The following is a 72089-nucleotide window of genomic DNA, read 5'->3' as shown; positions in this document are numbered from 1 at the left end:
GGGAACTTCTGTTTCATATTAGCATAAAGTGGAGTGAAATGGCCCTGGAGATTACAAGCCCTGAAAGGAGACAGAGAGAGTCTGGAATATCAGGCAGAGAGGTTTCCCACAGTGTTAAACAAAACAAGTTTTAAATGTGATGAATGGCAATGAGCCTACTGCCATAGAGACAAGATGAACTGTACAAATGAAGATGATTGCACGCACTTTCAGACAATATATCTGCCAAGAAATCCATGCTTTTTGGTTGCAATCGCTTGTACACATGAAAGGTGGTGGAAGTAGTTGAGTGGAGAATGAAAAAGTGAAATTTAAATCCTGCATACACTCTCACCTTTGCACATATAAGTGAAGTAAAGTGGGAATTGAAGGTTTCAAAAATTGTTGGATGCAGCCCTGTTTAAAGCATACTGGCATTCTTATATAACCAGTATACACCAAACCTCATATATGACCCACTTTCCATACTTTCCATATCTGTATATGTGAAATATAGTTGAAAAAGATTGTATTGTATTGTATTTATTGGGACAATGTACAGTTTTAATTTTTAATGCTAATTTTCATCTGCAGTGCCTTACAAATAAAACATAAAACAGCACACATTATACATAATACAAAACTACACACAACAGCACATCACAACTAGAAATTAATAATGTAAGCTTGTCAAATTAAAAGCGAGATTATTTGAGATTATATGAGAAGACCATGAGATGAAATTTAGTGTCTTAGAGTTAAAATTAATTTGGCACACATACTGTTCCCACAGTCAAGAATTCACATCAATTATCATAAATAAATACATTGAATAAAACAGTTCATGTGATTTCAATAGAAGAGCCACATATACTCATACACAGAGACATTGTGTCAAAGTGACAGAAAGCAGGACTGATATTTACATAAAAAAACATCATGAATATTACAGTCAAATTGGTTTGAATATGTTTTCATGTGACATTATAAGATAGGCAATTGTAAGTTGATGTAATGTTGTATTTTATGCATTTCTCCAGCATGTATCAATGAACTATTATGGGTTGGGAGGGAAGGGAAACTGGGCGCCACATGGGTGGGAGGGTGATAAGTATCTCAAACATCCAGTCCAGTAACGGATGTTTCAGCAAACTAACTGAATAAGTATTACTACAGTAAATGTTCACTGTCAAGTTGAATGGTATCTGTATCGTCTAACAGTTAATTATCATGAATTATGAAGATATGTATTCAATCTGCTCATTTGAGAAAATGAACACAACTTTAATTTATCTTAATTGCTTGAAAAATCTTCTAGAAATTGTCTGCTCGGTTGTTAATTGCGATTTGACAGATCGTCATTAGTATCGGACTTATGTTATAGTGACTCACATTATAGCGGGATATATTATGTTATTATACTTATTATGTTATTTTGTGTTGTTATTGTAACAAATTCTGTTATGTTTTCTCTTTGGAATAAAAACAATTGATAACAAAAAAAAAAGGATATTACAGTCAAATGACAAAAAATAGATTAGATCCACTTTAAAGGTGTAGTCCAGCACTTGCATAAAGTTGGGAACTTGTGTGAGACAGTCGATGGGAGAACAGGAAGCGATATCCTGAGTTTAAGCCTTTAGTATGTGCCAGGCTCCATGTGCTGTGGCCTCTTCCTGATGTGGAAATACTTTCCAGAGTGAAAACTTGACACTGTTATTACTCTTTATAGCTGTTTCCAAACAAACTAAAGTAACCATGCTCTTCAGGGACAAAGGAATATGTCACCCAGTGCAACCGTTTGACTCACTGACGTGTTTTTAATAGTTTTTGGACAACAACGGAGCTCTTATGGCACGGAGGAAAAAAAAGATATATCAGGCTTTGGACACATACACAATACTTGGAAGTAGATCAATTCATTGTTGGTTTGGCTCTGCACATGAGATTTGTTGGCAATAAATAAATAAAAAAAAAAGTATAAAAAAAATGGCCAGCTTTATCCTTTAATTGGGTGACTCAGTTTGTAGTTTCCTAGTTTTCAAAAAAAAAAAAAAAAGTCTTCCATCCACTTGAGTGACTCATATACAGGTGCTCCTTCACATCGCTCCAGGCAGGTACCTGTGTACGGCTTAGAAAAAAAAAAAATATATATATATATATATATATATATATTCTCTTTTGGGTTCAGCGGGTACTGAAATGATTTGATTTCAGGGGCATGAAATATTTGCATTTCAACCATGCCCCTGAACACGGACCTCAACTTAATGTATTCAGTCTCCACTGATCTGGGAAAAGCAGCAGCCGCTCCAAAACCCAGAATATTGAGCGGTTTCAGACCAAAGACTAGTCAAATAGAAAGTGTGCACGGAAGCACAGGAGCGATTTCCCTTCACCCCCCCCACCCCCCCTTTTTTTTTGGCTCTCAAGCCTGTTGAATGACACCGGGACAAAGCAGCCAGGTGTGTTTGTCTGAGAGTGGGACTCGGGAGTCAGGGACATGACAAGTTTCTTCGAGGCAGATGGAGGATGACAAAGGCGATGACTGTAAGAGAGAATACAACAGGAATACTGAACTGATGAATTATTTTTTCTCTCTCAAGCAGGCATGTTTTTCAGGTCATATACAGCTAAGTCAGGTATCTTTTTAACGCCAGTATAACAATCGAGGCCGCCAACAATGCTCAGACAGTTGACCCAAAACTTGATTTTCCATTGGTAGGGATTTGAATCTTGCTCGTGCCAGAGGAATGCAGGGATGAGCCATTTCTTCCTAATTGCTGTACTGCTGGAAAAAAGCTTTTTAACAAGATCATCTGGGGCGGCATTAACTGTCACTGACAAGACATTATAGCCGATGTGAGGTGGCCTCGGGGCCGGCTGTGTATAACTGTTAGCTTGTCATGACCGCAAGGAGCGATCGAGATTATGAATTTAACTTCATCCTCCATCATTTAAACCCTCACCTCCCCCCCTGACAGCAGAGGGGTAGATATAAGGTAAAGGTGCATGTGATTTTTCTGAGCGTAAATGTTCAAAGTATCCTGCTACACATCTTCAAAGTTTATTTTCTAGGCTAGTGATTCATCTCGTACCCCCGGGGGGTAACTCCAGGATGGTGTTGTATGGATTCACATGTGCAGACAAATCAAATCAAATGAACGCAGAGGCTCGGGGTGAGCTGACCGGGGGTTTGTGTCTCGGTTATATGTTTAAACTCTCCTGGATCATCGCCCGGCCCAGCAGGCTGCCATTAAACATGCAAACATGCAAGGTAAAGTAGTCCAAAGGCGCGTCCAGCCAGACTCCATTCATAAATCCAAGGTTTAAGTGGACTTGGCTGTAGTCCAACATGTTTTCCATGTTCGTCACGTACTGCTGCTCCATTCGGGCAACACATAATCAGACTAACACACCTTGATTTTCACACACACATGCACACAAAACGGCGTTAATACTGCATGGACCTCATACCGCGCTGCTGAGCCACCCTGAATCACCGCAGGGGAAATTCCTTCACCGCAACGGCCCTGTAGGCATACACCGATTCTAGTGTATCTATGAACTGCGGGTGCATGTCAGTCCTGCTCTCTCGGCAGGTACCATGTTAAACTGGTATCTTGTGCCATAACTCAATACTGGAAGATAACCTTGTAGGGAGCTGTTACTGCTGTGATTGCTGTTACAGTTTTCTGGTAGCTAAGCTAGCAGGGCTCAACATATCTATATATTAGCCCTGTACAGCTAACATGCTCAGATTTCAAAAGTAATGTGTGGAAAATGTTTAATATCCTCCTGTTTGCTAAGCGTGAATAATACTGTATGTCATGGTTTTTCTAAGGTGGAGGATAGTTTACATAGAAACTATAATATTCCAGAAAAAACTGGATGGTTTTGGTTTTCTTAACTCATGCAGCAGACTGTCCAAACTCACTCCCTCAACCACTCATTCACTACTCCCTATATAATAAATACTCAACAGTTTACTCAATAGTGAGCAGTAAATTGAGATTTCAGAAACTCACTAAGCATTGTCATTTTGTGTCATTATTGTCAGTAATGGACCAGCGCCATGGCAACTACTTTTTTATTCCTCATTTACACACTCCAAATCAGACACTCAAATAAAATGTCAGACAGTAAATAAACTGCACTATATAATAAGTCGGGAGTGATTTCATACACAGCCTTCATATATAGGTTACTTTTTTATTAATGCTAATATAACTTCATAACCAATGCTGCAGAGTCGACTCTGTGTATCAGCATCATCACTGCTACCAGCTGCCGTTTCACACCGGAAGTCCATGTGTCATGTTAGCCAGACAGAGCCGACGGATGATCAGCTTTGGGTGCACAGTAAAAAGGTTTGGAAATGTTGGGGATGAGTGCAACCTACAAATTTCTGATATAAAAGCCATTATGACATGTTTTTCTACACCCCCTTTACTGCCCCTTCAACCTTGTTTGTTAGTAAATGGAAAAACCTGCTCATGACAGTGAGAACTGGTATCTGACGGTGGAACATGAGTGTACCATTTTCATGCGACATACTAATGGTCAAAGTGGGATATCACTTAATAACAGCAGATGACACTACAAAGAGCGGCGCACCATCAGTCGCTTTTCAATCTCAGCAGAAAAAAAAAACGTTGTGCTGCAGAAATAACCACCAAAATATATTGCTTTGTGATGTTTCTCATTTATTCAGCAGCTTCAGTCGGTACAGTAGACCATTGAGAGTACATGGCCATGGCTTCCCTTCACTCAACTGTGTTAATTTATAATCACACATGCAGGTGTTGTTCCTTTTGTTGCGTCTCAACGTTTTGTTCCCCCACTCACACATGATAAAAAACTGCATTTGGCAGAGATAAACCAAGCAGTGAAAGATTCAACTTTGTAGTCACAGCCCCCCCCCTCCGCCCCCGCCTTTTTAATCCATCCTGAGTGTTTTACTTTTAACATTCTGGCAAAGAGCATCTCAATATTTCAGCTGTAAATAAAGGGCTTGAACAGGACCCTGCAGAGATGAGGCCTGGCCTTTATTCAGACGCAGGTTGGAATTGTCTGAGAAAGTCAGCGCCCATATTCCTCACCTGCAACACAAAGCTGCAGCAACTGTCAGAACAAAAAGCCAACCCCCTCCCCTATCAGATGTGTGGCACTGAAAGTGAAACAGTGGCAATAAAATCACCAGGGAGCCAGAGATTTGTCTCTACAACCATAACGAAAAAAAAGAAAGTACTTTCTGATGCTTTCAGGTTCAACGTTGCTGTTTCAAAGCAAGAAAGTGAAGAGAGCTTTTACTTTTTTTTTTTTTTTGGGGTTGTTTTTTTTCTACTTATTTTTCTTCAGGCAGATTGGTTGAAGTCCTCAATGAAGCCGAGAACTGATCTCAGCCTAGTTTCCAAGAAGAAAACAATCACCTAGTGTGTGCTGTTGCCATGGCGTTTATAGTCTTGCACAAATGTGCCTTAGTTTGTTTATTTGCTTTCATAATTACCCTCCTGCAACATGTCCAGCCTCCCTGGAAAGATTATTTGACTTCAAGATTGGAGGCAAAGCTTGGCTTAATAAAAATGTCAAGTATAACTTTTTACCGTTACCACTGCCGTGCTGGTATATCATGACGCACAGCAATGTGTGGTCACATTATTTGATATTATTATGTGTTTTATGTATAGGTTTAATACAAATTTGAGTTGAGTTCCCATTTCTGCCACAGGGGGCGTACGGGGAGGAAAACTCACTTCCTGTTGTCATCTAATTCAACCCAGTCTCACATCAAAATGTGTAAGAACTATGTTGGTTCTAAAAATGTGAGATGCCTACGTTTTTTTCTTTTCTATTGGCCTGCATCCACATCACATGACTGTCAAGTTTCTGTCTGTTCAAGCAAAATAAATAAATAAATAAATAAATACTGACATTCCTTTTATTCTCAGTGGAAAATATTTTAAAATAGTTTGACATTTAAATGTTGTTTTGATAACATTAGTAGTGAGAAATGTGCATTTTATTCTCATAATCTTCATTCAGTGAATGTATATGATGTTTAGTTTGTCAGTTATTATGAAGATTTGTTCAGGCTTTCTATTGTTGCTATGGTGGTTGCTATGGATGCTGCTATCGCAGAAACCACGTAGTTGCATGTTGTTTGAATCTTTGTCTTCGCGTTGTATAGTTATCTGAGCTGTTATGATATTTTGGCTGACCAACAATACAATCAGTTAATGTTAAAGCCATCAGTCTTAATTGTTTCTCCTTCAATTCTGAGAAATAAAGCTTTGATTGTCAGTTTTTGATAGCGGTAGGCTCTGGAGGAGTGTTGTGTTGTGGGTAACTTGGCATGTCTGACTACTGTTTCAGGTTGTCTGCCTTCAGTGGGCTTCATTCCATTTCAAATTGCCACTGCAACCTGAATCCAAACGCCACTATCTCTGTTAAGAGAAGTTTGTTTGTTTGAGCAGGCAGAAACTTGACAGTCACATGACATGGATGCAAACCAATAGAAAAGAATAGGCCAAACAAACTGTAGTCATCTCACAATTTTAGAGCAGTTATTGTTAAACTAATACATTTTGGGCTGTGAACCAACGTAGCTATTACACATTTGGATGTAATATTGGGTTCTTTTAATTATGTCCCTGTTCTTTAACAAGCTAATGGCTGTTAAAATCACACATATGTGATCAAAATCATGATGTAAATTTAAATGCTGACCTCTGTTCTTCATATAGTAACAGTCACAGCTGACAGTGTGAGATAGTTTAGCTCCTTTGCACATATCGTACATATGTATTAAATTTTACTGACACTATATTCAATTTCTGAAGTCGAACTGAAATTTGAATGCTTCTCCCTTTTATGTCAGGAAATCCTAACGACAGTGATACTGGTGCTATTGTGTAGTAGTAGCTATAAGCTGTAAACTGTATACAAAATGTAATTTTGAAGAAACTGTATTTACTTTTCATTTGAATATAGCGAATAACAAAAAAAAATGGATTGTCGAAATGATTTTTTCTCATTTTGAAATTGAATTTTGTTGTATTGTATTGTATTATATTTTGAAATGTTGTGATGGTAATGGGTTTAAGAGGAAGAATGTTAAGTACAGAGTTATAATGCATCATGTATAGACAGGAAAATGATTTTCTTATATCTCCCAACTTCAGGCCTCACTTTCAGAGCCCGCCCTAATATCAACACCAAAAATGAGTTTGTTATTTCATTGTCAACAATTAAATCGTGCTCCTCTGCCAAGCCATTCAAAGCCTTATAAAAACAAAAAAACAACTTGTAACACGATCCTTATCTGCTCCAGACAACCTCCTCACTTTGCTGAGTCAAACAAGGAGACTCATTCCATATTTTATTACGTCCGTCTGCTACGGAGAGCGAGCGGTGTAGCAAACTAATCTGCCCGGCTTCCGCTGTAAATGATGTAGGACATAACTTACTCCGATGGCGTCCTGCCTCTCTGGGATTGACGAATGTTTTTTTCCTTGAATGCTGAATCAAAGGAAACAAACTGTGGGCACAAGTGAACTGCAGATGGCCCTTCGCCAGACACACCGCTGCCAAATTCCCTTCACCTCATCCACTGTCGACTCCCACTTTATTCTAATGCTGATTTGTTTTTATCGTGGTATATTTCATAAGCAGTTGTTGACTTGACAATGAAGGGACAAACACAGACGAACATACTCAGGTCCTCGATATCAATAAATCAAAAGAAGAGCAGACAGTTCTCCTTTTATTGATAAATGCTCTCCTTAATGTCACAGAGTTGATAGCGAGTTTTCATTGTCTGCACCATCAAAGTGGTTCCAGCTGAAAGCATCCACACACACACACACACACACACAGGCACTGAGTGATGAGCAGTAGATCTGGGACTCCATTCCTGATGTCAAGTCATGTTCATCCAAAAAAATATGCAATTATCCTCTCCACTATCTAGGCCCCATTATCATAATTGTATTTGTGGCTGTTCCCACTGTAATAACTTGGCACAGGTGCCGGAATGATTAACATGCTGCAGGTTTTAGACTAAGACGATTGTGCAGAGGACGGGGGTTACGAGAACAGCGCTCAGTCTCACCGCGGTGTTTGCTGGAGGTTTTAATAACTTCATAACAATTTTCAAGACACAGTTACAAGTTGCTTACAACAGTGCTGTAAGTAAAGAAAAAAAAAGACACTGATAGGAGATGTGATGTATTCATGTAGGAGTACAGGAAAGAACATTTAAATAGTTCGAAAAAAGAAAACAAAAATAATTCTATTAAAGCCAATTACAGCAAAAAACAACAACAAAACAATGAAAAACAAGCCAATTAAACACATTAGTCCAAGAATGACAACCTCTCTCTGACAGAAGAGAACTTTAACTATGAAATCTTAGTCATTTTCACTATTAAATGATATTTTCACAATTTTTCAAGTGTGTCTTTAAACAACAGTCAGGTGCCCATATGAGCAGTGAAAGAGGTTTTCCTCGCTGTAATCATTCCTCCTGTTCATACTGGATATTAAAAAGATCCTCTTTAAATTTGCATTCAGTGTAAGTGATGGAGGCCAAAATCCACAGTGTGCAAAAATGTATTTAAAAGTTTATCTGAATATCTTCTATTCAGCTTCAGCAGTCTGAGTTATTCATATCAAGTGGATATCTGACACATTTACAGTCTTTTTAGCATCAAATTCCCTCTTTGTGTTTCCTCAGACAGTGTTTCCCTGTTGAGCTGTAACGTTGAAAGATATCTACTTGATTTGACTCATTTGGATGCTGAAGCTTCATATTAGCTTCAGATAAACTTTTAAATACATTTTTTGCACAGAAGGAGGACTGTGGGTTTAGTCCCACATCACTTCCATTGTAAATGCATTATGAAGGGATCTTCTAATGGTCAGTATGAACAGGAGGAATGATTACAGCACCTATTTATTTTTTAAGACAAACTTGAATTATGAACCCGTCTCTTAAGGTTTGCTCTAAGAGCAGCCAAATGGACAAGAAGGAAAGGAGAGACAAAGTATGTATCAATAAATGCATGAGCAAAAAATATGAAAAAAAGTAGATGTATGAGCAGTTAAGTAAGCAGGCAGTAAGTGGTAAAATAATAATTGCAATATGAATGAATGAATGTTTTTCTTATTTATGTGTCACACCATTAAAAGTGATCCAACCAACACTGGATTACACAATATACAACAATACAACAAATAAATAACAACTTCTGGTGAATGACATTCATGTTCCAAACAAAAACAAAACATTGCTGCAAAACATATACTGTTTGGGAAAAAAAACAACATATTTTTCACAGAAGAAAAATCAATATGAAAGATACAGTTATAAAACATGTTTTTGTTAATGACCAGGTATTGTCCAAATACTCACACAGAACAAAAATGTCCACAGTGTTTTCATAATTCAACATCTTCTACAAGGAAGTAAATGTTTTTAGTTTTACTGAATAAACATTTGCTGTAATTATACTCCAAATGAAAAAAGTATGTAGCCTATATGTATAGAAAAAGAGATAAAACTGGTCATGTAGTTGGTAAACAGGCATAATTATATCACTGATAATGTGAACAAAAATGTCAATAATAATAATATAACAACTGCTTGCTGACTTGAAACTGACAAACATTATATTGCTGCTGTTGATGATAAATGATCAGTTGTTATATTAAACTGATGGTGAGATTTCACAGTGTAGAAATGAATAAAATACTGTTATTCTATTTGAAAACATATATTCCTGCTCTGCCAGGTCACTAGAAGCAGTCGTCTCTGTGGAGGAGAAGAAGAAATAAATAACTAAATCCTGCTCATTTTATGCCACAAGGCAGCAAAAAGTTTCACTGTTTATTTCTTTACTTATCAGATTTTTGTTTCAGCTTTTTTATCACATGTTTTCAATTCCTGTCTACATATCTGCAGATACAAACATAAACACACACTCTTGTTTTAATATCGAGGGTTAAAATTGGAGACTTTTACAGTCTTGGGAAATCTCCACAGTGGCATTCCTGTTGATGTTTCCCACCGTCCCGCAGCAAAGCCCTAATCCAGGCTCAGCACAGCGCTGCTGACTCCTCCCCTCAGTAATACTGAAACAAACAAGGGTTGTTTTTTTTTTTTTCAACCGTCGCTTTAATGACGACTGCAGGTGGTAGGTTCTGTCCCTGCTTCACTACAGAGATGGTAATATATTTGATAGGATTTAGTAACTGATCTAATAGTCGTGGAATGCCAGGTTAGGCAGAGATTAGAGTCAGATGGTCTGCCCCCTTTTTTTTTTTTTTTTTTTTTTTTTTTTTGCCCGGCTGACCAATCAGGGAGTGGTTTGCTGAGGCTCCACTGTACTGGCCTATTTCATTACATGGATTTATGGGTGGGCAGTCACATTTGACCCTCTGTCTCCCTTCTGTTACATGCGAATTGGTGCTTCTGTCATCTGAGCGTTTGCATAGCAGCATACTTGTATAAATTATTGATGAGTATTAAAAACACCATGAATTGGAAGTATGATTCTGATATAACCTAAAAAAAAAAAAAAAAGGAGTAAATCAGCCACAGTGTTGTAATAAAGAATCTTCATCTCTTCGTCTTATCCTCCTGAAATTACCATGAGGGATTTAAAAGTGACCACATGCCGTCCTTTCTTACATTAATGTTTGAAGGCTTTTTATTCTCCGCTGCTGTCCTTTAACATCTTTTGTTGGTCTTAAAGCTCCCTGTGTGAAACTTTGGTAATGCGTTAGGCTTTTTTAGATTAGATTTAGAGAGATTTAACTTCCTTTGCAACAGCAACTTGCTGAGAGTATTGACCTTCAGTTGATGTATAAGTGAAACATGCTTGTTACAGCGGGAGACCGTCTTATTACACATTTCTGTACTTCATTCTGTTTCAATTTAGGCTTACTGTCCATCACGTTCCCTCCTCTTTTCTTAACGTCTTTTGTGTCAGACTCTTTCGATTCAACAAACGAGACAGGAGCCGGACAGATACAAATGAATCTCCATCCTCTAAACATTGAGAAACAAGTCTATCCTCCCAGTTCAACCTTAAGAGCACAATTACTCCCTTAACGGTAACGGAGCGACTGAGGAGAGGGAGGAGAGGCACGGCCCAGCGGGCTGTCTGTGCACACTGAGAGCTTTTCTCAGGGGAGAAGCTGCTACTGTCTGGCCCCAGTGTGAAGGAAGATGGGAAGTCCTGCTCCTCCACAGGAAAAAGGCCACAGCAGGCCAGTTCTCAGTGGGACGGGGCAAACAGGGAGCAGTGTCTCCACAGGGAAGGGCTACCGGAGAAGGAGGATGCCAAGACAGCTACTTCAGGTTATGTTCGGGTCATCTCGGGAAGAATTGAGCCAGCTGGGCCCGAATGTCGACACTTCACTGTCAGTATACTATTCTTTCTTCAAAAACTGACACTTATATACAAGTAATAAGTATATAATAAGTATACAAGTAAAGCAAATGTGTTGTATGTATGTTATGTTAAGTAACGTAAAGCTTGCACTGATCAATATTTTTTATATTAACAATGGCTCAAATGACTACAGCATGTGTAATATGAAAGGTGCAGCTCATAGTGACAAACCCACAGAGAATTAGCACCAACTTTCCCATAGTTCTTTTGAGCCTTTTAGCCTCTTTTAGCTCATTTTTTGGTTTTCTGTTCCACAAATATACTCTCATCATCGTCTTTTCCAGTCACAGCAGCTTCAATAAAGCAAACTGTACGTCACCTGCCCGGCACCAAACAGCAGACAAAGTTAGCAGCTAGCTACATAGTGGAACATTTAGCCGATAAAGAGCTAGATATTTTTCTCAAGAGTTGGTGGAGACCAAAACAAAGCAAAAAGGAAAGAGAATATTGGACCACCATCTCCTCCAACTACAAACCTCCTTTAACAAGATGTTTTTGGCCACTTATGGTCAGCAAATACAAGATTTAAACACCAACATATTCTCATCTTAAATAGTTGATACAGTGAACTTAATGGCGAGTAATTGCTTATTTTCACATCCAGCAAACAATGAGCATCATTAGCAATGATTTTGAGTCATGTTTCTGTTCAGCTGATGAATGTAACTTTAATATTTACTCTCCTTTTCACTCTGCTTTGGTCTTCACCGACCCCCCCTTAAGGAAAATACACAGTTTTTTAGCTTCCAATGCTTCACTATGCTCACCAGTGAGTTGCTAACTTTGTCTGCTACTGTGTCAAAGTCCTGCACGTTGTACATCCAATGTGATCTTTAGTAGGTCTATATAATAAGAGCGTCAAAGTTCCTCATTCGTAAAATCCATTGCAAGTGAGCATAATATGGGCAGCAATTATTTTTCATCCAGAATGTATCATGAATGAGATTTGTCTGTCCAGTGCAGGTTGGTGTGTTTGTGAACACATGGTGGTGCTGCTGAGAGCTGCCATACCGTCCTCCTGTGAGAATCATCTTAACATGCATACATCCCCTTAGAGCACCGTTATACCCTGAGAAACGTTATTGGTATATATAATATGTGCATTCTCAGGAGGAGGATTTCCCCCCCCCCCCAGGATTAAAGAAGATCTCTTTATCTTTTATTAAGATATCACAGTAGGAAGAAATTCCCAAGAAAAAAGTCTGGGAAAGGTCAAGTGCCTGGGAGGGACAGGGAAAAAAAGACAATTTTTCATCCATGATTGATGATGATCTGCCCGCAAAGCGCCACGGCTCACTGTGTGGAACAGACACAGAGAGGTCACACATGCATGAGGATGAGTGTGAACAACTCTCCTTCGCTGCTATAAACCATCACAAAGTCACACAGACACACACCACACAGGAATATGCACAGACTCAAAGAAATGGGTTTTACTGCTCAGAACCCAGAAGGATCAGACAGTAGGTGCACATAACTATTAAGTACATGTGGTGTGACAGAGGGTCAAGAACCGCTAAAGCTTTAAGAGTTCTGTTATTAAGCAGATCAGAACTATGAAGGCTTATTTGAAGGCTTTATATGCTGTACTTGCAGCAGTGAAGTAGCTCAGTAAATACATTTACTCAAGTACTGCATGACAATTTTGAGGTATCTGTACTTTACTTGAGTATTTCTATTTGATGCTACTTTACACTACATTTCAGAGGGAAATATTGTACTTTCTACTCCACTACATTTATTTGACAGCTTTAGTTTCCTTTCAGATGAAGATTTGACACAATGGATAATATAACAAGCTTTTAAAATACAACACATTGTTAAAGATGAAACCAGTGGTTTCCAACCTTTTTGGCTTTTGACGTCTTACAAAAAGCAGTGTGTAGTCAGGGTCACATTTCACATGTCTATGAGTTGTTAACAGCTCCACCAAATAGTGATTTTTACCTCTAAACTTCTCACATGCTTTCATTTCAATAAATGTTCAAGTGATTCAATATTTCACCATAAATCAAAGGTTAGAGAAAAAGTCCAAAAACTGAAAACAGATTTGTGTATCAGAACTTTGCTTTTTCTTCTTTCCTCTCCCATTAATCATCTCACGACCCCTCAGATTTATCTCCTTTGGAGGGCCCCGGCCCCTAGGTTGGGAACCACTGGACTAAACTAGCTAACTGTATATAAAGTAGTTGAAACTAGCTTGACACAATGGATAATATAACAAGCTTTTAAAATACAACAAATTGTTACAGATGAAACTAGTGGTACTTTTACTTAAGTAAAGGATCTGAGTGTTTCTTCCACCATTGACTTAAAGTGGTATAACATAGCTTTAATTTACACTGGATTCCTAACACATTAGGTCAGGTAAGATTAGTGTTAGTAAAGGTCGGGAGGTTTAATGTTACTGGGTGTGTCTCTGACTGTTTCCATCTTACAATCAGCAGCAGGATTTTCTACATTTCAGCACAAGAGGAAGTTGGTAAAAAGCAAAAGCAGCGAGAACCACCAAAGATCACTGGAGAAAAAAGCACCACTTACTGAAACTCATCATAGACAATCTGAAGTGAAAGATGTTGAAACTTGTTTTCGCAAAAAGGGTAAGAAACCCCCTCAAACAGATGTTGAAGAAATGTTTTACTTGTTTTTGTTTCCTTTCAAGCTATTTTAGCGGACCACTTTGACCTTTTCTCTTTGATTTGATGTGCTGGAGACAGAATGTGCAACGCTGACGAAACAAGCAGACCTAGTGTCTCAAACTGCTTTCTCCCATGAGTCCAGCATAGCAAGCTTTAGTTGCACTGTAGCATGCCAAGCTCATGATCAGGATAACTGCACTGGCTTGAGGTATACAGTAGTGGTCCTCCTAAGCTGCAGGGCCAGAACAGTCTCTTACTTCAACTAAACACATCTCGGTTGTTGCTCTTAACAGCTCGACACAGTAATTCTGCTGGACTAGAAAGATTTTTTAGACATTTAGATTTAAGTTTCAACTTACATTAATGTTTTGTACTTTGATTGTACTCAGATATCACAGCCAAAGTGTGCAGCACTCAGTGTCCCAGTAAGCTAATGTTCATTTCTGTCTGATCTTGGGGTGTTCCCAAATATGAATACATTATTCGGCAAAGCACAAATAGTGGGTTTTTTTATGAATATTTGTTTCATACAAATATTTTTAAAACTATTTGTTTTTGAGAGGAAAAAGAAAAAACATGTCAAATACCAGCGCACAGGTCGGTTACATCACTATCTCAGTCTCTTTCCTCTACTCCGCTGTTATGTCTCTCAGCAGGTTTCAACGAGGGGAGTCACATCCACCTGCTACATGATGCATATTTCCTTATTTGGACATCACTCCTGGAGTTGAGGGTGTTCCCCAGAGATAAAGCTGAGCTACTGACACATGCAAAGTGCTCTCAAGGGACTCTCCATAACCTGTTGTTCCCCTTCTCCTTTCCACAAAGTTAGATTGGCAATAAATGAAAAGTGCAAAGCAAGAATCACCTTTGAAGTTCTTTACTGTCTGCCTGCAATGAGATGATGAGCAAAGTTTTAGCTCAGTATACAGCGCAGTCATCTATGATCTGGGAGACTCCACTTCGAGACCCGGTGTGGGGACCTCCTTCATCAGGTAGTTTATTCATGAACACTTATGGTAACACATTAATTTTCTAAAATGAAAAAAAAAAAAAAACAGGATTTTTAAGCCTCTTTCCACTTTTATTCTAATACAAATACAAATAATTTTGCTGCCTCAACAAATACAGATACAAATACAAATACTGGGCCCTCTGCACATCCCTATTACTTACCCTTCTATCCCTCCTTGCAATGTCTTTAGTGCGCCTTGTATTTCTATGTCTGAATGGTAATACAGATACAAATACAAATACAAATACTGGGCTCTCTGCACATCCCTACCCCACACATTTATTTAGAAGGTCTTGGCTCCAAATGGAAAAAATGGCGCCAACCATAAGCAGCAGCTCTGGGCTTCAAACCGGCTCCATTGCAAACCAGCAGGTGTTCGTACATGATGAGGAGGTGGTTGTTTTGACTGATAACTGAGGATATGACTGTCTTTGCTCTGTTTGTAGGATTTATATTATATAATCATATGTTTTGAGCCACCCCCCCTGGGGAAACAATACACCTCCAACACATCATCAATATAAATGAAATCTTTTACAATATAAAGCAAGATCACCATCGAGTCACGGTCGCTCAGCATGGGTTTCTCAGCTGTATGGAAAAAAAATGCCACAACGTGGATGTTAACCATTTTATGAATTTACTATCAGTAGGATGCACAATACATCTGACATGATTTTTTTTCACTTGTCTCATCCTATTCTACATTTAGCAAAGCTTACTTCATAGTAAGGAGCAATTAAGATGAGGTCTGTACAAACCAGATCAGTCACACGGTTTCATGTCTCATACATGCTAAAAAAAAATAAAAAATGATTTATTCAATTTGCATGGAAGATAAAAGAATGCATTTTGTTGCTGTGCGTCATCTGCCTGCTGGGACGTAAGAAAGCTCCAAGGTTCTGAGGGGAAAAACATCCTTTCCAAAAAAAATCATGTTGACAGATCTAAATTTAACTCTGCCTTACAATTGCGCCTAATAAGTGTTAAAGTATTGACATCATAACGAGCCTCCAATTTCAAGCTGCCCATGACAGATGCTGTGATAAATGTTTCCGTATAAATTGATGCAGAATAAATCTCTTGGCAAACAAGGCAGTCATAAACAGCTTGTTGCCTGCTGAGTGCTTATTTGCATTGAGTAGACAGAGAATTATTAAAGTAACCCCTTCAGGAACTGTACACTCCTCGGCAGAACAATCGAGAGAGAGAAAGCGCTCTCGTACACCGAGAGCGTCAATCTCTCACCCGCCCGACTATTGTGACCCCTTTTCAGCCTTGTCTGATTATTCCAAGGGTAGACGTCCGTGGATGTAAAAAGACTCCACATGTGCACTTCACCTGCCTGGTCAGGATTAGATGTGAATGTTAACAAGCTTAGCTGAGTATACATATTCATGAGATATGTGTAGGATGAGTGATGTGCCTGTCACCGGTCTTAACACATCAGCTTGATCATTGACAAACTTGGAAGTAAAGCTTCTCCCTCCGGTCCTTGTAAGAAGCTATAAATGGCTGTATATTACACCGTATGTAGATCTCCGTTTATATAGCTAAACACAGCAGATTAGCGTACAACATAAAGTACTTTGCATCTGAGCTCATAGTGAAGTGTTAGATTAATGTGATGTTTCTTCTATCTTCTTCTACATATGCATTTTTTACCCCCCCTCCCTCCCCTGCCTTTTGTGTCTGAAGTCTCAGTACGTGACTATTCATGTATAAATGAACTGGATCAAATTAGCTGAAATTACAAATTAAGCAGACACATTGCCAGGGTAACTTCAAAGGGCATTTTTTTGTACTCTAATTAAGTCAATATTTCATGTTGTCACATAGTCTGACTTATTCCACCACCAAAGGCATAAAGAAAAGAAAGAGGGGTTGTGTGAAAATGATTGTGGACAAAGCCTGATCCAGTGTTAGTGTTAATATTGTCGTTGGATCCTCAAAGACAAAGACGCTGAAATATCCTCCCCGACATATCTCAATATAATGACAAACATAAAACGGTGAATACTTCAGCTACTCTCTATTTTTGAATAAACATCTGCTAAATAAATGGATATCACAGGCACTGAATGAGTGAAGTGGTCACAAGCCCTGCTCTTTCGCTGCTGATGGACTTGAGCACCTCGATATTTTCACCTCACTTTACATTTGTAGTATTGTAAATAACTATAAATTTTGTTGTTTATTCAATATTCCTGTTTTTTCGCGGACTTTGAGGACATGCAGAGACCTTGGATGAGTCATTTCAGGGATGTCTGTAATAACAGCAAGACAGACAAGACCAAACAGTTTAGAAAGCAGAGGTTACAGGTAAAAAGCTGAAAAAATGAAGTGTTGGTGAATTTTATGGATATAGGTGAAACCAAATTAGGATGACATACCTGCACCACTTCGCTGGTAAATTTTTCATGTGGGCTGTACTTTTTCTGTGTGCTCACAAAGTCATTATTGTTTAACTTAATTAATGTCACAAAGGTTTCAATTTCTTATAGCAATAGCTGCTGTAGCGGAGAAAGAAATGCTGAATGAGAGATTGCACCGAGATACAGAAGCGAGTGGACGTCATGATTATTACCTGATGCCGAACTGCACGGAGACACGTCCTCCAGACAGCTGCTCCAAAGAGTCAGATAAGACTTAAACATCTAAATCAGATATCAAAATACACGCTAATTACTGTCAGAACCGTCCAACTAAAGCTGGTACGCTCTTTTAGGCACAGCTGATATATCAGGTGACATAAATAGTTGTTGCCGCTGTATCTAAATGAGCAAAATAGAGACATCTTTGAGGCTGCTAAGATGCATAAATCCAGCAGTTTTGTTGCCCCACCGATCCAAATAATAAAAATAAGCATTAATTAGAGTAGATTAACAGAATAGATTTATTTTATGTTATGCAGATAGAGTGAAGAGGGGAGGCTCGGGATAATGACGCACACTTAACATTAATTTTTCTTTTTCAGAAGTGACATATTGTTCTTACTAGTTGATTTCAATGAGGAAAATAAAACTGGTCCACATCTATGAGCAGTGGTTCAAAAAATAATAATCCCCCACCCCTATTTGCTCATTCATGTCTGTCAACGCAGCACTAAATGATTTACACAGAGCAATTTACACTTCCTTCCTATACACACTGAATAACCTACTGTATAACTGCCCCGATGACCACAACAGTCACACACACACACACAGGTGGCTGAGAAACAAAAAGCCACTGATGACTTTTCCAGTGTGCTCCACATCAACAGGTACTGCCGATCGCGGGAGAGAGAAATACCACAATGAACAAGCCAAAAAAAAAAAAAAGACGTGTGACTGGGATGTAAAATGTAATGCTTATTTTGGAGCATGTGACAGGTTGGCGTGGCCTGATGTAAGAGTTAATGGGTTTGTCCATTGTGGCACTTCCTGCTGAGAAAAAAAAAAAAAAAAAAAAACTCCCATGGGGCTTAGAGTGGGTGCTCTTATCTACCAGGGCTGGAAGCAGAAGCAGGACGTGACTTCACCTCCAAAGCGAGCTTGATAACATACTTCCACTCAGATGCATGCCAGTTGTAATACATCAGCCCTGGATAATCCCAAGAATAGAAAATGTTGCAAATTCTGTTTTGGGCATCCAGGGGAGGAGAATCAGATAGGGCACTGATGCTTTTGAGGTCATTTTAAAAGAGGATAAAGGGGAGGATTTGATTAAACCATGTTATAAAAAAAGGCTATGACAATTTCAACAGCACCATTTGCCTGCCAACTTGCTTGCTTGGGTCCTTAAATACAAGTGCTGTATTTTTTCTGATTGTCCACAAATCCAGTGAAAAAACCATAGCAACAATGAATGGATGCTACTGATCAACTATATTTAAAATTTCACATTTTCAATAATTATTTATGGCTATTTTTATATAAAGGAAATACTTAATATTAATTAAGTCAAACTAATGACATTCTAAACACGCTAAACTAAGATTGTCATTGACATGGTAATAAATATACCTGCTGAACATAAGCATGTTAGCGCTGTTATTTTGAGCATGTTCAAGTGCTAACATTAGCATTTTACTCAAAACACTTTAATAGTGTTCAGTTTCGCTTCATTTATCTTGCCCATGAAGCACTTTAAATCATATTTTCTTTAAAAAAAATGCTATATATAAAGTTGAATATGATACTTTATTAATCCACAGCTGAATATAGTCACCAAGGAAGGCCTAGGCTATAACTACGCCTTTTAAAAAAATAACATTATATTTGTGAGCTGTTTAGAACCAGTGGGCTTCAAGGATTGAGACATGAACTAACACATTTCGGTTTTGATTTTATCTTGGGAAGGGGGAAAAAAGAAAAAGAAGTATGAAAAAAATCCCTTTTCCATTTCCTGGAAGTATGAATCATCAGTTAATCATTGCGTGGCCTCTGATGTAATGGTGTCACAGTTGAGGATGAGGTGATAGTTTGGCCATGAGCGTGAGTGTTCTCAATAAAAATCGAAAATCTCTCACAATCCATGTGAAATGATCTCTCTCACACTCACTATTGATAAACCCTGAGTTATTATATGAATTTCTGCCTCTGTGACAGCTTGTATCAGTTTGTCAGTGAGATAGAAAGTAGAGCAAAACAACCTGAAAACATCATAAAACCATCCTGAGAAAACAGCTCTGAAAATTCGCCCAGAAATGCCTCAATTTTTGTTTGATAAAAACACATTACATTTTAAAGGGAACCTAAGCTTTTCCTTATTTTCAGTCATATACATAATGTCAAAATGCTGTATGTTCATGTTAAAAGTGGCCAACGTGTCAAAAAATGAGGTAAATGTGTAGAATAAATCCCTGTGAGCAAAAAGCACTACTTCACTGCTCCGCTCTACTAACATTATGGCATTGTTCCTTTGTTTTGGGAGAGTCACGCCAAGTCATGACTCCATTACACAGCAGGGCAAAGTTTACCTGTTGGAGATGTGCTGGTTGTCTTCAGCTCTTCATCAGACATCATCATCACTGTGGCTGTTTCTTCTTGTGCTCTTCCTCCCTGCGTTATTTCTAACTAATACGCTGAACAAATAGCTCCAAATATATCCATACGTTGTTGTTTTGATTGTTTTTTTAGCGCTGCTAACGAAGCTCTGCTAATTCAGTGAGGAACATGTTTCCTGTAAATTCTTCACAATAAAAGCCTCCTGTTATCTAGTCATGTAAAAGCTTGTAATTTGAAGCAGTAAAGCAGGAATTGTTGGGTTTGTATCAGCGGTAACTTTACACAAGTCGGCAGCTTCTGGCCAATCAGAACAGATTGGGCTCATCAGGAGGGGGGACTTAAAGATGGCCTGATAGAGACAGAGGCTGAACTGAGGGGCTGCATAAAGGGCCAGTATAAGATAAATAAGGAGTTTTTTGAACTGTGAATCATGGAAAGCTACTCAAATGGAGTCCAAAAATAAAAAAAAAAATTGAACTGGAAATTAGCATAATAGGTCCTCTTAATGAAAATGGAAAAAAAAAGTGTCTCTCTACTTCAACACATGACACATTTGTGATTGCACATTTAAATCTCAATCTTGCTATTAGCTTAATAATGGCAATATGACAAAAATGCCTTTGAGGTTGTCTTTTCTCACATGCAAGCGTAAAAAAAAATGTGATGATAAAATACTTAAATATTATAACTGGAAAGCTGTTACGTTACAAGATAATCAACGCCTGTGAGATTCTAAAGTGTGGATGGACTGTCTTCAGAGATGCTGTCAGATAGCTTTCTGAGAGTCGACGGACATTTAAAAAAAAAAAAAAAAAAAAAAGAGCCTCAGTCAAGAAAATTGATTCCTGCCATTAGACTAGTGCAGGGACTCTTTTTCTCTGTACAATAAAAAAAAAAAAAAAAGTGCTCTGACTGAGTGGCAGCAATACAGTCACAATCTGTCTCTGTGCAGCAGGAATCATGCGCCGCCACTCTAACCTTTGCCTCCATCTCAGGAGTGACTGAGATCTCCATGACGACGAAAATTTGAACAGGAATAGCTTTATTGGAAGTGACACATTAATAAACTGTTGTCTCTAGAGGGTCTCTAATCACACTTCAATTATTTTTTTTTACTTCCCTCATAAATTCCTCTATTCAGCATACAGTATTTCATATATTGGTATGGTGAGTTGAGAGATTTCCCAGCTGCTGTATAGGTCATTGTGATGAATTGTCACATTGCCAACACAGTGTGATTACAGTTCTAAGTGACTATCAGATCACTAATGAGGCTGATCAGTGTTTGCATACCAAGAAAATAACAGTTTTGCTTATATAATTCTGCCTCACTAATCAGATAAAGATCAGAAAATGCAATTTCTGAGACAGGTGGGGTATTTTAGAACAGCTTTAAGTTAAAACATAGAGGTTATTAAGGTGGTTTTATGTACTTTACTCTATCTGAAATCTATGCAGATTTAGCCCTCTCTTCTCAAAATACTTATTTACTGGGATTATTTCACTATGAGGTTTGCTTGGTGAAAGAATATTATATTATTGAAGTCAGGTCAGTGAAGTATTTTACAGTGCTAGCAAGTTCAGTTTCTTTTAAAGTCACATTTTACAGCTCTAACAACTTTTGGTCTTTCTTGAAGTGATGTTTTACAGAGCTAACAAGCTGTTTTCCCTCTTGAAATCATGCCTCACAGTGCTAGCAAGTTGTGTTTCATTTCAAAGTTATGTTTTCCAGTGCTAACAAGAAGCTAGAAACTTTTTTTTGGTGTATGCACCAGCATCGGATTGAATGGGTGCCATTTTTGGTCTGTTATCCAGCTCTTATAATACATCCATGGTAGGGCCATGTTTTACAGTGCTGGCAAGTATGTGTTTACTGTTGGAATTAAAGTTTCTAGGAAGTTCACTCTTTATGTTAATGTTGCAAATCTCTTTACAGTGTAAGCGTCATGTAGCATTTTGTACCCACTCGATGAGCTCACCTCGTCTCACATCCTCAGTAATATGAGGGGATGTTGACAGGTCTACTGATCCACTCTGTGGCTATTTGTGAAGTAAAAGTAGTGATAATTCATTTATCAGCAAGCTGTTATAATTAGCTGGGTAGTGTCAATCTACTAATGTTCAAATGTTCTAAAACTTTGCTAGCAACTTGTTTTCATCTACAGGGCCATTGGCGGTTAGTTCCACTATACCTCACACTTGTACGGCCCTCTTCTGACCAAGTACATCAAGATGAAACATGTTTCTCTGATTTTCACCTGTGAGATCCACATCAAACATTAACCAGGCAGGTGGTTTACTGAGGTATTTTTAAGCCTCGAGATGATTGAGTTTGAGTTTTTTGCAGTAGAAATTAACAGCTGCTTATCAAGTAGTTTTGTTCTAATCAATTAAAATATGAAAAGCTGTTATAACTGTGTGTTGTTTTCATCTTGTGATTGGGATTCACATCACATTTAGAACAAATCTGACTTTAAAGTATTGTCTTAAACTGTCACAAAATGCTTTCTTCACAGTTTTATTTTTTTTAATCTTTGAAGTCAACTCACTAAACCACAATGTTTACTCATACCTCTGAAAATGCAATGTATTATATTCTTACTGACTCACTGAAACCTTCCTCAGTCTCATTCTGACTCATTCTGAATAGTTACTGAGCAATGGTTTTGCTCTTAACTTTTATAATTCCTGGAGAAACACATTTAATAACTCTTACTTTGATTTTCTTTGGAGAAAAGGCCTGGCACAGAACATCCTGTTTCAGCATTGTGGTAAAGTAAGAATGCAATTCATCACAAAGTTGTTTCAAGATTTAATGTTTAAACCATGTGCAGTGTGGATACTGTTGCTTTCGATTATTGTTTAGCTAACCTAAGTGAACTTACATTGGTTCTCTTGTTGGATATATCATGTGCACGTATGTCATCTGTTTGTATTTCTCAGTTCTGTCATCTTAAGTGTCCAACTCAAGGAGACCTGACAGAAACTTCAGACCTGCTAGTTAGACGGTTGAGGGTACAATAAATAGCAACATTGTGTCTGAACAATACTTGACAAATATGGCCGCTGCATAAAAGCAGGAAGGCAGCATGGCAAGCTAAGGTAAACATCAGTGATGTTTCCCCTCTTCTGTGTTACTGACATGGATGCATTGTTCTCATCGTAAGAGCTGCTCTGAAAAGGTACTTCTGTGCTACACTCAGTTTTCCTGAATTGTACGAGCATAATGGCAATAATAACAGCCACTTCCACATAATAGGGCGAGCTATATAGACTGGTTTCCCAGAGAATACAAAATTGTATCCTTTCTCATCTTGTGTGGGCAGGAGCAATGCGTTCAGTGTATTCCACAGGAAGTAACACTATTGTTGTCATTAATGGTAACATAATGCGAAGATCAATGGATCCCCTGGGAACAAAAATTACAAAGTGCCTCAATGTGTCATGATACAAAGTTGCACCATTAGTGCAGGCAAAAAAATCTGTCTTTAAACATAATTATCTCATCCTATATACAGTATATAATGAGAATTAATAGATATGATTGGAAACAGGCTCTAGATTCTTGATAGATGATACTACAGTGGCCACGAAGGACATACAAAAGCAAAATCACAAACATTAAAGTAATGTCTTTGAAATACATTACAAATCATAAAAATAAATAATAACATCTTTCTAAATCCAATACTGATTTAATAAAATGTTGTTTTTGATTCAGCTCCAGTTGTTTTAATGATGTTTTGAGTAACAGGGTCTATTAAAACACCATATAGGCTATTTGTGATCATTATTATTATTAAAACAGTGTTTATGGTATCATTTTACTCCTATATTACACAATTATTTTACAAAACAAAATAGATAGGCTGCAGGTAAGGCATACTATCATGTCGGCCATAAATCGGCTGCCCTGATTGGACTGCTGGTCAAACTCATTCACATCCTGACATATGTTAAAAAAACCCCAAAATAATAAACCTAATTTTTTCATTATTGTCTGTCACATATTTAGACTGCCAGGGCTTCACATCTGTACATGTGTTTATTTAAGAATCCTCACATCCAACTTATTACCAAAGGTTTTGTGTCACTTCCTTAAATGGCAAGAATTCCTGTTTATCGTGTCTTTTTGTAGCATTTTTCCTTTTGTATATTTTTCCATTTGCAGCTGTTTCTGGTTTTGGAGCTTATTTCCCTTCATATTTGGGCGTTTTATGTGTTGTAGTGTTTGCTGCATTTATCTTAATATTTGTGTTTTCACATTTGAATGTGTTTGACAATTTTGGCAGTGTTTTTTGGAGCACATTTCCTTAATGTTTGTGCTTTTGCTTTTGTATGTGTTATGTCCTTAGAGGCCACCATATCACACCATCATTTTTCTTTCTTCAATTTTCACTCCAAGAAAATCTAAGCAGCAGATTTATACGATTTTTTTCAGGTGCAGATATGACACATTCTACCACAGTGAAATACTGTGCATTTATCAATCAGGTATACCAGACTGGAGTCGCACTGGGTGGGTTGTTTGTGCTTTGTGATTTGTGTTTGCAGGTGCGTCTCTCTCCTTATTGCAAATGTATTTAATGCAGGTTCAGACCAAATCCACCTAAGGTGGAGACATATTACCAAAAGCTGACTATGTATTCAACTTGATTTACAGCCACACACTTGGCAGCTGTGAATTTTGAATGGAAAAGTTTTATATCAAAGAAAAAGCTTCAAGGACAGTTTGTTGTGGGAAAAGAAATGTTACTTTACTTTTATTCTACAGAAATCTCAATGACAGCAGACAGTCACACCAGAAAATATCCCATTACACTTTCATCAGTTATCTCAACATAAATAAAGGCCTATAACTAAAGTCTACAGCCATCCAGTGGCTCTGTGTCTGTACTCTGGGGCGGTGGTGCTTTGAACTAAATGCTAACATCAGCAGGGACGTTGCAGAGGATGTTAGAGGAGCAGGAGCCCAAATTCATGAAAAGTGATTTTTACAAATAATTAAATACATATATGCCTGGAATGACTACTGTTGTGGCACTGTTAAAGGGATATTAAAATGTATTCACACAAACCCATGACTAAGGTTGCATTTAAGCCACGATTCTAAAACTCAACACATAAACTTTAGATTAGTTTAGATTTAAATAAAGTGTATTAGACACTGGTTTATAAAATGTTTAAACAGTTAACATTCCTTCATCCCTTCCCTCCCTTCCTCCAAAGAAAAAATACTGAAAGAAGTTAAGTTTAAGTTCAAATTAACTCTCTGCATAAATATATAATGACATTTACTGTCCTTATACACATATTCACCTGTTGAGCAAACATAACACAAAAAATACAAAGAAAGAAAACATGTATGCTTACTGGAGTAATCTTATATTAGTTGTTACTTTAATGTCTGACATTAATAACACAAAAACAATGACAACATCTCTGCTGACTACCATTGATGTAGATCAGTTTGACGCTAGAAACTTTACTAAGCTGACATTGAACGCACCTCATTGGCTGCTTGTTACAGAAGGGAGGAAAATGTTTTCAAATTAGTGTGAGAGTATGTGTTAAGTGCATCATATTATTGTTATCGTGTAGCTTGTGGGGGATAAAGATAACTTAAAAAACTTGGAAAATGTGTTGCGTGACAGTAAGTCTCCATATCTGCTTTGTATGTGATGTGCGATGACAATAATAGTTCAACCAAACCTTAGTTTTATCTTGTGGTAATTGCAAACAGAATTAACATTAATATATACTAATATAAATTCTCTGTCAGCTACACTCTGAAATATGATATGCAGGTACTGAGCATATTGTTATATCACGCTGGATATGACAAGAATAACAGGGATTTATTTATTCATTTTAAAAAACACCCCAGAAAGTGTTTAGCAAGTAACATTAACAGGTTCACCGTCTTAGTGTGTTAAGATGCTAACATGCTAATTAGCACTAAACACTCATCACAGTTCAAGCTGTTTGTACTAAATTTCATGGCAATCCGTTCAGTAGTTTACATACTTCAGTCTGGCCAAAGTGTTTGACCAACAAACAGCCCAGCATTGCCATCTTTTGAGTCACACCGCTATCATGGCTAAAAATGCAGAAATAATTATTAACAAACACCATATGTGATTATTTTGTAACAGCAAACACATAGCACAAGGTTGACTGGTTTGTATTCATTCAACTTGCATTGGAATGTGAGTGAACTGTGAAATTACTCAAGGCTGGTAACTGCATTCTTCTTTCTTTAGAGAAAGCATTTACAAGGTGTGTTTGGCTGCATTTACACCTGTATTCTAGTGATATATAAGCCATATCAACTGATCTCCACCCTCCACCTGCTCCAACCAACCTGCTGCACTTTGAGCTGCTGGTCCTGCTGCTCCAGCTCTGCAGTGGTTTGTCTACATGGTGTGCAACTTTAATTCATCTTATTGCTGTCACTCCACCTTCTTTTCATTTCTCACAAATATTACTCGTTACTTTTCATGGAGTTCATAGTTGAGCTGCTACATTAGTAAGTGTATTGTGGATTTGTGCTGCACTACAGTCTTAGTAAATCTTTCTTAAGCCCCATTATACCGTGATCTTGGGCTGACAAACAGTGGTGAAATCTTTGGTTGTCAATCCAAAACAGTGCTCCCAGATCTCACTGTGAGACTCATCAACTGATGACCAGTTTTGGACCAAATTCTCACTATGTGACTGCTGCTATGAGCCACGACTACAATCCAACCAGTCAGAATACAACATGAAGTGATGCAGAATAAAACTGGCCCATAAGACATTTCATAAATGCAGTTTTTTTAAAAAAAGTTTAGGAGGAAAACACACACATTCATGGCACACAAAGGTGAAACTAAAAAGACATTTGTGTGACTTCAGAGCATCAGAGCGATGCAGATGCATGAGGCGAGCCGATGACTCTGCATTCATGTATGTTTTTCTATTTACACCATAGTGCTACGATTCACCGTGCATTCAATGCACAGTCTGACAGCGTTAAATTGATATTGTGCAGTCTGACAAGATTTTACTGCAGGTGTCTCACACAATGTGATGTGCAATAAACTTACACAATGGTCACTGTTGCAAAGTCTAAAGGCACCTTTTTAGTATTTTTGCATTTCCCTTCCAAATTTCTGATCTTCTCAGGGTGTAAAAGCCTCTGAAACAGCACCGAACCCTTCATGTGAAACCTGGAATCTCCACTGCGAGTCATATGGTGATTCCACAGACTGATGAACACCATAACACTGCCCAGGCTCGACAATTACTCAGTCATATCTGATGTATATTAATGGATAATATCAATCTGCCACATCATCAAACTGATTTAGTGTAACCCTAATATATATTTTGATATGACTTACTTTAGATTCCAATGCTCTTGATCTCTTTCCCCCAGCCATACCCTCACTGTAGTCTCGAACTGCGTAAAAACAACCGCGCCATACGCTGTCTCCCTTCGTCTTTGTCATCTTGTCACTGTTTTCTGTTCTCCACAGCTCAGCACAGAGTGAATCACTGGCCGCTATATTTATGACACTGTCAGTCTTCCAACTCTGCCGTCTCTGGACTGTGTAATTTAACATGACAAAAGTGCACAAAAATGCCACACAGGATAAATGTTCACAGGAAGAGTTTTGACAGCGCCGTGCGGTCAGAAACTGTCAAGACATTGAAATTATGGTTATTTATTAGAAATTGTTGTTAAATGATTGCAAAGGCAGGAAAAAGACAATTTTATCTACATTATTTGACAGTAGGAAGAGCAACACGTGTTTATTTTTTTATGATAGGATTTCTGAGAACTTCAAGTAAACATTGGAGTCTATCATAGACGCTTGATAGCTTCTCATCCACCGTCCTGACCCACCTCACACATAAAATGCTTTTTTCCGAAATAATAACATTGACCGTTTACTGAAAAATGTAGTCATGCATTTTTCTTTTACACTGAATGTTTCGGCTGTAAAAAACATCTCTTTTCATTTCAGAGCAGATACACCTCAGACTCTCAGTTTAACCTGCATGAACTGCTTCCCCCCGCTTGGATAAATGGGTCAGTCCAGCAGCCGTGCATATCACAGCAGAGCTCAGAAATTGTTTGCTCCACAGTACGGACCTCATCACAAACTCCCCACAGCTGGGACAACCTCTTTAACCAATATGAGACAGACAGGGCAGAAAACAATCATATAACAATAAGATATTAACACAATTTCTTTCACACATTGTTTTTTTTTACTAAACTCTAGTTCTTAAAAATACTCTGCAGAGCCGAGAAAGGAAAAACAAGTAATGTCAGTGTCTTAATTTACTGTTAGGTTAAGCTTGACAGAAAAATCTCCTCACAAAAATAGAGAGGATAAAGGACACCATGTATCATAGCTGTATTGACATCTCAGCTGTCTCCTATATACAGTGTATAAATATACCAACAGGTGAGAAATTAAAGGAAAAAACCTGAATAACACGTCTCCTTTACTGTTTATGTGGTGAGTTTTTCTCTCCTGAGAGCAGCCTTGTGCTGATATATGGAGTGTGCTGCTATTAAATATGGAGGACAAATAAATAAAGTATGTTTCTGGATTCAAAAAGCAAAAAGATCATATATATATATATATATATATAAGTCAACAGTGTTATCAGGGTTGAATTTTTAAAGTCTTTCCTTTAGTGATCACAAATCAGTTAATGCAGCAATCAGTTATTATTTCTGCCTCCAAAGAAAGGAGAAAGATGTCCATTATTTTCAGCACCCGGGTAAGACGTCAATGAATCATTGGTATTGATTAAAGACCCATAACAAACTGCTATTATAATCATTCTGTGCTTTGGCAGAGACACTGCCTACTTTCCATCAATAATGTCAAATATAGACTTTCTCGCTTCTTTTTTAATGATGGTTATCTCGGTTTGGAATAAAGCCCTTGACACACACACATTTCATCAATCAGTGAATCATTTTGTTATGGGTTGGAGAAGGTTCTTCTTCTGCTGGTGACTCTGTCATCGCCCTGCAGCGTACGCTCAGTTTGCACCGTTTTTGTCCTCGCTTTGGTGAAACTGTGTTGGCACCACAGATCAAAGAGAACATGGTGTTTGTGGCCTTGGGGGTGGAGGAATGTGTTGTGTGTCCCTCCCCGGGGCTCCGTACACACACACACACACACACACAGATGTTTCAAATCGTCGGCCTGCGAAGGTATGCAACACACAAAGACAGACGGGCACAAACATCATGCATATAGACATAACCATTCGCACATGAAGAAACATAATTATCTAACCATGCACAAACTGACTTTACCACATTGTTTTTAAAACTAATATGTCAACATGAAACACATTTATGTGTTAGCTGGTGAGTACTGCTTGCTAGAGGCCATTGGCTTAAACTCAATCCCCTACTTTGCTACTTCAGACTGATCCTTTCCAACTGGTGGATCTGGTAAATCAACATTTGTATTCCTGTGTAGTGCCAGAATGCTTAAGTGCTATGTTGCCTCAGTATATATTGGGTCTGGACCTCTTTTTGAGTATAAGATGTTCAGCTTTCAGGCCACAAGAGAGCAAAACCTTCAAACTAAATGTACTGGTATCGAGTAGAAGTAAAGTAATGTTAGCTTCGGTATACTTCCAAAATACTAAGTTGTATGAGAATCATGGAGTGTTTTACTTCACAAACATGTGTTGTATCACAACAGATGCAGAAATAAGAAATTAATGGACAAGACTGAAGTATTTAAACTTGCAAAAATGGATTTACCAGCCCTTTTGGGGGCAGCAGAAACAAGCTGTAAACACAATACTCACATGATGCTGAAGCACAAATATAAATCAATATAAGCATTCATTTGGAGTCATGATCTGTCCAACTGGCAAACGTCACTCTCCTTTTGTTTCTGTCATTGGTCTCCACCAACTTCTGAGAAAAATATCTGGCTCTTTAGCTGCTAAATGCTCCAGTATGTTCACCAGCTAGTTGCTAACTGTGTCTGATTGCCCTTTGGTGCTGAGAAGGTAGTATACAGTAGATTTGAAGAGGGTTTCTACGGAAAACAGCTGCATGCTACGGCTGAAAACGATGCTGATGAGAGCAGTTGGAGTGAACCACAACAGTAAAGTTGATGCTGTACAATCAGACGCTGAAATGCGCTAAAACAGAATTTTAGAGCTGACAGGAAGTGCAATTTAAGGTGTTAATTCGCTGTGGGTTCATTATTACGAGTTCAATTTCTGTTACAAATAGTCACATGAACACTAATATGCACTGCAAGTAGTCTAACTATCAACCAAACTGCTGCAATGAGTCTGGTCAAACTCGACAGGTGGTCTAACACTGATACATGAACACATCTGGTAGCTCCAAAGCCCACAAGTGTTGTCTTTGGTATTCTCTGGCATACGTCATAAGTTTGGCATGCACTGTAAATGTCAAGGGCAGCGAGTATGTATGGTGTTAATAATAATAAAACCTGCACAATCTTTGTAAAACCCTGTTTCACAACACCTACCTCTGTTAAGACTCTTTTAACCACTTTGTATGAAAGAAATATTCAGTCTGTAATTCAAATGTACAGTAAACCTCCAGTGGAAAACATGTCTCAGTCAGCCACCACCATGGTAACGAGATAAACACTCTTCACACAGTACCTGAGTCAGTTTGTAATACTGTATAGGCTTGTAATGATTCAATTTTGAACACCAGCAGTTAGTCTGCTAATAAATAAAAGCCTAGAAGGAGTGTCAACCACTAGAAGCGGCACATACCAAACTGGAAAAAGAACAATCAACACAAACAAACAAAAGATTTGCCGTCGGCCAATCAGAAGCCAAACAGAAAATGAAATGTGACCATCAATGGTTCTCATCATGGTTTTCAATACACACCACTTTCATGTGACGGTGTGTTTTATTCCACATCTACTGCCACATATCACTGGAACTCCAACAAGAACAATACTTACTTGAGCCGATGATTTGTATGAAAGTCTTATTCAATCAGAGAAGTCATTGACCTTTGAAGAGGAAACCAAACAACTCGGATGACAATGAGGTTCCCTTGGCAACCAACAAGATACAAAGCGTCCCTGCACTCTTTGTGATTAGTAATTGAACAGAAAGTGGAAAAAAAAAGGAACGAGTTCAAATGGGAAGAGATTTAAAAAAGGCTGGAAATGCTTCTGGCTCAAACAATTCTCTTGATTGGTCTGCTGCTGCTCGTCGTATTTACAAAATGTCGTAATCAGGACCAATCTATGTGCACGTATGTTGTCCTTAAATGCTCAAAGATTCATTCTTGTTTTGATGTACTTCACATCATGACTCATCTTCCTGCCATATGCTTCTAAAATAGCCACTCAGGTATCATCCTTTGAGTACCCGGGAGTCTGACTGGAGCTGTCTCCTGTATTTACTTTAAGCATTTTAATCAAGTATGGTAACACATCATAGTCACCATGGAAATAAGATCTATATACATATTCCAACCACCACTGAGATCAGATACGTCTGGCAGACTCTAAAGTTGACAACACCCAAGCGCCACACTTCCGTCATGACTTTATTTAGTTGTTTTTTTTAAAAATTCTCACCTAGCAATAGCATATGGCTCTTAGCAACACTTCCCCTGCAGTTTCTGCTAACATTAGAGCCTTGGGATTAGCAGAGGTGCTAGACAGGAGCCAAAAACAAATCCTCTCACACACCTCTTTTCTTCCTGTCATTATCAAACGGATCCAGAGTGCTATGCCGGCCCTCAGGATATTGTGAGAGTATGCAGTACCATTCACCGTCGCACCGAAGATGGGTAAGGGCACCTTATTACCGGTGTTTGTTGAGAGGTGTTGCACCAGCCATGTGAGATCAAATGAGGAACTGCCTTGTTATAGCATCTTAACTTGTGGCAATGTGAGGATGGAGTCATCTGAGTTGTTTTGGAACTTGCTGTCTTCCCAGCAGAACATAAGGTAGGCTACACTCAATTAACTGAGCTGGTGACCAGGACTGGGTTGCACCAAATGTTTGTGTGCAAAGTCTCTCTGAATTTCTTGAACTCACCCTCAAACTAGTGATTTACTAGATCAGGTTGCAGCATTAGAACTTAAAGAACCCCTCTAGACATGTTTTAAGACTTACTGTATGTAAAATACTCTAGTTTGAATATGTTTTTTTCACTTCATCTTGTTAAAAATACATCTACTCCTCTAAGTGAGCACAGAGAAACTTTCCACATTCAGCAGATGGATGTGAAAACAGCCTTTTAGTGTCAAACTCTATTCATACGTACGTCATTCTGCACAGTGAAGCTCAACTTTAGTAATGTGTAAATCAGTTGCTAGGAAACATTTGTGTAGCTGTTACATCAACAACTGGTCTCCACATAAGAACTAGTTTGTGTGCTTAAATCTCCACTTATTAAACACTTATGTTAAAACAAGGCTAAGTTTGAATTTATTTCCTGCTGCTGCAACTGGCTCACGAGGGCAACATATTCAAATCAATTGTCCAGCTAAAGTAGTACTACTAGTAGTAAGGGTACTACCACTCCTTATAAGTCTTAGCCTGTTAATCAGACTAAATTTCAGAGTTTTTGAGAGTTACAATACCTCCCACCCACAGTGAATAGAACTGTGGGTGGGAGGTATTAACACAAAAAGTATATTCAGCTGATTGAAAAGGAGGAATACACTGCAACGCAAGAAAAGTGGCTAATTTAAATAGCATATGGTGTTACTACAAGGCTAGCAAGTTAGGATAAGGAGAGGTTTTCCTGTTCTCCCCATTCTGCGAACATTGCATCAATGCAGCATTAATCCAGCCTACAAAGCTGTGATTGGCTAGGTTGTTTTTCCAACAGTGAATATTAAACCACCAGACCAAAGAGACCACAAAAAACCAGCGAAGAAGAAAAGGTTTACTGTTTCCGTTTCTGTGGTGGCTTCTTGGCATTTTGTTTATTGCAAGCAGATTACAACAGTTTCATTGAGAGAAAGGCGGTAGATAGCTATGTAGACAATAAAGAGAACAACACTCGTATGAAGCCGTCCACCATTGTTGTTATTGTCGTGTTTCGTCTTCTTCCCCTTCCAATGAAAAAACAATAGAAAGCAGTGACAGTGTTTCTACGTAGCTCCGTTTTCCTCATAGACACTACAAACTAAGCAGGCGTTTTAGTGTTTTAGTCTGGACGGAAGACCAAAACGAATTTAGCTGGCTTAGTGTTGACATGGTGTCATACTTGAATGTGTACAGTATAACTATAAATTAAATATTTTGTCTTATTTAAACACAGATAGATCAGGTTTCATTGTTCAGATCTTATCACATACTTTCCTTCTGTATTTCATCCATAATGTTTTTTTACAACCTATTAGAAAACTACAGAATAACTTTTATTCACCAAACACATGATGTGCACCACAGCGATGCACTTAAACGACTTATTACACGTGAGTATGTTTAAATAGGTCATTTCATCAAAAACTGGTCATTTTTGTAAATTATCGTCATCACTGACCTTCAGTTGAAACCACTGGAAATCAAGAGCAACCGAGTCACTCGTGAAATGAAACAGATCACCATTACAGACTATTCACATGGTAATGGTGGGTGGAGTTACATATTGGGGCTAGATAAGCTGAAATTGCTGGTGGGGGGATGCCATGACTGTTTACTCATGCAATCAGAGTCATACTGTTCACAATCAGGCCCATTCTATCAATCAAGACTTGACACTTATGGCATTTAGCATTAGCATTTATATTCTGCCAACACCCCACAAACTTCCTGCTTAGTATTTCACTGCAAAAGGCTGAAAGTTTAAATGAAAACTTGGACAAAGTGCTGGTATTACAATACATTTGTATTGAGGATTCTTCTACATGTACACAGGAACATTATTTAGGTTGATATTTGGACATTTTCACATCAGAGACATTTAAATTTGCTTCACTTTGATTGATATTAGCTGTATCAAACTGGTACTGTCTGCATTTTCAGCACACTGTACATTTGGCAGAGGAAACTATTTGCAAGCATGAACCTTCGCCAGAATGTGTTCAACCGAACTCTACATACACACAAGTGACATATGTACGCAAATATCCTATTACCACCGTCTCTCATACAATCCCATAACCCTTCATTTCTTTCCCCAGCATACAAACCTCTTCTTCGCTGCTCCGCCCTGTCTGGAGAGGAGGCTCAGATCTGTCTCGAAGACAATGAGACGATCAGGCACGTGCAGGGCAGATGCTGAGGCTCAGACTGCCATGCCAGAGAGAGAGATGTCTGAGGAGCAGAGGAAAGAAAAGCAGAGACAGAGAGGAGGAGACACAAAGAGATGGGAAGTGAGATATTTAGAAGGCAGTAAAACAGGCTGATTTTATACGGTAGTGTAGTGCATCATTTTTATATGGATAAATGTCACCAGTATGTATATTACCAGTATAGTATAGCAGCAATGAATAAATAATAATACAAGTTCATATTATAATAATAATACCTCTAATTTTACCTCATATTTTTCTATAATCATATACTGTATCTCATAGTTTTATACTATTTTGTTCTATATTCCTTTCTATTTACAGTGTGAATATTATCCATATACTGTTGCATTTTAGTATGGATTGCGATGTCGGTCTGTCGGCTAGTTCAGACTGAAATATCTCAACGACTGCTGGATGGATTGCCATGAAATTTGGTCCAGACATTCATGTTCCCCACAGGATGAATTGTAATATATTTGGTGATTTAGAGTTTAGCCAGCAGCAGCAACATTTCAACTTTGGTTTATGATCAAATACCTGCAAAATTAATGATGTCTCTCAACTGCACTCTGTGTTTAGCGCTAAATAACGAACGATAGCATGGTTAAATGCTAAACTAAGACGGTGAACGTGATAATAAACTGAACATCAGCACTATCACTGTGAGCATGTTCTTGTTAAATCCATGTATTAAATGATTTAAGCCTGATAGCGAGTTCCAGTCTTGTGTTTAGATTTTTGGAGATGGGACTAACCTTTCTGTTTACGTTTGGATCACAGAGGTTTTAAAGAGTCATTAAAGGGTGACCTCTTACTTCTTGTGTTATCTAGCTTTCAAATAGTTTCACTTTTATGTTCTGAGGCTTTTAACGCTTGGGAAGGTGGGCTGTCACACTAACGCAATGAAAGTGAAGGTGAATGCTGCTCAAAGCATTTTTAAATTTTATTTGTAAAACTCGACAGCAGACAATCAGCTGGCAATGAGGTCTGCAGATTATTGTATTTCTTGCATAGTCAGTTGTTCAAAATGAAACAATTAGCACTAAGTATAATTTTTGTAATTTGGTTGAACTGGCCCTTTAAGTGAATCCAAATTCATTAGTATTTACAACTGATTTAATGATGTACACTAACTAAATTGTATTAATATCATCAATTAAAAAATAAACACATGATTAGAGGTGTCAAATGTAAAGGTTATACGGTCCTTTTAAGAACCTACAGTGACATTTTAACCTATAAAAAGGATTTTTAACATCTTGGATGAGTTATTACATTATCTGACAACTATAATGCTATAATCAGCTGTAACATAACTGTTTCTCTAACCTCTACGATACTGTTGACCTCTTATATACCAACTAAAGAGAAACCAGAGATACTGCGGAGGGAAGATGTGCCATTAAGCTGCCACAGCCCAGACAGGAGGACAAACCCCCCCCGCCCCCCCTTCTAGTCCAGGAAGTAGAACAGTGAGGCCTGAGCACTAACCACCCACTCTCCACATGATAGCTACTGGCTGTGAAAAAGTCAATCTGTTCACCTCATGCCACAGGAGCAAGGGAGAGGGACACAGAGAGAGAGAGCAGATAAAGCTTTACGAGGCTAATTAAGACCCCATAGATTCACTGTGTGTGCACAAATATAACTGTTGTGTCAGCTACGGTGACTTCTCGTGACAAATCGAAAAAGTAAGCCGCACTTTCCCAACATCGGATATGTTCTACCGTACTAGAAAAAACACATAAAATGTTATATTTGGCAGCGTGTGTTGGGGGATTCATGAACATTTTAGTCTGATCTCACAGCAAACAGCACTCGAGCTGACTCAGGACAATATTACGCTGTAGTTTAATTAGCGCGTAATGATTAACGCTCATTCTAGTGGCAGGAAAATACAGAACATTTAGGTCAAAAGCCGTTGATGGGTTTTTCAAGTCTGAGATTTTTCAGTGTGAATGATCACGGCTATCATAAATGTAACACAGTCCTCTGTTATTTATGTTGTACTGAGCGGGTCTTAATGGAGTTGGCAAAGTCTGCTGCTATTATGCCTCATCATTTAGTAAAGTCTGTGAGGTTTATGGCTTTAATTTTGCATCCATACAACTATTTCTCTTTGTCTTGCTACTACTACAGTACCACTACTACTAATATTACTATAATTACTGGGTTTTTTTCCCCAATAAAGGTTATTTTTCCTCGTCTGCAGGGCTTTCATATGTGAATTCAGTCAGTTTCGTCCATTTTTAACAATATAAATTTCTCTCTTTATCTAATTAAAAACTATATAAGAGGCACCCAGTAAAAAAGACAATAGAAAACTCACTTTCTATATCACCTTTCCTCCTCCAGAGTATTTCATTACTGAGTGGTAAAATACCAGATCTCAACATAATTCAACATAATATGCAACATAATATCTGCACCTTAATTCACATTTGTCACTCTAAATATAGGTAGTTTTTTGTTTAGTCCAAATTACATTTACATAGGCTACTACTGAATTGCTTTCCTGATTATATTGAGATAACAAACTTAATCGCTGCCTCGATTATGTTCACAGGAAACTTTTTTTTTTTTTTTTTAATTAATTAATGAAGAGCTACATTTAAGTACTGCACTTAAGTCAGAGGGAGGAGGTCGAGGTGGGTGGTAATGAACAAATCACAGGATGTTGACACCGGAGGCCGAGGTTCACATCCTTGATTAAGCTCAGATATTAATAAAAAAACATGTTGTGTCGTGCTTCAAGTCACTACAGACTTTTTTTGCAGTATTGAACCAAGACCATGATCAGTCAGTATGAGCAGATATTGTGCTGCAAGAAAAGAAATAAATCGATATTGAACATTTTACTCATACAGTCAGTATCAACATTTTAGCGACTTCTCACAAATATATTAAACAATAATAATAAATAATGAGAAAATGCTTCTCGCTATGTTGACAGAAAACATAATCTGGGCAGCATTATGTTTCCTCCGAAACGTATTTGTGGTTGTAAATGTGTAGTATATAACAGAGACAGCAGGGTTGCCACATGTCATCAGCTCGCTGTTCTGGACTCTCAGCAGCTTCTCTTGACAGACAAATGTTTTCATTATCATTTATAATAATATAATATAATATATATATAGTCGTAAAACAGAGTGCGAACATCTTATAACCGCAACCTGTTGATTTGTTTATCCCAAATAAATCCTGCTGTGTTCTAACATCAAGTAGCCAACTGAGTTTCATGTATCTTCTAGTGAATCTGATGACTCCCATCTCTTATCTCCACAACAACCAACTGTGGTGCATATTTGTGAACGCCCAAAAAGAAAATATCTAATAGGACTGTTTTGCACTGATTCACACATAGAAATGAAGCTTCAAACTATTACTGCCTCTAATAATAAAACAATTCTTTCTTATGCAGCACTCTATCCTCATATGGTTTGTAATGAGCTGCACACACACACACACCTGTGATGATATATTTTCAATCAACATTCTCCATAAACATCAAATGCAGAACGGCCGCGACTCTGATATAAAATCCCATCTAAACCTTATGTTTGACATGACGGTGTTTGATGATGACATCAAGCGGACAAGTCTGAGCTTGTGCAGTTTCAATTAAATAAAACCGTTGATCTCAACAGTGGTCAGCAGCATCAAACCAGCGATTAACGCTGGAACACTTTACATTAAATCCTTCCTGCTAGGGGAAAGTCTTTTGTTAACAACATGATGTAGTGTCAGTTTGACTCCGCTCTACCTTTTTATGTGATTCCTCTCTGGGATGGCAGAGAAGGTGTGATTTAAACTTAAACATGTTGCAAATACTCTGTAGTACTTGCTATATCTCATCATAGAAAGAGCTGAACTCTATTTTAGTTTGTTCCTTGGAAGCGTCTGATAACATAAAGGTTAGATAAGAGTCTTCTATACGCTTCACCTGAGTGAAAACATCTTCTGACTTACTGTATCTCTGAAATCCTGCAGGGAGGGAGTATCGAGGCAGAAGCTCGCAGACGTCACTTCAGATTAAACCACTTTGGATATTCACACATGAGTGAATTGCATTTCTATATAGCGTTACAGGCTGTGTCAGAGGGGGGGCGTGCGCGCTGTCGTGTGTGTTGCGCTGTGTTAACGTGGAGCTACAGTGAGTCACGTGTGTTTTAGTGTGGGGGGGGGACTCAAATGTGCTATGACAGGCGGTACAACACAAGGCGTCTTCTGCCTCCAGCCTGCGGTGTAGCAGACACACGTCTGCCAGAGGTTGCTGTGACCTCATCATGAACACATTATGAAGATCAAGTGTCGATGCTGAGTAAATGCCACAGTGTAGCAGGGGAGTTTATAAAGATCAGCCTTTTCCATCAGCTGCCACAGAAATCCATCTTCTAGACCCGGGATCAAATGCTACGTGCACGTAATTCTTTACTTTTTAACATCTTCGCAGTGACGAATGGGGGCTCTGTGCAAATATCAGGACATTTAAAGAGCAGAGGTATTTAAAAGTCTTCTTTTTTTTTTCTCCTGCGATTGCGATGACACAGACTGAATAAAATCAGGTTTATAGATGTGGTAAAACCCCTCCCATCTGCTGCTGCAATCTCCTTCTGCTCATCATATCATCTGTGGGGTTTCTCAAGAGGGCATCTTGACATCCGGTGACACGATGGCCTACCTTTTGTTTGTCATCAGTTTAGAGAAGTAGGCACACAGCTGTTAAGACACCCACCCACCCTGACATATGTCTTCACTGTGTTTTGTGGTTTCAGAGCCTGATAATCATGCTGAATTGTCTGACATGTTGTTCATATTAGCTGATTTCCCATTTATTTGACAGATGCTGTCCAAAGCAACTTGCATTTCCTCTCATACACATATACTGGGAGCAATACAGGGTTCAGTGTCTTGCTCGATGACATGCAGACAGGTTTAGCCAAAGATCAAACCACCTACCTTAAATTTAACATCCCAACATCTGCCCTGTAACCAATCAGTGGTGACTGATGTATCCGTCATTTTCACACAGAAACAGTGTTAACAGCTAGGAGCACTTAACTCAAAGCTGCACTAATCCATGTTTTATGTTAACAATGGATCAAATTGCTTGTGTAATGTGAAAGGGATCAAATCCACAGATGATTATCTCCTGCAGTTCTTGGCAGCGTTTTGGCATCTTACAGCTCATTGTTTTGGTTTTTTTACGGCTTGCAACTTTCCTGTTTTTGGTCTCGCTGCTCTCATCAGATAAACCCAGTGTGCACTACGTGCTCGGCACCACGCGGCAGACAGACAAAGCTGACGGCTCGCCGGTGGATGTAGTGGAACATTTAGCAGCTAAAAAGACCAAAACAGGGATGAATATTGGACTTAACATTCACCAGGTGGACAGAAACACGACTCCAAATGAATGATAATGTTGCTCCATAACTGCTGGATGTGGAAATAAACAACTGTTTGTCAATACTTTATATTTATTGGATGATAATGTTGTATTTATATCTTGTTCAGCTGCCCCCAAGTATATTGTTTCAGCACGTCAACCTACGACATCCTGTACAGCTGCATTGATTTCATCTACGCTTGTCACCATTTTTTTGGCACTGGCACAGGCAGATAACGATCTTAATCCCATTTACACAGCCCTGATTGGCTCAACCCTAAATCCCGACACATCAATTCAAATAGGTCCAGTGTTGAGCTCATTGTCAGCTGTTTCCTGTGGTTGGAAAAACAATCAACCAATCAGAGCTTCGTAGGCAGGAACAGGATGGTTTTTTCGACTCTGCTGCTTAAAATTGGTTTCTAAACGATGTGGTGTGAGCATTACAATGGATACATCATCTTCCTGTGCCAGAGCTAGAGAAATATTATAAATAATATGGACATAAAACTCTTAACTTGACATATTTTTTCAGTTATTTAGAAAACTATTAACTACTCCTTATAACCATGACAACTGCTTCCATGTTGACTGAAGATGAGGATGGATAAGGAGGCTGTCACTCGCAAAAAAATAACCACTTTCTTCATCCATAGATCAGCTAGCATGAGAGCATTGTCAGGCAGAATGTATGAAATGAAACAAAACAGCAGTTCGGTCTGAATAAAACAACTAAACAGCTGTCAGTCTGCACAAAAACCAGACTTTAGAAAAAATCACTGAAAATATGAGAGATGTGGGTGTCAGAGGTCTGGACCCAGGCTAGTAAACGCTCCACCCAGACACAAAAACCAGACAAAGAGAATCACACACACACACTCTCACACTGACATGCACTCACAGTCGCAAACAACAAACACAAAAAAAAGGAAAATAAATGGCTGCGGTGGCTTAAATCATGTTGCTGGGAAGGGACATGAATGTCACGCTCAGCTGAAAAAAAAAAATGATTAAAGTATGCATATAAATATATATATATAACCCTAACCCCCCGTGAGTATGAGCAAGACTTGACTAAAACAGACGGGAGAAGAAGGAATGAGAAATCTGCCAGGGAGGCGAGCAGGGAGATCAGACCAGGCTGAGAATGGACTTTCAGCATGTGAAATTAGCTTCCCTGCTGTAAGTTACAGCCCCTCTGTTGAAGAGAATATAAATATTTCCCTGTACTGTAGTGCCCCTGGGTTAAAACCTTGCGAGCACAGAGCACAACAGGGATATACATTATGGCTTTTTGTCAGACCATAAAAAACATGTTTCTTGATGCTTTAGCTGCTGTGATTATTAGACAAGCCAGAGGCTGGTGAGAACAGTGGGGTGGGTTTTTGCTCTTAGAAATAAAAAAATGTCTCCACAGAGATGTGATAATGGTGCGTGTCAACAGAAGTTAGCAGCAAACGACCACTCCAGAGTATATTCTGCACTTAACGTACATGTAATTAAATGAGACAAAGTTTTGGATGCCAAGTTTTTTTTGTTTTTTTTTTGCTGCCATAGCTGGAGCACAGAGGTTTGTGGAAACATCATAATTCAAAATATTTCTCATGAAATACAGCCGCCAAGACATTTTTTCTTCTTTTTTTTTTTCCACGGTGGAGTGTTGTGGAAATAGTCCATACAGTAAAGAACAGTAAAGCACAGAAATAGAAAGCCTTGTCTCTGTCACAGCACCACTGTGATGTTCATGTTTTGTTTTTTTTTTGGTGGTAACGGAGCATGTGTTGTCGTGGAAACGCTGGCGCTGGATGTACAAGTGTCTCTCTGGTTTGCACTCGCAGAGGATGTTCACAACTTGAAAAATAAAGATAATTATAATAATAAGTTTCTTTGATACATACACAAAGTAAAAAAGGTCATATTCTAATCAGCTCCGTGCAGCAGACTCAAGACGTCCGCAGCTCTGTTGACAGAGGTGAAGATGTGGGAATGTGTATGCATGCACAGTTTTTGCTATAATGTATGTGTGCTCTTTTAGTGTGTGTGTGTGTGTGTGTTTGCAAATGCAAAAAGCGCATGTTTGCAGACACACGAGAATCACTTGGGATCAAAGAGCCTTTACATAAAGTTCATCAGTCAATATGCTGGAACTCTGGTATTTTAAAATATTATCACTCGAAGAACAAAGGCTACATTTAGCATTTTCAAAACCCCAATTTTTTTATGCTACATTAACTGTGATACCTCATTTCGTGAAATATTAAAATAAATTACTCTGCATCTCACATCATAGCTAGCTTTAAAGTTTAAAGATCCCCTCCAGACATGTTTTAAGATGTATATAAAATACATAATTTGTGTCTGATATGGTTTTTTCCACACACACAAAAAAAGTTCAGTTGCCTTGTCAAAACGCTTAAAATGACATCTACTCCTTCTCCCTCATTAAAATTCCACAATCTATGAATATGCAAATAGATGACACATTTTTACTTTTGGCTGAGGTGGAAAATTTTAAATTAAGATGTGATAAAAGCTGGTGGAAACATATTTTTACACCTTGATGTTCTGACACCTGCTTGTGCTTCTTCTACTGGAGAAAAAGCTTCCGTGTCCTGCAGCTGCTCGCTGTTAGACGGCTTCACTTCACAGGGAACAAATGGATCAGACTACAAGTTTGTCACTTCCTCATATGTTTTCTGATCAGGTGTCTGCCTTTTGACAAGACGACATTGTTTCTCTGCAGCTTTCAAAATGCATATGACTGATACAAAAATGACTCATATGAGTGTATTCTGATCTGCATCCACATGATTAAGGTCTGGTTATATTTAAGGGCATATATTCATATAGCCGCTAGAGTGTCAGGTTAGCATTAGCATAGGATGTTTAGGAATCTGAACGAATGCAGCCTCAGATCAGAGGAGGCGAATGAATTCATTAAAACATGAGAGAAAACACGAATGTTAAGTAGGGGAGCAGCAGTTGGATGCCCTGTTGTATCAGAGATGCTGCATTAATTATATAATGATATCATAGCCTCTTGAATAAATTGCATTAAAGTAGTTTGGTGGAAAAACACAGATTCACTTTTGTTGAACCATAATTTCATATATTTGCTTAAAAGTTGTAGAAAATATCGGGACCAACCATCTCTCTACTACTACTCAACCACTGTCAACCAACCTAATTTAAAAAAAAAAAATTTAATTAAAACATAACTGATGTTACCATCCACTGCAATTTTCCTTTTCTTTGTGCAATGAAGAAGGCCACCAATACCAACGATGAACTATTAATGTCTCTCTGGTTTGAAAAGATAGATGAATTTAGAGACATGATGATTTTTTGCTCAAATATCTATTTTTCAAATGGAAGAGACATACTTTATTTATTTATTTATTTCTGTGTGTATTTGAGATCTGTAAAGAACATACCAGCAAAGGCCTGAGTACTAAATTCCCATAAGCAATTGTTGGAAATTAAGACGGCTATACCTCAACATGCAGGTCCAACATGCACCTGGAGCATGAACATACATTTACTGGCTTCATAGAGTCAGTGCACCACACATGGGACCCAAAAAAAAAAAAAAAGGTCCCCGCATGAGGTCAGAGCAGGAAAAAAAGAGGGTAGAACAGCTTTTCTCCAGATGAACTATTATCAGGTATTTATGGTGTCAGCGAGGACCTCACAGCTAAGACAGGCGGTGACAAATCGCTCACACAATAACCCCTCCTCCCCTTCCTTCTTCTTCCGCTGGACCAAACGAGGGAGCCATTAGAGGGGTGGGGGGGGGGGGGGGGGGGGGGGGGGACAAAGCACTTAACCTCAAGGAAAACACACAAACAGACACACAGGTTTTAAGCTGTGAGAAGAAAACCTGCACAGATACAGGTGGTGTGTGTTAGTCTGGACACACATATGAAAACACCTCTGTGAATGAATCCACACATTGCAAACACACACACAGCAAAGTAATATCAATGTTTGCAGGTCGTTTAATGTTTTACTGCATCATCATTAAAGGATGGGTTCACAAGTCTGTCTTAAAACAACAGTCAGGAGCCCGAATGAACACTGAAAGAAGATTTCCTCGCTGTAATTAATACTGGTTATTAGAAGATTACAATGGAAGTGATGGGAGCCAGAATCCACAAGTCTCCATCTGTGCAAAAATGTATTTATCTGAAGTTAATATGAAGCTTCAGCGTCCAAATGAGTCTTATTCTTCCACTGCAGCTCAACAGGGAAACACTGTCCGAGAAAACACAAAGAGGGAATTTGATGCTAAAAAAGACTGTAAATGTGTCATGATATCCACTTGATATGAATAACTCAGACTGCCGGAGCCTCATATAAGATTCACATCAACTTTTAAATGCATTTTTGCACACAAAAATGATGTGGATTTTGTCCCCCATCACTTACACTGAAAGTGCATTTGAAGGAGATCTTTTAATAGCCAGTATGAACAGGAGGAATGATTACAGCGAGGAAAAACCTCTTTCAGTGTTTATATAGGCACCTTGCTGTTGTTTTAAGATACACTTGAACCTATCCTTTAACGCTGCAGCATGGAAGATTTTTATGTCTTATCTCACAAACCAGGGCTGCCATAAAAATATGTATTATGTTGCATATTTTGCCTTTCTAATGCATCACTTGGTATAAAGCATAGCCAGAGTTGCTATGCATGAGCATGTTGTCTACAGTTACACAACTGTCAAAATCTTGTTTCCAATAATGTTTCCTGTATTTTTATTCAGTACATGTTGACAACTGAAGCAGAGCCCTTTCATGGCATCAAGATATTAATATACTCATATTTTGATATTAATCTATTTCTTATGGAAGTTGAGACACTTCTCATCAAGATGTTATTGCACATTTTCCACTTGCAACATTTCTAGTGACTTCACCTGGCTGTCTTCTTCCTCTTCCAGGTGCTAATTGTTGTGGTATTTCTGTACTGCATTGCCAAGAGATCAGCTGTCACTCAAACTGTGGGGGTCACACTGTAACACCTGTTTCTGTCTGTTGTCAGTTTCTGTTCGCGAAGGTAGCACTGCCATCGTGGCAAATGTTTGTATTGAACATAACTTCAATATGTTCTCTGTCGACGCAACAATCTGCAAACATTCACTACTAAAGTTCTATAGTTTTCTCTATAATATGGCGTAAAGCATGATTAAAGGATAAGTTCACGACTAAAACAACAGTCAGGTGGCCAAATGAACAATGACTTGCTGTAATTATTCCTCCTGTTCATGACTATTAGAAGATCTCTTCATATACAATGTAAACGATAGAAGACACAATCCAGAGTCCTCCTTCAGTGCAAAAAACGTATTCAAAAGTGTATTTGAAGCTAATATGAGGCGTCAACCATCCAAACTAGTCAAATAAAATCAATATATTTCAAAGTCTTTGAAGTGCCAAAGTCACAATCTTTTCAGCGCAGCTCAACAGGAAAACACTTTCCACTGAGACACAAAGAAGGAATCTTTTACTAAAAAGACTGTGGAAAATATCCATTTTATCTGACTAATTCAAACCGCTGAAGCCTCATACAATCTTTAGATAAACTATTTAAAAGATTTCCATCCGCTGTGGATTTTGTCCCCCATCACTTACATTATAAGTGCGTCTTCTAATGGTCAGTATGAATGGGAGGAATGATTGCAGTGAGTGGTTATTTTTTAAGCGGGTCAAGGCAACTGGTTAAGGTTAGTTAATCTTGATTAAGTTCTGACTTGAATAACAAGAGGGCAGGCTGTATTTTTTTCTCAATATTTTATCAAAACCATGATCTTTCTTTCTCTTTCTAACCTTTCTAACAGTTACTCCGGAGATTTAGAGTTGCAGTTTCATAAAGTTGAGGAACTTGCAAGAAAGAGACAGACTTTATAAAGAAAATTGAAGTAGCAAAGACTGATACCCTGACTTTTAGTTCATAGTTTGGGTTAAGATCCAAAAAAGCTGCATCCTACATTCCCCGTTCTGCGTTTGAGTTTGAGACAGAGGTCTGTTATAAATTTCAAATCTCCCAGCCCTTCTGAAGATAACCTCTGAGATCATCAGGATTATTTTAACAAACTTGACAAACCTCCTCCAGAGCCACAGAAGATATAAAACCACTTTCCCAGGCTGAGAAGTAAACAGAACTTGATATGTAAAATCTATGTCATGCCCTTTAGACCAAGTTTTCTTTTGTGGGCTTCTGGACGCGAACCCAAACCTTTGTTGTAAAATTCTTGTGTTTAGTACATCAAACCATTCATGCTGGCCGCCTCCTTATGACCTCTCTGTGGGATAAGGATGCCTTCCTTCACTGAAGAAAATGTTCTGTTTTCTCCAAAACTTACATGGCAAAGCCAGTTAGTATCTATGGACATACTGTGTTTTGTTGTTTTGGTCCAAATTAATTAAATAATGCAATTCATGTTGTTTAGTTTAAAATAAAAGAAATGCTAAAACATACTATTTAAATTATTTACAATTGACATGTGTAAGGATTTATAAGATACCTAAAAAATTCTGTATTTTTACATAGTAAGTGTTCGGCCATATTCACCAAATACGGACTGCGGCCAGAGTCAACTTTTGGAAAAATGCAACCCGACATAACTGCAGCTGAAGGCTGCGGTGGCCAATCACAGCTGGAGATCAGACTGATCCAGAACCATGAGGGAGTAAAAAGACGTTACTAGGAGGAGGGGAGGACATTTCTCTTCATACGATAATGTTAAAAGTAAAGTTAGATTTTGCGGTCAGCTTCTCCGCTCATTTAAAAAAGGACGAGAGAAAAAGAGAGAGAGCTGAGATCACCGGCGAGAGAGAGAGAGAAAGAGAGAGAGAGAGAAAGCAGCTGTGGTCGAGCGAGCTAGAGAGTGAATGAAGAGAGGGAGCGCTGGTAATGAGAAAGCCGGTGAATCAGATCAATAAAACATTATTTTCTGATTGTTTCTGATTGTTGTTACGTTCTAGAGCACAAATAAACATGCCCACACCCCCCCCACACACACCTCTGCTCGACCCTGCGGCTGAATACCGCATGGCCTGATTTGGTCTGAATACGGACTTAAAAGGAATCAGGTGTGCTTTTATTTTGAAGTTGCAGGAAAGTAGCTCATCCAGCTTTGGTGATGATATGAAGCTGAGATGTCAGGTGCAAAAGCTCCTTTGTTAATTTGTTTCTTTAAAACACCTGCTGCCACAACGGAACAACAAGACTGTTTTTTTCTTCCTTTTCTTCTTCTGTTTAATACAAACACCTAGAGCATAATATATCATTTGTATGAATTTCCTGAGGACAAATATGTGCGTTGTGTGAACAGATTGACTCACCAGCATGTTTTTTTTCAGTGACAATATGAAAGCATATTCGTCCATGACCACATCATAAATTACTTATAATTGAATGAGTTGTTAACATGGTCTGTTTTTGCTGTACATATACACACGTGCACTCACTCCCTTTTTACACCACACACAGACCGGCCTGCGGGGATCCCGCCTTCCTTCCTCCATCCAGCCTGGCCCACCCTGTGCCTGACTCCGGACAAGACACACCTGCTTCCACTCAGGCGCAGACCCTTTGAAGTGAACATGTGGAGGTCTCTTTCTGCAGCGCCTAGGGCTGGTCTGCCCTAATTTCCCACTGTATACACAGATTATCTGTGCCTGGGTAATGCAAACAGAGGGATCATCTAAATGTATGTGAATGCCCCTAATGGCCCCTGCCAATTGGTCCTGGAAAGGGGCTGTTGGATCTGGGACGGCTGCAGTTAAGATTTGCACTATAGCTATTCGTCAAAGGGATTACTCAGGTCTGCAGGGGTTGTTCCACGACTCAGGAGTTATTGGAATGGGAGTCATACACACTTATGATGTATATATATCATCCCTTTTCCGCTGGATTTGGAATGAGCTGCCTCCTCTTATTCATAAACATGAAACTATTCCAACTTCTTGAAAGGTTTGGGTATTTCTTGCAATCAGTAAAAATTTCCTCAGATGAATATTTCTATTCTGCTTGGCACTGCTATAGACAGTGTGTAGATTAACTTGAAGCAGCAGTACTACTGTAAATATTGGCCATGTACGCTATTCAAATTGAAATTTAAGTCATTCATATGTCAAATAGCAGTTTAAAGTAGAAATCCAAACTGAAACCATCAATTTGGCAGGTTTTGATAATGGTTTGCACAAATTTCTATCCGTTGAATGATTACCCCCAAACTCACACACTTGGATCCAATTCATCCGCATTTAACCAAAAACCCCTGAATGTCACTCCAAATGAAAGACAACCACAACACAGTGTGGGATGCAGCTAATGAGTTTAAAAGTACGACAGCATCTGTTACGAGCTGCCATGAGTCAGAATGACAGCTATGGCCAGAAAATACACAGTCATTGAAAACAAGCTGCTTCCCACAGATGTTGCTGACAGATGACAGTTGCTGGGCATCGTCAAACCCGTCAAGAAGAAAGCAAGAGCTCCCGCTTTGCTTCTGATAGAGCACACAAAGGCTTCAGGCATCGGGCCCGGGAATTAAGCTCAAGCCCTGGAAAGCCAGAGAAAGCCACCTGGAGGACAGCGCAGCCAAAGAATTCCTTTTCAATACAATAACTTCAGCCTACTTTCATGCAGCACTTTGTTAATGAAGATTCGGTGTATGCATTGGGTGCTTGTCAATGCAAATTGACAGCAGATGCCTGCCTGCCTGCCTGCCTGCCTGCCTCACCCACTAAACCCCTTTATACAAATCATTATTTTCAGGGATGTTCCCCCTGAGTGTGACAGGTTCCCATGATACATGTTTGTCTGTTGTTCACGTTCCAAAGATGACAGATCAGGAATCATCCGGATGTGCAGCTGCAGCTATCAGAAGCTGATCTGTAATGGGAAAATATATGATTTACATCTGGCACGGTCGAAAATTACAACCGAGCCTCAACATTCGCATTCCTCGGCTCGGCGTAGGCGCTCGTGTCTCCGACGGACTGCAGATGATGTCAGGCCCTGTGCACGGAATCGCTGCAGACTCTTGACAAATTGCCGTCTTTGATTTTATTGGTGTTTGACCTTGAAACTTATGTGGTATCCCTTCATATTATAGGAGGGCATAGATTATGAGCCAATGTGTTTTCAATAGAGCCCAGATCCATCCGTGCTAGCTGCTTTACGAGCGTTTTGAAGTGGTTATTCAGGGGGTGCCTTAAGTGAGAGGGACAGGGATCGCCTTTCCAAAAGCCTTCTTTAGGGCAGACAGGGCATCCTTAAAATCATTTACAATACATCCTATGCTGCATTGTAATGGAAGCTAAGCCAGACTGGCAGCCATAGCTTAAAGCCTTTCATACTGTGTAATTGTCTCCAACTGGAAACATCTTGCTTTCCATTGTAAGATGTGATATACTGTACTGTAAAAGAGTACTGTGACTAACTGCAAACCAGTATTGTGATATCTCCACTGACAAAGGTTACCAAAATAGACACCAGGCTGTAAAGGAATCTCATAAAAAAATATCCAGTTTCAATTTCAATCGAAGCTCCATGAAAACACACTTTATGACTTAGTTTTGTTATAATGATTGATGAAGGCAACATTTCTGAATTGAAAGGCTGTCGAGTCAGCTGTCCTGGGGCGTCATACTGAATACAACACACAAATTTAAGAAAGTAGTTTTGTACAAAAACATCTAAAAAAAATTGTATTTGTCTTTGTTCAGTGTCCTTGATCATCATCAAAGACGAAGATACCAAATACAAAGAATCCTTATAGGCCTATTGTTTTGGCTGTTTTCTGACCTGTGTCACCATTTAACAAACAAATCAATAGAGTTTCAGTGAGAGAAGGTGCTGACCTGCTGTTAGCTCAGTGGGGATAAATAGAGGCAAAGACCCCGGGGCCACTCCTGCTGTTAGCCCTGTGCAAACACAAGCATAAGCAGCCTCATACACATGCACACACAAGCCTGCACACCTGAGTATCACTGTTCATTTCTGAACCTAATTTTGATTTAGCTTTTGACAATGATGCATATTTGAGTCATTTTAGTAAAGTCTTAGTCAAAAAAAATCCATATCAGTGAATTACATTTTAAATGTTTATGTCTTCTAAGCGTTCTGAGACTGGAGGTGTTGTTCTTGTCTTTCATAAAATTAGCAGAGGAGGTTTTAAATGTCAGACTGTAATACAACAGGCTGACATAGCCAACGCTGCCTCCTAGAAGTAAAGATTATATATTAATTGTTCTTCAGGTCCCCGGAGACTTTTTTCTAATCTAAACCAAGTGCTGCCAGTGCCGTAACATAACATAAAAAAGGTTTAATAATGCTGTAACAGCTATGAGGGGATATTGTACTGCAAAAAAAAAGAAATTCGATGTCTTTGAACATTTTACACATATGTTCAGTATCAACATTTCTGGAACCTGCCAAATATGTTCATTAACGACATTTCCTCGTTATGTTGCAAAGCATATTTGCTGTTGCAAGTTAGTCATATATCAACGTAATTAGCTAGCTACAGATCTTATTGATCTTACAGATAGCTTATGTTTGTGGTGATAGTGGTTGCTGATAGGATTTGTTGTTGGAACATAGTCTCACTTTAAATTAACTTCTTAAGACAAAATCTTTGCATGCAGGTCATTGAATAAGACAGAACTAAAACTATATTTGTTTTTCTCTTTGCTTATCTTTTGTCCATTTCGGTGACGGAAAACATTTCATCTTAGTCTTTGAAAGAAAATTAACACTGCTGCATGTGCATATACAAAACATATACAAAATTATCACATTACGTTATCACATTATTCACTATAACTGCACAAATCCTGAACAGTGACATTGTTGTGGGAGTATGTACATTTACTGGAAGAGAGAAAGTTTGCCAATATTGTCGCCCGAGTATAAAAAACGAATCAGATCATAATGTTGTGTACAATTTTAGGGACCTACTTAGTAAACTGCAGTAACAATAAAGTGTGATGCTGATTTTAGCACCAATCCGACACCGACTGCTTGCCTCTATGATGGATAACAGCCTCACACACAACTCAGGCCATCAGCATACACATGGGTATGCCATTTCCCTAATCCAACTTATATCAAAAGGCACAATTTATTATCCGCGCTCTCTCCCCGTACTCCCCCCCCCCCCCCCTCCCCTCTTTTCTTTCTCCCAGGCTATGATGAGGTATGGAGAAACAGAAAGGATTAGGTTACCAGGAAATTGAAAAGGTGCAAGAGCAGCCAGAGATGTGAGATTACTCTGGTCTATAACACATAGCCTGATGAGGATAACACGTGTGTGTTTAACACAGTGCGTGAGAGGGTCCAGCCTACGGGGTATAGCTGGACGGAAGGTGGTGATAGACTGAACGATACCTGCAGATAAATGAGAACGCAGAGAGAGGAGGGGAGGTTGTGTTCGGGTCTGTGCTGTGGTTTGATCCTCGGCGACGTATCGTGTTTATTAACATATGTACCTGTGGTTACGTCTGTTTAAATCTGATTGTAATGAAGGATGCAGGAAGACATACGGTATGTATACTGGATATAAAAGTTCAGCTTTATTACAATTAACACGGTGCGCAGAAGTTTTAAACACACACTGAGGATCTCATTTTGCTCTTCAAGGGAATGATTGTAACCTCTTGTAAAGCTAACCATTAGCGCGAGCCGTCACTCTCGCAGCAGCAGCAGCGGTTTGTTTCTTCAGGGAAATTTAGTACGGGGACTGCAGAGTGGAAAATAAATTAATATAGACCCCCGAGAGTATGTGTGCATTCAGATGATATGTTTGTGTTGGTGATTATGTTTGTAACAAGGGCACATTTGTATGAATAAATCAGTAATGGTGTACACCATGTAGGTGTGTGTCTATTGTTTGTTTCCATTTCTGTGTGCAAGTGTGTATGTGTGTGTGTGTTTGGGTGCACAGGAAGATGACAGCGGGAGGTCTCTTCAGAGGGACTCCTGCTATGAATCAACCGCGAGTTACCTCTCAAATGTAATTACCGCTATGTAATTATTGACTAATTACACTTGATGGTGAATGGAGCTGCTTCTAATAATTTCTGTTATCTCCAGATAGAAAAAAAATATAGATATATATATGTGGAGGTGCAGGAAAATAACAATACTTTCTCATATTTTCCAAGAAAGGAAAGGACAGCTTTTGAGATAATAAGTAGAACATAATGTGTATTGAAACAGTCATTAACTCAGATTTCCCTCTTGTCATTATCCTTGCCATAATGGTATTCAGTGTGCAATGTCAATGGAGACCTCAAGCCAGCAACTCACATGTGACAATAATAAGTATGCAGCGGGTATGTGTCATGACTTTATTGCCTCTACTGAGCCAGAAAATCAAAGGTGAGGAAAGAAATGTGCTAATTACACTTTCTGGCCTAAGCCAGCCATTCTATGTAATTATTGCTATGGAGTCATATGTATATATTTGTCCATAACCCTGTGCTGAACTAGTATGCCATGCTCCAATAAATATCTAACTGGAGTCTGGGATGTAGTGAACGAGCAGAAAGTATTTGCAAGAGTCAGAATCAAATAAAATAGGATGTCTGCTTGTGGATACTTGATTACCATTAAAAGGTGATCCCAAGAACAACGAGCATTTCACAGAACATTTCATATTTCTCATATTACTTCGGATCACGACTGAATGTTTCACGTCGTATTCACAAAAGATGCCCTCGAGTGATACATACACGCTGTTCCTATCTGTCAAGCAGGGATCAGCATATCTGGGTCAAATGAAGCTTCCTGTTTTGTGTGATGTTGACAATCTTGGCTGGTGACACATCATTTAACTGTGTAAACTATCAGAATCCCAGTTGAACGCCCGCCAGCCTCTGAGGTTCAATTCCCAGTGAGCCTCAAGATGCTAAAAATGGTTCGTGATTGTCATAATTCCTGCGTTAGGAAACTTCACCTCCCAAAAGCTGCCATCATTAATTGTTAACGGATCATTTCTGCTTATTAAAACTTGGATCTTATTTTTGTAGATTTGGCCACAAGTTCTTACAACACTGAAAACATTGTCACAAAGTTAAGACATCTGGAAGCACAGCTGCATCGCTACGACAAATAAACAGCCAGGTTGTAAAACAGGTTGTAAACAGTTTAGTTTACTCGTTTTATTTGGAGGTAAAAATGAAAGTGAATACACCCACAAAATGTCACTGATACCCGCTCAGCGCACAGGGGATGTGTATTCCTACAACTACGGCAAGTACAGTAGGGCAAAGTTGAACCAGGAAGTTGTAATGTAAACTGTGATGGCTTTACAGTTTGAGTCATCATTTTCTATTCCCTCTTTGAAATAACTCTGGCTACCCTGGAGGATTCTTTACAACCTGTCTGACTGTTTGTGTTTGCCCACCAGACTTCTTTTTTATGGAGGTCATATAATAAAAAAAAAAAATATATATATAGCCTATTGCAATGGAATCCTTTTCACATGTATTAATAACCTGAGCTCACAGTTTAGGAATGTGTGCGCATGAGTAAATAAATTTGTGCACACATATTTGTGAGTCCATGCTTTAGGGAAATAGTGATGTAAAGCTTTCAAAATATGCATCTGGCATTCAGAATTAAGGCCTGGAAATATAATTCTTTCCAAAAAAAAGTATTAGTAATGTAATGCAGCCCGTAAAGTAATCGTCAAGTAATAAAAGCACAGACTAATGAGTGGTATTAAGAAAAAAAATGAGCACATGCAATAATATTCCATATGCTGTACTTATAATATATTGAAAACAAGTGAGTCACGACAGAATTGATGTGCACATTCATGTGAAATAGGTGGTACTAAAATAAGGGCTGCAGTCGACTTCTCAAATTCTGCATTTATATAGCAGCTTCCACTCAGAGCTTAGTTCACATCACTAACCGGGCTCCCTCTCTCCATTACTTTTGCAAACCCTTGGATCACTTTGTTTTGTTCTCTGCTTGAATATCGTTTCCTCATGTGAACACTAAGACGACTGTATTCTGTTAACACGGAGCGACCGTTGAACCACCTCAGACTCGTCCTTTGCAGGAATTAAAACAAACAAATCCTCCTGCTGAAGCTAGCGGGCAGACTGGAAAAAAACACCATAGGAGCTGATTTCATGGAGCAGAGTACATATACTTCCTGCATCAAACAATAATTTGTCATATAAAAGACCACACAGTAAGTGGATAGATATTAGCCCTAAAGTGAAGCTCTAGTTGTTGTTTTGTCCCAGTCTATCTTCACATTAAACACAGTAATGTAGCTTAATAGTTTGGTTTAGCTTGACTGTAAACACTCATGCACTCCCAGAATATGATGTTAATTCATGTTGTATGATGTTAATTAACACCAAACAAGTTAAGGTACTACTTCATGCACCGTTGAATAAGTGTGCCTTTTTTTTATATTTCCACAGTGAATGTGTAACTGTTATTTGTCATTTGTAATGTCAGTTTTGTCTTTTAGAATACACTTGAGTCATTTAGAATATATTTCAGTTATCTTTGTTGTTGTTTGTTGTTGTTGTATTATTATAAGAAGATAGCTTTATTGTGAAACAGCCACTTTTATTTAGAAAATCAGTTGTGCTGTTCTGACTTACGTGAGAAGGAAGAAATGAGCAGCTAAAGATGCACATGTGCTCCAGCTAAGATACATGCTAAATATCAACCTATTTAAGTGGTTGTGAGATGTTTAAGGACCCTTCAAGGAACAAGGATAATTCCCTTATTTGCAGAACGCAGCCAACGAGGTAATTCGTGTTTTTGTCTTTATTTAACTTTGATGAGCTGTTTTCCACATGCTGTAAAGGCTTTTATTTTTGCTAACTTTGTATTCATACCGTGTGTGTACGTGCCTGTAGTTTTCACAGTGGATTTGGAGAGAAAGCTACAAATAAACTAGTTGCAAGAAAGTCACTTATGTTTGCCTGTACTTCGAGGGAATTACAGAATGGAGGGATGACAAAGGAGGAGTCAGAAGTCAGGGAGACACCAGGATGCCATAGAAATGAAAGGACAGTAAAGAAACTACAATTGACCAAAGATCAAAAGAAAAGGTTAAAGGACAGTGAGGTCTATCTTATAACAGCTGTATCCAGATACTGTATTATGAGTTACAAGACAAGACAAGATTGGAGCCTGTGATAAAATCACTGACATATATTTTAATTCAGGGAAAGCACACAGCTATTAAGCTATTAAGTATTTGTTGTAGAATTGGCAGATAGTCTCAGTTATGATCAGTTAAAAAACACAAAATGCTGATTTTTCATCTACAATCTGTTTATTTGTGATTCAGCTTTAAGTTTAAACATATTAACTCCACATCAGCGTTGTTTTTCCGTTATAGTCCAGATTTATAACTGTACAACTGTACCTCTCTTGGGGAGCAAAAAAATCCTGCTTTCCCAGGACACAGTTATATAGTAGAATTGTATGGTGCTAATATAGTAGCTAATGTGATAGCTTTCTCCATTTTTAACTCTCTGGCTCTTCATTCCCTGAAAGGTCAGCACTGTCAAGATGGTTTGTAATTGGTCAATGGTGCGAATTTGCGCCACGTTAAGGGCTGCATGTGGATTTCGATGGCGGTGGTTCCATGGAAATGATTTGATTTCTATAATGACTATGTTGATGCAAAACTAAGACCGAGTTGTAATTTGTTTGTCTTAATGGCTCTCAGGTTATAAGAGGAGTAAACATAATTCAGCATAAACTAGATAAGCATGAACTAAAAAGCTGGAAAAATTAGGGGGCACATGGGAGTGCAGCTCTCCAACCTCCAGTTAGTTCTCAAAATGTAATTAGTGTAATGGCTATCATCACAGTACCCTTTGATTCCCTTCTTCTTCTCCTGTTCACTAAATGCAATACCAGTCTTTTATTTTGGCAAAGAGACGGTTGTTAACCTCGACTGTGTTTTCAATGTCAAACAAATGCATCACCATTGATTCATGGCATTATTATTAAACATCAATAAAATCGGAGACAAGTATCTGCTGTGTATAGCTTGCAAAAACACAATGTACTAGTATTTACAATAAATAATCTTTCTATTGCTCTCCAGATGAAAGGAAGCCACCTCAGGCTTCCAATTCGGCAGCGGGGAGAAAGGTATATGAGAAAGCTGTACGTATATCCTCAGGTGAGAGTGGAGGAATCATTTGTGGATGAGTTAGGAGGCAGAGAAAATAGAAGACAAGACAAGAAAAGTGTAATCCACGGCGCCTGTGTTGGATCAGCGGTGTAAGAGGAAGGTATTACGCTGGTATTAACCTTCGCAGGGCCAATTCAGTGCTCACCACTTCCCTGATATCCACATACAGGATGACACCAACTCTCATTTATCTGCATCTTCTGGTTTGTTCGTAATCAGAGCCAGAAAGACCTGGCGAGCCTGAGGCATAAGCCACCTAAGCAACTGCTCGGGGGCTCCGTGGCCCCAAGCTGCATACAAATTATTAAGTCCCCTGTTCATTTTTTATCATCATTACTCAATATTATCTTTGGTCTGTTTCTTTCTGTTTTTGATGTTTTCATTTAAACTGCACAGAAAAGACTTCTAGTACTGTTTCTTATCTTCAGTGTCACTTCTAATTATGTATTAGAACAGTCAGTATAAGGGTCTTTAGTTTTTTTACTATGTGACCATGAAGTACACACAATACACATTGATAGGCTTTGAAACGGGGATGGGTGAGGTTGTCGGTTCCAATTCTGCTCAAAAAAGCCTCAAAAGTCTTAAAGAGGACATGTGTTTTGTGTTTTTCTGTCATGGACTCATATATTGTTATATCATCAGAGTTCCAAAACTTGAGGTAGACATATGTTTACCTATGTCAGGGCTTTAGGCTGCTCTGGATGTAAAAATACTCTGCTTTAAATAATAATTTGTATTTGATATGGTTTGTCAAAACAAAAGTTCTTACCGACTATTTAAAAGTTCTTATAAGCACATCTACTCCTTCTCTTTCATTGAAAAATACAGAATCAATGAATATGTAATGTTTGTTTCAAAAGTTTAAGCGCTGTACATGAGATGTCTCCTACTTCAAAAAAAGTTAGGGTCGGGGTTAGGGTTAGGGGTTAGAGTTAGGGTCAGGGTTAGGGTTAAGGGTTAGGGGTTAGGGCTAGGGTCAGGTTTAGGGTTAGGGTTAGGGGTTAAGAGTTAGGGGTTAGAGTTAGGGTTAGAGTTATGGGTTATGGGTTAGGGTCAGGGTTAGGGTCAGGTTTAGGGTCAGGGTTAGGGTTAGGGTCAGGTTTAGGGTCAGGGTTAGGGTTAGGGTTAGGGTTATGGGTTAGGGTTAGGGGTTAGGGTTAGGGTTATGGGTTAGGGTCAGGGTTAGGGTTAGGGGTTAGGGTTAGGGTTATGGGTTAGGGTCAGGGTTAGGGTTATGGGTTAGGGTCAGGGTTAGGGTTAGGGGTTAGGGTTAGGGTTAGGGTTATGGGTTAGGGTCAGGTTTAGGGTCAGGGTCAGGGTTAGGGTCAGGGTTAGGGGTTAGGGTCAGGGTCAGGCTTAGGGTTAGGGGTCGGGGTTAGGGTTAGGGTTAAGTCAATTATCCGTGTTTGTGCACTGGAGGCGTCAAGTTTCCACATGACACTTGTGCAAGTTGTATACAGGACCACGATTGACTCTGAACTGGTTGTGATGTCACAAATGCACATCTTACCTAAACTCAGTTTTCAGTTGAATACAGAGAAACTTTCCTCCTTCATCAGATGAATGTGAAAACAAACTCTGTACACACATCATTCTGCAGAAAGCAGAGAACGACAGGAAGTAGGAAGTAAAACATTTTTGAGCAGAGGGAGACTTTAAGATACTCTTAAGTCCACTACATCTTTCTGACACTCACTTAAGGTGAGAACATATGCAGGATTTGACTTCTTTCTCAAGCAATTATTCTCCCCTTTTAATGCACAAAGGACACATTGTGGAGAAATTGTCTGAAAGTTCCCAATTTAAAAGTCTGGCCTGTCGCTGTGCCAGTTGGCTTTTCACCTTGACTTTGAGTGTGACCATTCGGAAAATCAATAAACACTTTTTCATACAGACATGGTACAAACTAGTCTATTTTAATCACAGCCCTGCTGTTAGGCTGTCCATGCAGAAACTAAAGGAGCAACCTTTACTTTGAATTTTTTATTTGTCGCTGTTCTTTCTGTGTAGCAACAAAGAAGGTCCTTGATAATTCAGAGCGTCTAAATAAGGAATTCAGTGGGAGATACCATGCCTGACCAATTTAATGGATGGTGCACTCTGTTCATTGCAAGCTTGATTTTCATGCTTTGGTCCCTCTCGTGTGGTTTCAGGCAGTGGTCTGAACCAATGCCAGCCCGTGAATCCAAGATGAAAAGTAAACACCAGTGCTCATGACTTCTATACAGACCCCTGGGTAGAATTGTCACATATTTCTGTCAGCAGGAAAAAATCCAAGTGCAGGTGGAAAAACCTTGACACACTCGTTTATGACACTCAGTTCCTCAAAGATTAAAAATATTTAAATTTTCCTGGTTCCCTGGAATGATATAAAACAATCACATGTAATGCTAGATAATAGGGGTGTGTCTGAATACAAATATGTTATTCAGCAAAGCACAAATAGTGGGGTTTTTACGAATATTCGTTTCATACAAATATTTTTAAAATTATTTGTTTTCGGGAGAAAAAAACAAAAAAACATGTCAAATATCAGCGTGCAGATCGGTTACATCACTATCTCAGTGTCTCTCCTCTGCTCCGCTGGTGCATCTGTCAGCAGGTCTCAATGAGGGGAGTCACATCCACCTGCTACATGACGCACATTTCCTAATTTGGACATCACTCCCGGAGTTGGGGGTGTTCCCCAGAGATAAAGCTGAGCCTTCTGACACATGCTTCATGAACAAGCTTCATGAACACTTTAATTTTCTAAAATTAAAAGCCTAATAAAAACAAAAACAGGATTTTTAAGCCTCTTTCCACCTTTATTTGAATACAAATACAAATAATTTTGCTGCCTCAACAAATACAGGTACAAATACAAATACTTCTGCACATCCCTACTAAATAAACTAATTATTTAAGCTGTTGAAAAGAGACAGTGGAGTAAAAAAAAAAACAACCTTGAACGCAACTTTAAATTGAATGTCAGCTGTAAAGATTTCAATCGCTACATTAAGACTGTAGGGTAGAGGGCACTGACACTGAGCGAGGAGAGATACTCAAAACACAATGTATTATTCATCCTCCACCTTTTGCTACTGTATTCCTCAAATAACATCAAGGATACAAACTGGCACAGATCACAGTATGAGGGCTCCTGCTTTGTCTGTTGTCTGACTGTGAGGGGTGTGATCAACCCTTACACATCTGAGCAGATCAGGTCTCAAGACAATCTCCGTGGGTTTGGGAAATAGAAACGCACGCACACACACACACACAGCTGAACATGTTAAACAGGTAAAAAACAGAAAAACACACCTCAATCCACACACTAGCTTTTGGAGCTTATTTGCATTATACTGTATATATGGTTTCCAAGGGTCAAGAATAAACTTTTATGCTTAAAAAACTCATATTCTCTGTGGAAATCTCAACTAAAATAAAACAAGACTACACTTTAACTTTAGCTATGAACACTACATACATGGCTGATACCTTCATCACCTACAGTAACCGTGCTGATTTAGTCTTTGCAGAGTTTTGCCGATACTCAGGTTGGACCAAAGTACCTTAAATAGTATCTGCAAAACAGAACACAGGAAAAATAATATACTCATAAAGGTTTGGTGTTTTTTTACTGTCAACAAACCTAATGAAAGGACAAAAAACAACAATGCGTTGGTCCTTTTCTAAATACTTAATGAGTTTCCAACCTTGTGGCACTCCAACCCCATTGGTTCATACTGAAGGAATAAATCTTTAAAAGCAGCTCAAAAATATATAGTTTTTTGTTTTGTTTTGTTTTTGTTTTGTTTTAAAAAAAAGGCTTAGTCATTTCCTAAGCTGGGCACTACAGTTTTTAGGAAACATTACTTCAACAGGAGCACATTTTCAGGACTATTTTCAGCTGCAAATTAATACGTCATTGGATCAAAAGTGAGTATTTACTGGAGCAGGACAGTAAATGTGGAATTGACTCAAAATAAACTGCTGTTTGTGTGTTCATGGTAACGAAAGAACACGTCACCCAGTGCAGTGACATGTTTTTAATGGTTTTTGTAGCTCTACGGCACAGATATACAGATAATGCTTGTTATTTGGATCAATTCAATGTTGGTTTGATTCGTTTCATGGGACAAGAAGAAAAATATAGAGCTGTGCCTTAAAAATGTGTTCATTGGGGGAACTTTAGAAGTGGTGACATTGCATAAATCAATGGAAAGACTTTAATTGAAGTGAATGAGTCCGGTAGAGGCAAAAAACGTGTCCGTGTGAGCTGAATATGTTCCCACTGGTGCAAACATTAGCGATTATCCATCAACGGACTCTTTGCAATGAATGAAAATGGACTGCAAAACAATTGAGAGGTCAAGATAAAACTAAAACTTCAGTCTTAATGCACCAAGAATACAGTTGGGATAAAGGGCAGAGGCACCTAATATTGCTGAGAGGCATTATTGAGGATAAGCTGTCTGTCTCACACCCTTTAAAAGAGGTTCAAACCAGCATGCCTCGGTAGAAGAATGATCCTAGAATATAAAATTATTTCCCGTTCAATTAAAATTAAAGGCCAAAAGTGCTCAGTCATACTGGGGAACTCTGCTGCAGATGAAAATCTCACTGCCCCCACATGACCCCGAGGCAGCTACCCTGCTAGAATTAAAAATCTAAAAAGTAGGATTTTACACACAAACCTCTGTGAGTGACGTGCACACACACACCAGTTGGTTCTCTATCAAGTTATGACAATACCGGGAGACTCATTAAGATAACTTCTAAAACACTCAACATAACCCCGAACACATCTCTGAAGCCTGCACTAAAGTCATGAGTGTTGACCGTGATAAAATAGCCCTTGGTAATGTTAAAGCATTGCTAGTTAGCGATACCCAAAATGATACAAATGTGTACTGAACAGGCACGAAAAGGCTCAGTGTGAATATTGCTGTCGGTGGTTTTATTGGACTAGAGTGTGGTGCAAACAAGGACACAGAGTTTCACAGAGGGAAAAAACTGTCAGCTCAGAATCCAAACGCTCTTGAATGCTACTGTGTTTTTTTTGTTTTTTTATGTATTAACTCCTCAGTTCAGAGCTCTTGTTTCAGGAGAGCTATGTTTATTTAAAAATGCACCATTTTTACCGAGGGGAAAAGAAGAAAGGAGCCACTACAGTCTTTAAGCTCTGGCCACTTATTCTGTTTTAATCTCCCCTGTTACTCTGAAAAAAGCCTTGTAAAGATCTGAAGTATTTAAAGCTCAGTCTCTCCCAAGTTGGACATAAGCAAACATACAAAGACAAGCTAGCTCACGGAGCACTGCTGGGAAGTCTGTGATGCTTACTGTGAGAGAAAAGGCTTCCTGCAGATCTTAAATTTGATGTTCAAAATTTAAGGTAATAAAACTTAAATTTGTAGATAATACCTGCAAGAGGAATATTATCTACTAATCAGAAAAACAGTGAAAATGTCTTCATTAAATAACATTTGTCATGTAATTTAAGAGAAACATGCTTCAATTACAGCATCTGGCTGCTCTGTGAATGGAGGCTCATTTCATTTAGGAACAATGTTTTTAATAATATAATATATAATACCATCCATTATAGAATAACATTAGTTCTGCACGTATGCTCTTCTGGACAACATAATTGCACAGCAATATTGTTGACTTTATCCGTGATGTAAGGGGGCAATTTAGCTCGCCAGCATCGAGAGCACAACCTTCCACCTACTGTGTAGAACCCTGTAAGTTGATGACATTTTTAATGAGATTGGGATCAATTTAAGCAGCATGTATAATAAGTTATTACTCTGTTTGAAAATGCTTCTTTCTGTAGGGGGGAAACCCCTTAATTTCAACAAATGAGTCAACAAACAACATGCCCTAATTTAGAGCCCGTCTGGTATAAACTGTAAAATTAACTTTTCGTTTGTTTGTTTTTGTTGCTGTTGCAGTTTCATGCAATGATTTTTTACGTTTCCTCAGAAGAGCAGGAGGTGATATCCTGCCACTTACTGAACCCTTGTGCTGTTGTCTCAGCAGGGCTCCTCTCTTAATTCTCCACGGGGGGATGTTCTGTGACCTCTCACCTGTGGCTCTGGTCAAGTCTGGCCTCTAGTTGAATACAAACAGCAGGGTGTGTGATGGGAGACTTTTTTTTCCTTTCTTTTCTGGTGTTTACAACAAATGGAACAGCAAGATGGCAACAGTAGAGATCTTCAGGGAACCAAAATGTTGAATGTGAACCTGAGCCCAACATGCATAAATTCATTTTCAAAAAGGAGAGACCCCATTTGAGCATAATAGACCCAATCCAAGATGCAGTCAGCCGGAACAGACCCTAACAGAGAGAGAACACCTGCAGCAGCATGATGCACCATATCTTCTAACCTGTTTTATATCAGTCAATCCAAAAATCCAAAATTCATTTAAGAGCATAAATATCTTGTAGACAACTGACTTTCCTGAAATAAGCTCAGCTTCAGTTTTCTTGTCGGAACTTTTTTCTCATCTTTGTTGACTGTTTGCATAAAAGCAGGAGCTGATGTATCAGCTGGTCTTACCGACCTGTTCTCTTTTTCTTTTAACTTGTTTCTCACGTCGAAAAAGAAACTCTGCATTTTTCTTTTCACCTCACAGTTTACGTCCTCCTCAAAACACACAGGTTTCTCCCACATGATCAGAGCTGATGCCACGTACTCTCAGGTCCATTCTGATCCACTCGGGTACTGGACATATTAGACATTGGACATTGGATTAGACAGAGTAGAATTTGGACCTAGTCTGACTCATGTTCCAGGTCGGGTCTTGGTTGCTCGGAACAGAGTGGACCAATGAAGACCTTTAAACCAGGGTTCAATGATAGATAAAAACAGGAAGGGAAAAACTGAAAAATAAGTCAGAGGGGCATGTTGAGAAATGTAAAAAAGGAAGAGACAAAAAAAAAACGAGGGAAAGAAAGACACAGGATTTTGTGCAAATTTCCGTCCTACATGTGCAAAAACACCATTTATGGGTCACTTGTTTTTACAGCCTATTTTATCACTAATGTAATTCCCCTGTCATGACGTGGCTGTCTATTTTCCCTTGGCAGAGCACATTCCCAGTTAACATATCACTTTCCCCTACTACTACATCACACACACACACATACAGAGGCTGGGATTTGGATAAAGTTGCAGGGGTTATCTTATCTAGTGTGCAAGCTGTGCAAGCGTTGAGGGTCAAGCCAGGTAACCAAAACCTTACATACCTGATCTTTTTTTTTTTTTTGTCCAACAAGACAGTGTCAGCCTGTGTCAGTTAGTAGATTTGTGTTGTGTTTGTGGTTGATGAGTCTGGTGGTGATAATGGCAATGAGCCAGACAGAGAGGAGAAGACAGAAACAAATCGAAAGCGCTTTTAGGATACTAATGCAGCCAAGCACATGTATAAAGAACTAAGTGTCCTCTTACCTCAAGTATTTGTGTGTGGTTCTTTCCATGTAAGTATGCTCAGTAATGCTTAGACCGGGCACTTCTAGATGAGAGAACAGGAAAATGAACTGTACGCTTCTACGGAGTAAGGCTTAGCGTGTACTTTGCCGCTATTGCTGTCAAGTCTCGAATGATGCACCGTCAGAAAGCACGGGGGATTAGGTTAATTATTTTCTTTGCAGTCTCTGGAAACTTTGTTATTGTTTTATTATTCTGTCTCTAACACTCTCTATAATCCCCATTATCTACAAATTACCTCGTTTGAGAAGAATTCACTAAGTATTCTCCTTACCTTGAAAGCAGTCAACATTTCAACACACACACACACACACACACACACACACAGACTGCTATGTGCTATAGGCAGGATGCGTCTAATTAATGAGATATGGATGGGGGGATCCAGCAGTGGAGTATTATTGCACATGATGTTTGGATAGCAAATTGAGTGAAGAGCATTGTTGAAACGATTGATGATTTATGGAGCGCGATTCAATAGCTCACATCGCAGCGTCAGGCGACACAATGATAAAATCAATCCCCCACAATCCCCGGTTAATCTGTCGTAAATAGGGCACAGTAATCTGCATAATGCCGTAGCGTTAAAACTCTGTACTTTATATCCGAGGTCTGATTTGAATGTATGTGTAACCAGAGAATCAAAAAAAGTAAAAAGGAAGCACTAAAAGCACTGCTTGATTATGACTATATGCGCTGTATTACTTACTTTTTATCAAAGAGTGCATTTAATCATTTAATATTAAAGCTGCCTTATTCAATACCTTTGTGTTAACAAAGGCTCAAATGACTATGAAATGTGAAAGGAGTCACACATAGAGAACTATCATCTGACTCTCTGACACTGTCCTCCCAAGAAAAAATGACTCAACAGGGTGTAATGTTGCTAAAAACAGACGTATAGTCACGTTTGAGTGACAGATGCCATCCAGCAGTCGTAGTAATTATGACCCGGAGCGGTGGTGTAGTAGTTTAGATTATGTATACAAAGGCTGACAAATGGTGTGAGGTGCGGATGGAGGCATTAACCCAACAGTGGACTTTGCCACAGAAGACCTCTGTTGGTTTCCCGTTTCCAAAAACCGCCAGTTCCAAACCTTATAACCCCCGTGGTTATTATTGTAGCCATGATGACGAAGGTGACCTAACCCACACCACATGTTTCTGTAACCTTAACAACATTTTAACCGAAACCCGTGATCTTTCCCTAAACTTAACCAAAGGTTTTTGTGCCCTAAACCTAACCAGACTTCAACCGCAGCGGCGTTGTCACATCATGAGACATCATTATTTTTTAATAGTGATTTGAAACTGCTTTGGAAAACACAAACAAATGCTGATTACTGATTGCTAATTATGATGATGCTGCTGATTACTGCTGATAGGGGCTGCCAGATTAGAAAACGCTCCTATGTGTCGTTCTGGAGTCACATGGTCAAACTACGTGTCTGGCTGTTTAATTTGGAGGACTTGATGCTGCTTTAACAAACTTTTTTTTATTTTTTTAATTTTATATAAATTACTCAAATAATGTAACAAATGTCTGCCAAAGAAACTGCCCGATGGGACCAACTGTGGTTACCAAGAATTAAAATCTTTATAGCAAAGTGTTTCTACTTAGTGACCCAGCAAAAATTAAATATCAAATTAAACTGAAATCAGCTAAAATAACCAACCTAACTGCCAGATAATTAGTTGTATAATAGCTTATAATAGCTTATAATAGCTGTCTGTCTGCAGTAAACAACAGAACTCTTAATGTGTTCATTGGCCAGTCAAAATGTTTAAACTAGTAAGAGTATTAAGTGCTGATAATTCATTCATCTCCATTTTGCTCAAAACTTTCTAGAACGTTTTTTTTTTTTTCATTTCTTTATCCTTTTATGGAAAACTAAATACAGTATGTCAGTTTCTCGTTTTGGCTTTTAAGCAGTGCTTGGACATGAAGCACAGGCCAGGTTCACGGGGAGGTTGCCCTCTCGTAAATCTGTCGTCGCCGCGGCACACAGTAGAACCCGGGCCGGTTTCGGCTGATTTACACCCTGCTGGGAATGATAGGCAGGCAGTCGGGCCGACAGTCTCTGCTCTGTGTCTGGACGACATCGTTGCAGCACTGAGTGGGACTGGGAAGGAGGGTGGGGTTGCGTTGGAGGGTGGGGGGGGGATCCGTCTCCACTTGAGACTGTCCAGGGAGCAGTCGTGAGAGGGAAACACAAGCCAACAAAGCCCCCTTTACAGTACACAGCAGTGTTGGAGAGAGCTGCATGAGGAAAATATGCAGCCTTTCCATCTGCTGACTAAGGCTGAAGAGGGTTATGTTTTGACGTTAATGCTAAATGAACTGGTCATGTTGTCCTCCTGTTTGTTCTCAGGGTGTGTGTGTGTGTGGGATATGTTGTTAGTGTGTGTGTGTGGGTAGTGTGAGACTGTGGAGAGTGCGATGTGGGAAGTGTGAGAGTCTGTGAGGGGGTGGGACTGTGGGTGTTTGAATGTTAGCATGTGTCTGTATGATGGATTTGTGCTACATGTGTTTATGATATGTATTTGCTGTTTGCCTGCATATGTGTAAAGTAGAGTTGCCGTGTCTTCATTTGAATGAATGACTGAATATATGAAACTTTATTGATCCCCACAAGGGAAATTCACTCGTTACAGCAGCTCAAAACTCAAAGAAAAACATCGAGTGAGTGATGAATAAAAACTAAAGACTATAGACTGTACACACCTATCACATATACAGATATGACCTGCAGTGGTAAGACACATGGTCTGCAGTATTGTACTAAAATATTGCACTGGAAATTGGATAATTGCACCTAAAAAACCCCCCAAAAAACCAGTATGAAGTCTTATTGCACAAGGGTGAAACATAAGATAAATATGATGTTAAATAAATGATAGAATGATAATAAATAAATAAGATATATTGCCTGAGATGTATTGTGCTAAGTAGCTGTGATGTTATACGTGGTGGGTGATGGTGACATCAGTGTTACAGTATGCTACCGTTAAAAAGTCTGAGTGCCGTCAGGATGACGGACCTGTTTTAGCGCTTCTTCTTACCACTGTGGGTGTAGCAGTCTGTTGCTGAAGGAGCAGCTTAAGGATGAGAAGTGTTGTCAAAGATTGACGACAGCTTGGCTTACATCCTCCTCTCACCCACCTCCTCTATGGAGTCTAGAGGACAGTCCAGGACAGAGCTAGCCTCTTAAAACCAGTTTGAGTCTTTTTCTATCCCTCTCTATGATTCCACCTCCCTGACAGACCATTGTGCAGAATATTGCTGATGCCACCATGCTGAAGGACCTCAGTCTGCCCAGCATATGGAGACGACTTTGATCCTTTTTATACAGGAAACCCATGTTGTCCGGTTTATTGTTGAGGTTTTTTTTATGCATGAGTGTATGCATGTCATAAGTGGGAGATTCTTCATGTGCATGACTGTAAAAACATGTTTGTCTGGAGGTGGGTGTGAATGCGTGCGACATGGCGGCTAATGTACCACAGATTTTGTTTTCATGTCAGTGTGCATGTGTGTCCTCAGTAGGATGACTGTTGTGATTGTTGTGTGTATGTGGCTGTTTAATATGTGAGAGGCGGGCATAGCAGCCATCGCAGCATTACCTCACTATTCCCACAACAAATTAGGTTCATGTGTGATCTCAATAAATTGGTGTCAGAGTTGAGGGAATAATTACTGTGTGTGAATGAAGTATTGAGCTCGATCGGCTACACCCTCACCGCTACACAAAGTCAGCATATTGTGACAGGCCTTAAATGGTTTCAAGTTGAGTTTGAAGAGCTTTTAAACATTATAAATTAATAATTAATTGCAGTTCCAGATTTAAAATATAAGGACTGATGTTAGATTTTTGATTGTCCACTAAATGTTAAGATCTTAAAAGGGCCTAAAAGCCCCAGTCGCCAAACCTCAAGGTTAGCTAAGCTTATTTTGAAGAGAAAAACAGCAAAGTTCAGCATCTCAGAGTTGTTTTTTTCACATAAAGCCTCGGGACTGGGTCGGGCTCAGGCTGTAGTATTTTCAAATGTAATTTAATAAGAAAATGATTTCTTTCTTTCTGTCACTGATTCTCTGCCAATTATCTACATTTATACGTCTCTTGTGTTGCAATTTTGATACACAATACCTACTGATGAGCAGGAAGATAAACAGAGCGCAGCCTGGTGAGATAGCTGTCAGTAATGGATGAAATAAAGCAAAAAATTGCAAAAAAAGGGGAGCTTCATAAAATCTCAAATGCTTCAGGGAAGGCTGTTGCATTGTGGAAACGTGACCTTGTTGTGATTACAGATAAAAACCTCCGACCTTCCTCTACAACTCTTAAAGAGCATCGAGATGGTGCCTGTACAAAGTTCAGCTGGAAAAGACGTTTACAGCACCAGCCTCGTTAATCTGGCCAGTATTCACAAAAGGCAAACTGAATCTACTAACTGGTGAGGCAGAGCTTCATTCAGTGCCGCCGTGACATATTCTATATAACTGTCAGATTAATTATTCTTTTATGCATGAGAAAGTCTTGTCAAGGCAATCATATAACTTTGAAGAAGAAATCATATTTATGATAACAAAAATATAGTGTCAGGTCAGATTTGGGTTTGGGTCTGAAAGGTATGGGCCAGGTTCAGGTCTCGCTTTTAGACCCATGCAGACCTACACATCACGTTTGACTGACCAATTTCCTGGTTCACCTTTCTTTTATTGATTTATTTAAAACAGGGACAGTGTACAATGAATGTATTGCACCACATATAGCAATTATTAAAACTAATACATTCTCTAATATTTGTAGGGATAGCATTCCACTGTTTTGTTGCTGCAATTGAAAAAGCGGTTTGAGCAAATGTTATCGAGCAGAGTTTTACATAACAGTCTCCCCTCGTTGATGATCTTGTTTGTCTTATTTCATCATGACCTGTTAGAATGAATTGTTTAAGGGGTGGTGGAGCTAAACCATGCAGTATCTTATAAAGTAAACAAACATCGTTCATACACAAAAAAATTTCAAAACTCAATAAGTTGTATTTTTCGATAATATTGCAATAGTGGTATGAGTTTGTTTTTTTTGTCCAGTGCTTTAAGAACTCATTTAAACAGTTAAGACAGATGTGCATGTACATCAGAGTGAATACATGTGAAATTTATTAAACTGTTTGATTTTCCCTGAGATATTTTATATATATACATATAAAATTTAAGTTACAATCCATAATCAAGCCTAAATACTTAATGGTTGACAACTTCTACCTTTTGTCCTTTCACTAAGATCTCAGGATCAGGAGTGCTGACTTGTTTAATTGAGATTGAACTAGAGTTGTAGTCGTAAAGCTGCTTGCTGCTTTGATTTAGAACGAACATATATGACTGTGTCATCTGCGTACATTTGTATCTGGACGTCAGCACAGATGATTGATTAATCATTGAGATAGATAGTGAACAACAGATGTCCTAAAAAGGAAACTTGAGGTACCCAAACAGTGCAGTCTAGAACGGTAGACTGATGACTGTTTATTCTAGTGATATGTTGTCTGTTGTGAAGCAGTGAAGGAGGACAGGCCCATCGGCATTGATGGAGAGAGCCTGTCCAGGGACTGATAGTCTCCAGATCAGCCACATTAGCACCTGCTGCTGCTGGGGAGTCCATGAAGTTTCGTCTTTCTTAAGTTGGTATGGCGGGGATAATCTCCCCTCCAGTTAGACGACCGTCTGGCTGAGCAGAGTGCAGCTAGTACATCCAGCTGGAGAGGAAAGAAGTGCCATCACAATTTGTTTACTTTATCAGGAGAGGGAGACTCTAGTATCAGTTTTTGATGTAATTACCCTGTAGACAGAGCTGGTTACATGTCGTCTCAGGGTGATGTGGTGGTCCAACTAAAAATCAGTTTGGATCGTCAAACCATTAAAATAATTGCAGTGCTTAAAACTTATAACTCAATGCTTATCTTTACTCTTAAACAAGTGAAAAATCTTGCCAGTAACTTTTTTTTTAATATATTGTATTGTGACATGTGTCCACTTTAGTAGACACCATGCATCAACGGAGTAAAAAGTGATTCATGGAAATCAATATTCAATATAGGCAATATATATATATATATATATATATATATATATATATATATATATATGTATGTATATGTTTTTATATATATCATTTTATCACTAAGAGCAAATGGTATGAATACACATAGGAACATTAAATAACAACAACAATAGAGGACATTTGAAAAACATGTCCTAGGCCCAATAGACAGAATGTACCCTTTGTTGCATGACGTCCACTGTAGTGGACACCAGGCATGAAAGGGTTAAAAGAAACTAACAGCAGGATATAAATAAACTTTAAAGTCGCATAAAAAACAAGTAAAATCCAAAAATAGCAACAACAGAAATCCTGCTGACAAAAGTGAATGCTGACACATAAGCATCAATGTCAAAATCACTGATGTGCATTGATGACCTACTGTACTCGCCATAATTGTGAGCACTCACTTCCTGTGCACTGAGGGATTATTAGCTACATTACAGGTATGCTCACTTTTATCTCAGGTTTAGCAAATAAAGTTGTAGCTAATCTGACTTAACTGTCATCTTGTTTACATCCTGTATGACTGACTGCTTGTTGCACTACTGGTCCTGTTTTTAGTGATGTCAACACATTATGATGTCTTTGCATCTTTGACCTAATAAAATGGTTCTTTAATATTTCAATATATTTCATTATTTAAGTTTGTATTTAGCTCACACGGTGCATATTCCTCTGTGAGTCTGTCTCATTTGTTCACTTGAAGGTGGTATGATACATGTGAAATACACAGAAACATGAAGGTGGTGTCAGTAGGGGCCTACAACAATTTTTCAGCCCCGGCCCACCAAGTTGGTTAATCTGGCCCTACTCAGCTGCCTCATTCATCATTTACTCTCCAGAAGTGGTGGCCTTTATAAAGTGTCAGCTCTCACTATTACTCAGCCGATTCCCTCATGCCGTTGCCTTTTTTGCTGCCGCGACTCCCTCCACCGCCGCAAACCTCCTTCATATGCGATTTGAGCCTCGGTACTGCTGATCTGATGATCTAATGTTTTCTGACTCTCTCTCTGATCTCTGACTGTGATTTAGTATCCCAGCTGAATCCATGTTGCTGCTAAAATTCTGGCCATTTCCTTGATATAAATGTCTCTGACTGAACTGTAGATTTATTACTAGTGAGAAAACATGCACATGCCTTTACTCTGCAGTGATTTGTTTTTTCAAATTTGCCCTTTTGTACTTCTAGATAAAAGTTCCTTAAGTTGTTTTAATTTAATATACTTTACAAGCAGTGTGATGAGTCACCAATGAGTATTAAAACAATAAGTGACAAATACAAGGCACAGAGGGGATAATTATGCCTTTTAAAAACGTTGTTTGGATCAGTGAACATTATTAATTAATTATTAATGAGCACATCGTGCTGAGATCAAAATACATTTTTTCTGGTCTGTGTGTTTATGTGGTGTTGGATGAATTCACATCTGTGACTTTGTGCTGGAATATCCGTATTCCTCCCATGGGGGCGCTGTTGAGTCACGATCAGAGAAAAATGGAGTGCAGGGAATTTTCTCAGACAGACAGAGAAATGATAAATGCACTCACACACACACATTCACACACACACACACACACACACACTCAGAAAAAAAAAGAGAGAGAGAGAGAAAATAGGACCTGTGCCTTAGCTGCTGCCCGCCTCCTGCTCTCTCTCTCTCTCTCTCTCTCTGTTCATGCAGGCGGTGTGTACCTTGTGGTCGCTCAGCCTCTCTGGGAGGGGCTCCGTCATTGTATAGCTCCCAGCTGTATTGTTTCGAAGTGTGACCATGTTGGGTGTAGGGAGTTTTCCCAGGGTCTGTTCTGCCAGTGTATGGAGCCCAGCATCTCTGTTCCAGTGCATAGCCCCTTCCTGTCATTCACAGCGGGTTCCTTCCTGTGTTCAAACACCCCGTTCTCCATCCTCCCCAATCCATGGAAATCCAAAGCAGCTCCCAATATTGACTAATTAATACAGCAGAAGAGGCTAGACAGCAGAAATCACTCCTCAGATATTTCTCTGATCCAAAGTTAATCTGAAGTAAAACCATGGAGCCAGTGATTCCTTTTTATTCCCCTCTGGCTAAGTAACAGTAGACTGACATTTCAATGCCGAGTGAGAAAGGTGAGGTGTGCATTAGAAAATCATTTTTTAATTAGCGAGGTTCTTTAGTGAGTGAATTGACCTAGAAACGTCTAAGTGGAAGCCATTTCCAGCTGCTTGAAATCTCAAAAAGTGATAAAAAAAAAAGTGCCTTAGTGATTTCTGTCCATTACAGGAGCATCCGGAGGTAAACGAGATATTATCATCTCACAATCTCTCAAAGTGAGTTTTTTTTCTCGACTGAATCATTTTCTTCCATCTAGCATACTGTAGTGAAAATGATTTTGGTTTGATAACAAAAATGTGTTTTTGTGTAAATGACTGTAGAACAAAAGTAACTTTAATACATAACCTAATATCTTTTTTATTACAAGCTGACATGGATTTTATAATTAATTCAAAAGTTAGTGCTGAATAACAAACAACATTTGCAATCTTTTAATTTTTTAAAGATGT

This window comes from Thunnus maccoyii, chromosome 11 (assembly GCF_910596095.1).
Source record: "Thunnus maccoyii chromosome 11, fThuMac1.1, whole genome shotgun sequence".
In the NCBI taxonomy this organism is placed as follows: Eukaryota; Metazoa; Chordata; class Actinopteri; order Scombriformes; family Scombridae; genus Thunnus; species Thunnus maccoyii.
Note: the sequence above shows the minus strand (reverse complement) of the source record.